This window comes from Molothrus aeneus, chromosome 19 (genome assembly GCF_037042795.1).
Source record: "Molothrus aeneus isolate 106 chromosome 19, BPBGC_Maene_1.0, whole genome shotgun sequence".
NCBI lineage: Eukaryota > Metazoa > Chordata > Aves > Passeriformes > Icteridae > Molothrus > Molothrus aeneus.
The window spans coordinates 10,621,522-10,692,931 of NC_089664.1; the positions used below are offsets into that span (position 1 = coordinate 10,621,522).

A 71,410-nucleotide genomic window follows, 5' to 3' on the forward strand; every position below is an offset into this window, starting at 1 on the left:
CTCTGCGTGGCTCCAGCTTCCTTTGAAGGTGAGGACAAACCTGGCAGCCCACGTGCACAGAGCATCCTCTGCCACCTCCCAGGGAGCCCCCCCACTGCTGATCTTCAGTGCCCCCTCAAAGGGAATAAATCCCGCGTGGCACAGTGCCCTTATCCCAGTTCCCAGCCACAGCAGCAGCCCCAAGGCCTTCCCCACACCCACAGCCCATTCCAGAAGCACAGCAGCAGCCAGGGCAGCACCACCCTGAGACAGAGCCACCACCAAAGGGGGAGGCACAAACAGCCTGGAGACAGCAGCGGTGCAGAACATTTCACATTTATTAGTTCATACAGCTAAACACTCACTAAACATGCATTCAACACTTATTGGTCACATTTCCACAGGTAGTCAAGTCCCAGAGCGGAGCAGCGGAGCAGGGGCGGGCGGGCTGAGGCGGAGCCGCCGGCAGAAACATTCATTTGGTCACAGTGTGGGGAGGGGGCAGCTCCCGGTGCCCGTTCCCCTGCGGTGACGGGGCCAGGCACACCCTCCTGCCCCAGCCCCGGCTCCGAGCGTGCCCATGCTCACCGTGTGCCATGCCGAACATCCTGCTTCCCTGATTTACACAAGGGATTGTGGGAAAAATCAACGGGAGAAACCATCGCTGGGATCATCACCAAGGAGCCAAGAGCTGGGACTGACCCTCTTGGAAACATCCCTCACACCAGCAAGGGGCCGACACTGCAGCAAACCTGACCGGCTGCCTGCCCGGGCTGCCCAGGACGGACACACTGCGGGGTCCCAGGTTACACAGGCAGCCTCTGACCAGGGCTGAGCTGGAATGGGCACTGACAAAACCCAAACTGTCCCCAGCGAGGGACAGCAGAGCTCAGCCTCAGCGCAGGACACACAGCAGTGACAGGAGCCAACCCCAGCCCACGGGAAGGGAAACAACTCCAGCAATCACGGCCCCTGCTCCTCGCTGGCAACAGACACTGGCAGTGTTTAGTTTTTCACACAATCCCTTTGAGATGATAAACAGGATGTCACACGAGGTAGTTTAGTTATGGAAATTGAGTCAATAATGTTATCAACTATTACAAGACATTTTATAAATTGAAAGAAACAATGAATCACAAAAGGCTTTGTTAAGGTTGATCGTCATCTGGTCTCAATTTCTGTTTCTTTTTGCCCTTGGGGGCATTTCTTCCACTGATCCATGTTGCTTCTTTCACAGACTTGTCAGAGGGCAGCTCACAGGAGCTATTTTTAATTTTTTTTTTTTTTTTCCAAGGGAAAGACACTGCCTGGATTGGCCTCCCCAGCTTTTTGTGAGGCTGGTTGAAACTCAGATTTGCAGACTCTGGCTGAGGGAGCTGGGAGGGGATTTCAGCCCTTCAGACTTTTGCTGACTCTCAGTGCTGGCTCTGTCTATGGCTGGATGGGGCTGTTTGGACACTCATAGCAGCTGTAACCCAATCAGAGTCACACACCAGTGCCCGTCTCAAGCTGTCTGACTGTTCCTACAACCACAGTGAGAAAGTTGTACTGATGAAAATTAAGAATTCATAAGCAACAAAGAGTACAGAGCCCTGCAACTGGCTGCCAGGGACACAATGAGAAATTCCTGTTTCTCATTTTCCATGAACAGTCAAACATTTAACATTTAGCTATGAGGGAGTGCAGAAATAGAGCCCCACAGGCAGAGCTGGTCCCCAGCTGCTGGGTGGTGCAAGGACACAGCCTCCTACAGCCCCGTGCACCTTCGGGATGCTCTGCCCACAGCACCACGTCTGAGCCTTCAGCAGGCAAACTTCCCACAGCCAAACCCAAAGATTTCCCCCCAAAACCCCCATCTGGGGCTTTGTCAGCTCTCCAGGGCCCTCCAGACAAGTTGGGAAAGAAGCAACTGTTGCAACATCAAAACTAGGGTTTCTCTGGGTCACATTTTAAATACTTATCCCTGAGCTTCTGTGCATTGAAACAACACACCATGAACCCAGAGAAACACCACAGCTTGGTACTGATAGCTATGCAGTCCCCTCCATTTACACATCATCTACAACTTAAAAATTAGTTTCATACTTTAACTAGTTCCCCAAGTTTTCCCCTTTCTCCTGCCTTTCAGGTGGCAGGGATGATTGCCGCTTATTATCCTGAGAAATAACAACATTTTCACAGACACCGAGCTTCACAGCTTCAAATCAAAACCAAGAAAGAAGAAAGAATGAATGGGAAATAGCACATTCACAGGAGAATATTTTTTTTCTTTTTTTCCTTTTAAAAATGTAGTAAAGATAAAAGAAATTCAAGTGTTGTTTTTTTTTTTTTTAAAGTTGGTTTGAAGGACAAGACTTAAACTCCTTTACCTGAAGTGGCTGTGGGTCTGTGCAGAAGGCTGAGGAGCAAGGGCAGGTCCTGCTGGCACAGGGGAGGGGTCAGAGCAGAGCCACTGGAGCCTCTGCATGGCTGGGGACGGGGCCACCACGGCCCCCCAGCAAGTGAGAGCAGCCACACTGAGGGGTCAAGGCTCAGCTCCTGGCAGGAGCCTGAGCTGAAGGGGAAGAAAACTCACTCACTTCCAGAAGGTTCTGTTGAGGCCCCAGGGTCTGGCATTCGCCTGGGAAGCAGCCCTGAGAGCGGGACCCTTCCAGCTGCTCCTCAGCAGCCTCCCCTGAGCACTTTGAATTTATGTCCCAAATCTCTGCTCGGATTAAAAGTAACTCTTCAGCTTTCTATCTGCACAGATGCTTTGAAGGAGAAGAGGGGGTCAGCCAGCCAATCTATCTTTCAAATCGGGGATAAAAATTGACTTGTCATGGCAGAAAATTCTACCAAAGACTATTATTGTTGATAGATTTCTCTATGACAGAAGGTCAGATAAGCAAGAGCAGATAGATACCAAAGATAATGAACTTCCCCCTAGTAGCATTAAGCACAAATAAAATATGAGTCCCTGTAAACTGAATGTTACATGAAGAATGGAACAAAAATTCCAACCTTTCCAGGGTGTCCTTCAAACCAAATTCACAAATACATCTACCTAACATCTCTACGTCTCTAGCTACATTCCTACCTTCTCATAATACCTGAGTTTGCAATGCAACACATTCACATTACCCTGTTTAAAAAATACAAGTCATTAGAGGACTTGGTGCAGAAGATATCAGGAATGACTGTCCCGTGATTCCATCTGGTCTGTTTGCTGCTTCCTTACCTGTCAGTTCAGGAAGGATTTTCTATTCCCTATGGCAAATGTGTATTTGGGAACGGATACTGCTGCCAATCAACTGTTGTAAAATTTGCTTTCTACAACAGAAAGTGGAACATTCATGTCTGTTTGTCATCATAACTGAATTTAGGTTTTTGGTTGTTGTTGGTACAGCATTAGTTTTGGGAGGCTATTTTGGAAAACCACAGATTACCCAATAGATTATTTTTGTTGGGTAGCTGGCAACAAGATGACTGCTTTTATGTACACTAATTAAAACACTTATTCATCAACAGATTATAATAATTCAGTAACTGTAGAATAAAATCACTCCTATGCAATTTTAACAATTCCTTGAGTGTATAGAACAGCAAGCCAGAAATAACCCGTAATAAAAAGATCATATCAAGCTATTTGGAAATTAAACTCAAAAGCTGAGAAATACATTCTAACTCACAAAAAGATACACTAAAATCTTCCCCTGAACACGTGAGGTATTGGCTGTATGCAGAAGGCTTTCCTGAGAATACACACAGAAAGTAAATGAGATTTATGGAACCACCTTTGGGTGCGAAGCTGCACCGAGCTGAGCCGCTGCTGTGCCCAGCAGCTGGTACCCGTAACCTCCTGTTAAATAATGGAAAATGAACAGCTATGGACTTTGAGAAGAGGGAAACGTTGAGCTGGGAGACGCCCCAGCGGGATGGATGCCCGTGGTGAGGCAGCAGCAGGCCCTGGTGTGGTGTGAGCAGGCTGTGCCAAACCCGCAGGGCACAGCCCCCCTCGGGCTGCAGCCAGCAGCACCCACTGGGACAGCAGGGAGGGAGGGAGGGAGGGAGGGAGGGACGACTTTGGGGAATGGGATTCTCCTCCTGCTCACCATCACATTCATGCACAGCAGCTGCAGCCCTGCTGAGCTGTGCTTGCTCTGTGCTGCGCAGCTGCCACCAGGGAAAGACAAGGTAGTGACTCATCCCTCCTACCCAGAGGGAACAAAAGTTGTTTCCACAAGTATTTTTAAATCAGCATTCAAACACTTATCGAGGAGCCACCTTGCTAAGTGAATGCCAGATTTACATCTAAGGAGGCAGGGAAGGAAATCCAGCCAAGGCTGTCTAGGAGAGTGACAGAGTCTTTGAATATTAATTCCTAATGAAGAAGATGAGATCAAGAGCATCTCATCCAACCTCCCCATCATGAGCAGGAAATCATGAGGTCACTCATGAGAATGCCCAAGTTTAGCTAAACATCAGCACCTAGCAATCACTCAATCAGCTTATCAGCTGTCATTAAACCAGTTCTCCATCTGGAGCTGTGGAGAGCCTGAGAGATGGAAAATGTAAGCCTGGCAACATCTATAACATGACAGGTAACCAAGTACAGCAGTAATGTAGTTTTTCCTGGGATTCCACAAGGAACAGGACAGTCCTGGCAGGATCTAGCTATGGAACACCCATTCCCTGAGTTCAGCAGAGAAAGCCATGCCAGAGGACACTGGAGTCCCTCACCCCACTACACAGGCCCCATTTAACACAGGATACATTAACTGCTCCCAAAATGGGGATTGCTGCAATGCAGAAGTCTCAGAAGTCAGGTACCATTTTGGAGGAACACATTTAACAGGGACAATCCTGCCTCTTCTCTAAGTAGGCTTTTCCTGCTTTTGTAAACCTAAAATGGATTTTAAGGAAGTGATGATAAAGTCCTTGCCATCCTCTAGCAACAGAAGCACCTTTGTGTAATGCCAGGAGCCTGTCAAGAACTGCAGGAACACAAATTCAGAGGTGTTGTGGTAATAGTAAGAGGTCAGCTGGCCAGGAGGAGCTGGGACAGACCCCCCCCCTGCAGCTCCCCAGAGAGGACAGGGCCAGGGAGTCCCTCAGAGCACTGCCATCCCACTGGAAACTGCCAGGGGAAAAGAAACCAACTGCCTAGACAGACTTCTTCTTCTCCGCTCCTGCCTTTTTAAAATTAAAGAAAAAGCTTGGCACTTCTCTAGCACCCACTTCTCCAAAGTCGTCCCTTTGGGATAATAACAGCTCTGTCAACATTTGCTCTCTGTGACAAATGCTTTGGATGCAAATCATGGAAAGAGCAGTGCATGAACAGCATCTTCTCCTTGAGGTAGTCTTAGTCATCTCGGTCCCCAGCCCCAAATACAAAAGAACTAACCCTAACAAACACTGTAACATTAAACATCTTCACATTCTGTAAACTGCTGGAGAATGCATCTGCTGCATTCTTACAGAACCATGTGCATCGTGTTGAAGATCATACATTCAACTCTGTCGTGAAATAAATATATAGGAAAACGAGTAAAAAAACAAAAACAAACAAAAAAGATTCTTGCTACGAGGGCAGGGAGGCGCAGTGCCCTGTCTCCTGCCTGGATGGCCTTTGCCCCTCTCCGGGTGAGCCGGGCCCGGCCCCAGGCTCCGCGTAAGGCACCGGCCGGGGCCAGCTGCGCTCACTCTTTGCTCACACTCGTCTTGCAGGAATGTAGAACGGCCTTAAAAAGGAGAGGCAGCTGCTCCAGAGGGACATTCACCATTTTTCCTGGTAAGAAAGAAACCAGAATTAGCAGCCACAACTGAATCAGATTTCAGAGACACCTAAGCCAGCAGCACTGGAGATGGTTTTACCTTGAACCTTTCGCAGAAACAGTTAATCATCCTACAGCTACATTAGACATTTGATATGCATTTGGGCACAATATGATTTATTCACTGAATAGAAAGCAAAATAAATGGGCAAAGTCAGATCAAAATGATTTCTCCACAATGGAGAAGTATTTATAGAAAGTGGGAAAGGCTAAATCCCATCTCATCTCAAACCCCCTTGTTGATCTCCATGAGTAAATTACAAGAGCTACTCTGAGATTATTATCTAGTTCATTATGACGGAGTAGGATGAAGCATACGGAGCCTTGACACGGGGAGGCAAGCATCTCCCTTTGCCATAACATCCAGGAACAGTTTTAGTAACACTAGGCTTTGGAAATCTAATTAGCAATGCAACTGCAGCTGAGAATTCACCTGAGGATTTCCGAGGTCCAGATGAGGAACCGTGGGGGTTACACTGATCTGGTTGAACTCTGCTGATCACTTTCTGCTCAGTTCAGGGATCTCCCTAATTCTGATGAGATAACTACTCAAACCAGGATTACATCCTTTTGAGACAAAATGCACTCCAGCTGGGAGTGAAAGAAGAATAAGGGGAGACTGAACAATGCACTTAAAGGGTGTCAGGTTGGAGCAAGGCGCCTCTTCCCCAAGTGGGACTAACCCTGTGCCCACCAGCACCACCAGGACACCTTGCCAAGAGCCCCTCAGACTGGATGAGCTCAGGGCAGCAGGATGGGCTTAAAGATGGGCAGAAGCTCTGATAGGAAATGCTCCCACACAAACATCCTGGAGCAAAGCCCACAGGAGTTTCACTGCAGTAAGTTCAGTGTTTTTCAGAAGCGCTCAGAGTTACCTGCAATGTAGCGGATCTCTGGCAAACACATCATCAAATCCGGGAAGCGGTTTGGCTGGTGGGGGTATTTGTACTCTGTGAAGTCCTGGCAAACGTACCAGTACCGCTTGTTCAGCTGCTCCAGCTGGGAGGCGTTGGTCAGACCCCTGATATCTGGAAAGGAATACAATCAGAGCAATGAAAACATGACAAAAGCATCTCAGAAGAGCAGCAGACTTACTGCCACTTCTTCATGACAGACTGATTTCTGTCACTCTGATCCGGGCCCCTGCTTTGGAGACTGGCTTCCAGCACCTGCTTAGACCAATACTAAAATGCCCATCTCCCCTCCTGCTGTGCCTGCATCACGGATGTGTCTTCATATGTGTGCCTAGATCCAGGATTTCCTTCCACAAAAGGCTGGGAAGAAAACAGCTAATGTCCTACACTGCTCACCTGCAGCTCAGTGAATGCTCATGGAGAGAGCAGCCTCAGCAACCTGAAATCTCTGCCTGGCACAACACAGCCAGGTGTCAGGGTTTGGTCCTCAGAGCAGATCAGTGTAACACCTCCTCACACAGGAACACGTTGGTTTTAGGTGTATCATCTTGGCTGAGGACAGTGCTCAGCTCTATAATTAAAGATATCATCACATTCCTCCCCATCTGCTTATGAATTATGTCATAGGAGCTTTATAAACTTGTCAAGTTCTTATATTTAAATTTAGCTTTGCCAGTGTCAGGCAACACACACAGAGGAAGAAAGGACAGGCAGGAAGTCCCACTGGCAGTGTGAGCAGCAGCACTGGCAGGTCCTGGGAGGATCCAGCACAGCAGCGAGGAAGCTGCGGAGCGGGCTCAGTGCTGGGAGACCATCTGACGGAAGAGACATTGATCTACTGCCCAAAAGCTGACTTTTAAAAATAAGTCTCAGGTATTTCACATAAAAAATTGCAAACTTCAACTAAAAATAAAAGAAGACAGGAAGTTAATGAAAATACATTTTGGAAAACAATGGAGACAGCTCGAGAAGTGCATTATCCAGTGTCAGGAAACTGCCCAGGGAAGCAAACCGGAACCTCAGCCCGGCACAGATTGAAGTGTCAGCATTATCTCCCTCTGGAAATGAGCGGGGGAGGAGGGAGCCCGCAGCACATTTTTACAGACTGCAGCTATCTTTCACAGTACAAAAGACTTTGGGGACATTTATTTCCAAAATTACAGCTGAACACTATTCACTGAGCATTTGTCTCCGCACGGATTTTGAAATGCCCAGGGTCTTGGAGGAGCCTGAACTGCCAGCTTTAATATGCTGCTTAATCAACAGGAGGATACAGCCCTTTCCTAGGATGAATTCATGGCCTGCATGTAAATACTTCATTTGTGATTACCTTTCACTGTGAAGAGTCAGATTTAGGTATAGAACCTAAAAAGTAGGAATCCAGCTAAGAAACCTAAGAATATAACCCGAACGTAAACATTTTAATGAGTCTGAAAAACTCTAAAAAGAGAGGAACCAGTCTTACAAATTCATCCTTTGAGGCATAAAAATGAGCAAGTGTGGCTGGTAGCTCCCCTTTGCCTCACCTTGGTTTAGGAAGTTGATGGCTTTCATGCAGGCGTACTCCTCGTTGCTGACCTTCAGCTGGTTGAACTTGCGAAAGAGGTAGATCAAACGCTCCATCACCTCCATCCCCTCTTCACTGAACCTGCAGGACAGAGACCACATCAGCACGCACAGCACACGGCCTGGACAGTGAAGGCACGAAGGTCATTAAAGTAACTTCAGAGATTTTAACACCTTGCAAGAGAATTTTTTTTAAAAAGTCATCAAAACTGCCTTAATTCTGCTGGTATCAAAATAAGGAGGAAAATGTCTCAGTGACAAATGCAGTATCATAGTATCATGGAATGATTTGTGTGGAAATTACCTCAAAGCTCATCCAGTCCCATTCTCTTGCCAAGGGCAGGGACACCTTCCACTAGACCATGTTACTCAGAGCCCCATCCTGTCTGGCCCAGGGATGGGGAGCCCACAATCTACAGATATTTTTAGAAAAAAATCCCCTCTTGGTGATTCAGTTCACCACCAGCCTGTTCTAACAGCAGAGAAGGTTTCACAGAGCCAGGAATCTGCAGCAAAGCCAGTGACAGAGATGGGCAGCACAGGGCACACTGATGCACAGGGAACACCCCAAAACCTCCTGGAAAATTGCCTGATGGAGATTTTGTGGGTGCAGAATGAGGTCCTCTGCTAAAGAGGGTGCCACACTTCATCAGGAGAAACACCCCACATGTGCACCATGAAAAAGCCATGGGGAAGGACCAGGCTGGAGTGGAGTGGGAGGGTGTGGAGGGCTGTGGGTGTCTGCAGGCACCTCCAGACCATCCCACACCTGCCCAGGGCCAGAGCAGCCTCTTGGGAACACATCTCACAGCAACAGCCCCAGCTTCAAAGCAGGCACATATTGCAGAAGCGCTCAGAAGTGGGACAGAAGTGTTTCGGGAAGCTTCAGCGTGCTCTGGCATTGTGCAGCACAAAGAATAAGAGCACAGCCAGCAAGCCATCTCTGAATAGAACAGAAATAGAACCTTTTTCACTGAATAATACCTTATTTTGGCATGTGTGTTTGTTTACTTCAAAGTTATTTGTAAAATGCATGATGGGGTTTGACCTCTGTGAAGTGAAAACAAGCTGTCTGAACTCCAGGTCAGTTCTTCAAGAAAGTAATATTGTAAGCGATGAAAGCTTTGTCGGCTAATCTAAAGTTGTACAAGTTTTCTTGCTCTCCAGTTGACATTAAAAATCTTGCAGGTGCAAGATTGCAAAGCTCAAGAAGTTAATGAGCACAAAGACCACTCAGTCATCTGTGGGGTTTAATTGTTTTTAGAGCATGCACATTTTTACCAACCACTCATCACTTCATAAATCCAGGAGAGCTCTTCTCTCACTCCTGCAGTTGAACTGTCTTACTTTTCTGCACATACTTTCCTCCCCCTTTCAAACAAAGCTGTTCTGTTTTTCACAGCCCTATTTCTTCTCGAGGACTGACTCCTCCACACACTTTTCCTCACAGTTTACACCAGGCAAGTTTCTGGCTGGGAGTTGTCGGCATCAGCTGGGGAGGAGGGGGAAGGGAAGCGCTATCAGGAGTGCTGGGGGAGGTCAGGAGTCTATTCATTTCATATTCATCTTCAGAAAAACAGCACAATAAAAGAAAACATTTGATCTAGCAGGCAAACAGAACGTTTAGCCAGTTGTTAGAAGCAATTAAAACAAAGGAGCTGGGGAGCTCATTCTATGCCTTTGTCACCTATGCTTTAGCACTGCTCTTGTCATTTTGTTAAGAGCAGAAATTAACCCACAAGTGCCAGACCATCCCTGCTCAGTGACATTTCTCCAACTAGGTGTGAGCTCTAATGAAGTTCCCTTTGCAGTCATTCCTGACCAATGCCAGAGGAGCCAGGGGCACTTTGAGAACACCCAGAAATGGGACACCTCTCCTAAAGGGCCCCTCTCAAGTCCAAAGAGACCAGATATTCCACTAGTGCTTTGGACAGGGAGACTGATACCCATGAACCATCCCACTGCTGCTGGAGACAGTCAAGTCATGGCTGAAGGACCATGAAGACCAGTGGGAGGGAGCTACACAGCTCCAGTCCCTCATCTGTGCAGCTCCCGCTAAATGGCTTTTTGGGTGTGCATTCTCCCAGGTTACTAATGACAATTAATGACACTTGAAAAGCTAAATCACAAGAGGAGACTGCAGAAGCATTCCTTTCCCAAGAACACCTATTTTCATCCATGTGCACAGATCTTCTCTGAAGGACCTTCAAGGCGACCAGCTCTGAATTGCCGGTTCCTGCAGGGCGAGGATTCCTCCTTTGTCTCGTTGTCTTACCTCTCGCTTGTATTTATTACAAACTCAAAATGAAACAAACACTTCTCTAGTGAGGCTCTGACCAGGACAGCAGGAACAAAAGGACAGCTGAATGCAAGAACAAGTGTCATTGTGGTTTTCTATGACCCTCAGTGCTCCTCGCAGGAGCTGCACCAGATGCACGATGAATGGCTGTGCGCAGAGCAACCTGTCCCAGGAAATGAGACACCTGGGGCCAGCTCCCTGCTCCCCAGTGTGGGCTCAGCCAGCCAGTGCCTCTGCTTGTCACAATAGATGCACAAAGGAGCCCCCAGGAACCAATGGACACTGCAGTGGCTGAGGACCACAGCACTGTTGTAAATCTCTGCTCATCACACATCCCCTGGCGACTCTGGCAGCATCGTGAGCCCAGCAAGGGCAGAGAGCAAAGGGCAGATGTTTAAAGGGAGGATGGACAGCAGTTCCTCTAAATCCCACCTGTTCTGCCAAAGTATGGTGAGACTGGGACTCTACTACCAAAAGAAGAATCTGTCTGGCACCAAGACTACAAAATAAAATATCCAAACCAAAAAACAACACCCTGACCAACATGATAAATGAAAGGCAGGTTCCTCAGAGCATCAGATAGTCTGTACCATGGAAAACACAAGAGCTAAGTTGCAACATCTTTAAATTTATCTAATCAAAACAATGAAATAGCAATTAATAATGAACACTTTGATAATACAGACAACCAGCTATGTGAACAACCTTTCCACTGGCCCAAAGGGTTTTTAAGTAAGACTTTCTTTCCTGTGCATCAGGTTACCCAAAGTGTTGGTCAGTTTTACCCTCCTCATAAATGGTGGCTTGTAAGGCTCTGTTGGAGGACAACAGCATTGCTCCATGGTACTCAAACAGCCCCACACATCACCGTCCCCTTCCCTGCAGAAGGGAGTTGTGATCCAGCACTGACCAACCATGATGAGCTTTCTAAGCCTGGAACAACTGTTCCCTAAAAAATAGAAGAAGAAAACAGCCACAGGCACAGTGACCTGTCCCAGGAGGTGGTCAGAGGACACCTGTCTGTTGGGCTCCCATGGCTCCTCGTCCCCAGATCTCCCTGAGCTCAGCCCATCTCACCTGTGCAGCTCATCGTCAGAGGGAGAGTACTTGGAGGTGACATCTGCAAGGTCACCAAAGATCTGCTTGCTGTAAACAGTCAGCGAGGAGAGCAGGATCAGCTCCTGCCACGTAGAGCTGAGCAGGCAGGTATAGTCCTTGATGGAGAGTTCGCAGAAGAACGGCAGCTTCTTGATCCAAGCAATCTGCCTGAAAAGCAATTCATCCGCCAGACGACACAGCAGCGCAAACAGCTCTGCCTGAGTCACTTTGTACCTGCAGGCACAGTTAGTACAAAGGCAGAAAAACCATTAAAAACGTTGAATGACATCATCTGACGGGGAACTTGGAAACAAGGCAAATGCCAAAGGAATTGGGTGTCACCTGGTGACAGGAGCCACGATGTCAGGAGCCTGGGCAGGGGCTGAGGGGAGTCCTCACAGCCCCTGGGGTCACCCACCTGCCCAGCACCCAGCCTGGCCAGAGCATGCAGCCTGGAGCCGCTGCCAGGCCCACGCAGCCCAGCCCCAGCCCCTGCCCCTGCCCGGCCCACCTACCCCAGCCCCAGCCCCATCCCGGTGGGATGCGCTCTGGTTTGCTGCCTGCCCCGTGGCTGTGCTCTCCCCAGGGCTGTCCCTGTCCCACGCACCCGTCCTCGATGAGCATGGGGGTGCTGAGGGGCTCCAGGTCCTCGGCACACAGCAGCTGGCTGATGAGGCCGTGCGACTGCGGCTCCAGGCTGCGCGGCTGCGGCGCCACCAGCGCCGAGTGCGCCGAGTAGCTGAAAAGGTGCGGCAGGTACTGGTAGTGCGTGGACACCGGCGTGCCCAGGTACTGATCCCTGAGTGCAGCGAAGCCGTTCAGCTCCACCGACCTACTGGAGAAGGAAAAGCTCTTCAGTACACCCCCGAAACTCCACCTGATTCAGTACAGTGCCACATCCAGCTCCACCAGAAATGTGAACAGAAATAGGGAAAGCAACTGCTGCGCACCCAGCCTGGCTGGGCACTGGTTCCACGTGATGAAGATCTGGGAGCTGCTGCTGAGCTGCCATTCAGGGGGCAAAGCAGAAACCCAAAACCCACCTGTGCCCAGCCTTTCCACCCCAGCCTCCTCACAGGGCCAGAATTTAGGACTGTACATTAAGTACTCGCACAGCTAGTGAACACAAACAAGGCCAAGCTTAAGCTGCAACTGAAAGCAGAGGGGATCAGGTCTGAGATTCTTGCAGTGTTTGCAATCAAAGGCTGCATCAGGAGGTTTGCACTCACAGCAGCCAACTTTAACATAACACCACCCATTACTAACATAAATGGTTTTATTTTCAGAATCTGAGCAAAGTGCAGAGAAAGAGCTTGTGCAGAATGAGCAGTGAAAGGTGATCAAGTTCTCAAGATCTGCAGAAAACACAAACAATATAAACTGAGGTATATTTTAAATATAATTGTATCTCAAGATTTCTTCCTTTGCTCACAAACATCTCATTTCCCAGTTCAATTCTTTTCAACCCGGTGCCTGTTTGTCTTAGAGCACAATCAGAGACGTAAGAACCTGCTGCATGACCAGTTTACACAAAGATGCACTCACATGTTTTCCCTACACTGACCCCAAGTATCACTCAGGGAAAGAAATCCAAGATTCCTGTAACACCAAATTCTTCCAGGGGTCATTCCCACCTTGAAGATGGAGTAGAAACAGGTGAAGGCTGGTTGCTCTCAGAAACTCCATTTCCAGGGGAACTATGGTCACTGTCTCCGTTGTTGCTCCATGACATGTTTGCCTCTCCCTCAAATTCTTGCCCAGACATAATTCTCTCAATCTCTTCCTCTGATATCTGTCAAATACAGGACACAAGGGTTGGAAACAGAAAAGCAGAGCCTCTGTTTGCAAACACCCCCAACAGGGCTGAGCCTCCTGCTCCCCTGCAGGTACCACATCCTTCCCCTGCATTTAACAACACACAGGGAAAATTCTATTTACAGGTAATCGTGGTGACCTCCAGCAGCACCGTTCAAGTGAGGGCAGCACAGCAGACAGGAACTGACACATGAAAAGATGATGTGAGATGGACATGGCAACGAGCTGTAAATCAGCCACTGTCACACCCTGAGAAACCTGGCAGTAATTGAGGCCAGGGCATTGGGAACATCACTCAGGACTGGCAGGGGGAATGGCAAACAGGAGGTGGGGCAGGCTCTGGTTTGATAAAGCAATCAAGAGAGGCAAGGTGACACATATAAAATCAGTCAGGAAAACATTTACAGGGAGCCAGAGCTCCCTATTTTCCTCCAGATAAGAACCAGGTAGCACCTGAAGTAGCAATTGAGCACTTAATACTTAAGTTCTAGACAGTAACATACACAAAGCTAAAATAGAGTAAAAAAATTTTTACATTGAGTTCACTGTAACATAAAGTTTAAAGTGCTGGGCATGCTCCTGGAGGAATATTCCACCACTAATGGGGAAAATGCAACAAAAATTTAGAGGCTTTTTTTTTTTTTTTAATCCTGTGTATGTCCCTTAATGTGAACAGCAGGAAACAGGTTTGTGTGGTTGCAGGCTGTGTCTGACACTGCCCAGCAAGGCAGAGTTTGCTTGGCTCCTCACGCTTTGGGCAGGGCTGAGGGCTCCTTCCCAGGCACTCAGACTCACAGACATTGCTTTCAGTGTTATTTCTATTTTGCTAAAATAAACACTAAACTTTTAAAAGACCCCTCTTCCAGGAGCAAGCTGGAAATGGCCATCATTCCTCAGGCTGTGGCACAAGCTGCTGTGCTGAATTCCCTCTCTCTTTACAAGGCATCTCTGCACAAGCTGGGCCATCAATCAGGCAGACATTTACTGGTGCCCTGCTTGCCACAGCTGGAGGGATTGCAGCAGGCAGATGAGATTTACTGGGAGTCACGGAGGGACAGACGTCCTTGTGTGGCGCACAAAGGACAGGGTGCAGTGAGCCTGTCCGCGTGTCCAGGCAGCACCCAGCCCCATTTACCAATCTACAGCTCCTGACGTGTTTCTGACAGAGCCAGAGCCTGCCACACCAGCAGGAGGCACGGCCAGGGGTGATGCAGGCTCAGCCAAGCCAGCCCCAGCCCAGGCTGAGCTGCTGTGCTGTGAGCCCAGCCCAGCCCAGGAGGCCAAAGCTGAAGGGAACCACAAGGGACAGCCACATGTGCTCACCTGGACAGGTCCAATGCTTTTGTTTCTGCCTCCTGGCATGCCATCCTCCCTGATTGCTGAAAGATACAACCAAACCTTAGTGAGGAACCCTACTGCAGGCTATTTAACAGATACCTATTTGTGTTGAAAGAAGTTTTTATACCTTAAAAGATTCATTATTTTTTTCATTAAAGAAGTTTACAGAGAAACCTCCAGTGCTTGAGCAGCACACAGCATGGTTCCCACCCCAAAAGGCACAGACACATCAATGGGGCTACAAGCATTACTCAAGGATTTTGGTTTCTTCATGTGCTCCTTGAGTGACAGGCAATGAAGAAATAGCAATCCTTTATCACAATTAATTTCAGCATAATCTGAGAAGTGAAACAGGGTAAGGAACCCTATCTGAAATAACCCAGTGAATGCCCAGGACTGCTGGAAAATGAGATGTGAGGCCAGCACGCCCAACTCCACCACCCACAGCCCCGTGGAGCACCAGAGAGACACCCCCAGTGCAGCCACCAGCACAGACACAAAGCACTGCACTGCTGGCTGCCTCCCCTGCTGTCCCTTCAGAGGGTCCCATCTCCTACAGCCACCACAGAAAACAGAGGGGAGATGTTTGACCCTGCTGGTTGCTTGCAAAGCTGCTGTTTAAAACTCAAGTTACCACCCCGAGCTGCACAGCTGCATTTCAGAGGGGCAGCCTCATTTCTCAGCTGCATTTTTAAGGCTCTTTAATCAATTTCCAGGGAGCTGCAGTGAAATCCAGCTAAGGGGATAAACCTGGAGCAGTTTCTGTACCTTGCCCTTGCCTCCGTCTCTCTCTGCAGAGGCCAGTGGCAGCCCTGCTCCCGTGTCCCCCCTCCCAGGCTGGTCCCTGTTTATCAGGGCTTGATCTCTTTCCCACCACGACCTGGCCAGACTTGGCAGGAGGCTCTGCCCAGCTGCACGGTGACCTTGCTGCTGCACAGCCTCACCCTGCTTGGCACAGGGGCCGCAGGAGGCCCTCCCAGAGCAGAAAATGACACAAAATTTGAGCAGAAATTTCTGTCCCACAGAAGCCACGCTGCTGCTTGGTTTGAGATATCCTCAGCTGGATATCCCCTTTATGTTTTTTAAACTTACTGGAATTACAGGAATTCTGAGGGAATTGTTCTCATTTTCCAAGATATTATACCACTAACTGTGATTTAGAAGCTTCCCAAATTGCCTTGGTTGTTTGATTTCAAAGCATAATTTTAGCAGACAATAGCTTACACCTGCAATAAAATGTAGGAATGTTTTTGCTGGTGGTCCATCAAAAAGGCCTCAAGAATGGTTCCCAAATACAGATGGACTTTCTCTGGAATACCATCCTGGTCCTGGGCTGCATGACAGCCAGTCTCCTCAAAACTGGTTTTCCTACCAATGCTAAGCTCTGCCCCTTATCTGAACTTAAAAATTATTGTATTTAGACCTAATATTGTAGGGATTTTCCAACCCAACAATGCCATAACTTGGGCAGCAGGGCAGGAAGAGAAAGCTCCAGAACCCAACACTGAGGACCTTCAGGGCTGCCTGAGGCCTCCCTGGCCTTGGCAGGGACACCAGAGGGGAGTGAAATTCACACGGTTGTTGGGGGAAGGAAGAAAAAGGGAAGGAGGAAATTAAGGGAAGAGGAAAGGAGGGAAAGGGAAGGGGAAAGGAGGAAAGGAAGGGCAGGAGGGGAGCAGGGAGGGCGGCGCGCGGCCGGCAGGTGGCGCTGCGCCCCCGCAGGTGAGACCGCCCTCAGGTGAGGGACCCGCGCGGATCCCAGAGCCACAGCACAGCCCTGACCCTCAGGTGAGGGACCCGCGCTGATCCCAGAGCCACAGCACAGCCCTGACCCTCAGGTGAGGGACCCGCGCTGATCCCAGAGCCACAGCACAGCCCTGACCCTCAGGTGAGGGACCCGCGCTGTCCCCAGAGCCACAGCACAGCCCTGACCCGCGGGTTAGGGGCTCTGAGCTGTCCCCAAACCCACAGCACACCCCTGATACTGCCCAGACCCACAGCATTCCTCCGTACAGGAATGAAGTAGCTCAGAGCTTAGTATTTGTCCATAAATTTTAATCCTTGCACGATTTTGCTGAAGCTTTGGGGGTTTTTTTGCAGGGAGTTGGGAAGCAGAATTGCAGTACAAGATGGCAGCCGAGGGAAGGGCAGCCCCCACACTGGCAGTGTCCCCTCTCCCTGGGGGAGCCCCCACGGTGGCAGTGTCCCCTCTCCCCATGGCCGTGCAGTCCCCAGGGTGGCACCGTCCCCTCTCCCCATGGCCGTGCAGCCCCCACGGTGGCAGTGTCCCCTTTCCCCATGGCCGTGCAGCCCCCACGGTGGCACTGTCCCCTCTCCCCATGGCCGTGCAGCCCCCACGGTGGCACTGTCCCCTCTCCCCATGGCCGTGCAGCCCCCACGGTGGCAGTGTCCCCTTTCCCCATGGCCGTGCAGCCCCCACGGTGGCACTGTCCCCTCTCCCCATGGCTGTAGCAGTCCCCAGGGTGGCAGTGTCCCCTCTCCCCGTGGCCGTGCAGTCCCCAGGGTGGCAGTGTCCCCTCTCCCCGGCGTTACCTTTGCGGTTCATGCCCATCTGCAGGCACTTGAGCAGCCGGCAGTACTGGCAGCGGTTGCGCTGCTTGCGGGACATGACGCAGTTCTTGTCGCGGCTGCAGCGGTACACGCGCTTGTTGCAGATGCTCCTCTTGAAGAAGCCCTTGCAGCCCTCGCAGGAGATGATGCCATAGTGCAGCCCCGTGGCCCTGTCCCCGCAGATCAGGCAGGTTCGCTGATCCACCCGCTCATCTGCAAGGCAAGAGGGAGCTCTGAGGGGACCCTGGCCTGGTTTCTGCCCGGTGGGTCTGGCAGAGGGGCAGCCACAGGGTCCATCCTGCAGGGGCAGCTCCATCCTCCCCTTCCCTTCTGCCAGGCAGGGCCCCTGGGGCTCTCCCCAGCAGCCTCCATCGACCTTCCTGCTGATCTTAGCAGAGAGGAACAGAAACTCCAATGGGGAAAAAAGGGTTCTGAAATGTCCCACCTCAACTGCACAGAGTGCAAATACAGAAACCTGGCAGACAGCAGTGACTGTGAAATCCTGTCACATCTCACAGACTCCAGGGGCACCTCTGGGCTTCAACAGCCTCACTGCCCTCACAAGCCACCGCCCAGAACCTGAAAGCATCGTTACAGAAACCATCCTACAGCTGAGCCACAGGGATATGATTTTACTGGTCCTTTTCCAAATCTTTGAAAAGCCTTTGGATGACTAAAAATGTAAATTTCAGGGCTCTCCACAACAGGAGCTGTCACATTAAATTCAGTATTTTAAGACTCTAACACTGCCTGAGGGAGAGAGCAGAGATGATGCTCGGTTTGGTCCAGACAGGGATGTCAAACAGAAAGGAAGAAAATGATGGTGAAGAGACCCAGGTAATGCACTCAGAATCTCATCACCTCCTACTGCATGGGGAGGCCTAAACCTCACTTCAACCAAGTCAGCTATGCTTAAAATAATGCCAGCAAGTTGCACCAGCAGCTCTTCCTGTAGCAGATGTTCCACAGCTCAACAGTTTAACCCCTTGCACACCAGGCCAAGCTGCCCCAGCCTCCATCTCGTGTTTTAACCCCATAAAATCCCAGCAGCTGCAAACAGATCTGCACTGCAAAGGTGGGAGACATTCAAATACATTCAGGGACACACAGCTCTGCAGTATTCCAGTATTCTCCATGGGGTTGCTTTCCCAAATGCCAAACATCACCCAGATGACTGGATCAACCTGGCTGAGCCAGGCAATAGAAGAGAAAGGAACCACTCTGCTGCTTCTCACTCCCTCACACCCTTCCTAGGGACGCTGGTTAAACCAGGCTGTCTCTGGTGTTCCTTGGCCTGAAGGCAGGACAGTGCCACTGCCCACAGGGACAGGAACACCCACGGCCCAGCAGGACCCAGGAGGCGGCAGGGGCTCTGTGGCTGCCTGGGCACAGAGCAGGGCACGGCAGTTCCCCGTGCCCACCACCCACACTGGGAGCCAAGGGGAGCTCACACTGGGCACACACCATGCCTGGGGTGCTGCCCACACCCACTGCTCCTGTCTGCACACAGACCCTCCCCAGCCTGTGGGTAGCATTGTGAAAATGAGCTGGGTCAAACTCGCTCCAGCACAACACCAAGCCGATTTTCCTCCTTTAGATTTGACCAGGGAGTTTTCTGAGACAAAGGTGTTTATCCACAGGAGGGATTTGTGGAGCAGCAGAAGGTAAGAGTCACAGTAAAGTCTTCTCCAGCCTCAATAAAGCCCAAGCAAGCTGACAAACCAGGGTGTAGCTTCGTACTGCTGCAGCACAAGTGAATGCAAGAGAAATGAATGAGCCAAATGTTTTGGGACCAGAAATTAAAGGAGTTTTCTGTTACATAAGCCAAGTAAAAATCTAAACCAGCTGCTCCTACTCACAAGCAGCTTTCTCCAGAGCTTAAACCCAGTAGAAACCAGAACCAATCTGTGTTAATCTCTAAAAGGTTTGCTATGCACAGCATGCACATTTGCACTGTTCTGCAAATTTCACTGTTCTAAAACATTAAAATAAAGGGATAAACAAAGGAAATACAAACTTTAAGTGAAGAAACATTCCCAATTTGCACCAAAACATTCCCAGTTTCACATGACAGACCACCTCAGGTATGTGCTGCACCCAAAGGAATGTGGGTACAACCAGGAGTGGGGCTATCTGAGCATCTCTGAAGGGAGATGGCAGCTAAACATGACTTTGTAGCCACCAAGTGCATAATGTCCACCTTCAGCAATCTGATGAGCGCGGGGAGGGGGCCGGGGATTAGCCAGGACAGAGGAGTCCTCTATCTGCAGGGTTTAGCTCAGGCTCAGTTTAACTCCCGGCCCTCCCCCTGCTCGCAGGGCCGTGCCATAAATCCCGGGCTCAGCACCGGGAACGGCAGCAGCTCCCACACAGGGCCAAAGGCAGGACAGGGCTGCTCCAGCCCCAGGGCTCCCTCGGCAGCCCCGGCTGACCATGTCGATGAGGGCTCATTTCCAGGCACAGCTTGTTTTGTTGTGGGAAGCCCGGATGATTAAAGCGAGGAGGAATCAGAACCCTTCCCTCGCCATCTCCATCTCCCCAGCCAAGGGGGAGATGGTGTGAACGGCCACAGGAACTGCACTCACCTCCAGCAGAAACTGCTCCTGGGTTTGCAGGTTAGAGCTGGAAACAGCAGCAGCACACACCGGGAACAAAGACAGACCCCAGGGACCACAGAGGTGGCCGTGCTCCCCACAAACAAATGGGAGATGAAAAATGATGGCCTACAGAAAGTCTTAGAGGTTAGATCTTTAAAAAATCCTGCAGGGACCATGGCCAGGCCCACGCTGCTGCCCTGTGGCCACGGGTTTGCTGCTCCTGACCTTTGCCAGTTTTCACCCTGTGTAATGCAGCCCCTGGTGTGGGTGAAGGATGGGAGAGATGGGGCAGAACCACAGGGAACTGCACAGAAATGGTAAAGCACCAGCAAATCTAAAGCAGTTTTGCACTGAGGGTGCCCTGAACTCCCTTAACCTTGAAATTTCACTAGAATATCAAAGCAGATAACAAGAATAGCAATTTTTAAGTGAATAAGCCCTCCCTCCTCCCTGTCACCTCTCATCTCACTGATTCCTCTGGTTTCAAACGCTACACAAGACAGCACAGATTATAACACAAAGCAATTGGTAAGAAATTTTTTCAAATACCTGTTTTATTTCAGAGAGAGAGCTGAGGAAGCTTCCCCCTACCCCCCTTCCCAATTTTCCTGATGGGTCTTACATTTAACAAACTCATACACGGGATATTCTGGCTTTGTTCTCCCAACCCATTGTAGCAGGGGCCACTAAATCAAACAGTTGCTGCTACGACAAAAGCACTCACAAAAATCTCAACCTCATCTTGAACCCTGAAGATTTTTATGGCTACTCCCTCGCTAGCCCCTCCCCAAAGCCACATTAAAGGATGTATTGTTTTCAGAGGTCATGGTAGGTTTCATACCACATACAATGTAAATTCTCCAAGAATATGATGATGTTACACAAGAATCACAGAAGATGGAGTAAAAAAGAGAAAAAAAGCTCTCCTCATATATGTTTTATAAGACAAACAGTAAAAGCAATACATGAAATTTTTCAAGAAACTGCCTTTTGCCCTCAGCAAAATGAACAGTCTTGATGTTTTTTTAACAAAATTCCTGTGAATTTCCAAAAGGAAATATCTTACAATCCTGCTGAAACACATAGCAAAGACCCGACCAGAAAGCACTACAGCACGTGGATGAGATTCTAAACCACACAGCAAATGAACTGAAGCATGGGGACACACATCCAACACAGCCCTGTCACGGCTCCCACCCGTGCCAGCCCTGTGCAGTCCGTGCTGGCAGTGGCACTGCCACATTCCCGGAGGGGACCAGGAGCTGGCTGCAGGTCCCCAGGCTGCCAGGGGCTCACAGCCAGCCCTGGACACCCGACTGAAAACTCTACAGCAACTGTAGCTCCCTGGGAGATTTATCTTGGAAACCTGGTGGGGTTTTGGTGCAGCCGGCCTGGGGGATTCTCCATAGCGGTGCTTTACGATGGAAGAGAAACAAAGACTTTATTTCCAAAAGTAAGGCCAAAAGTGAAGGCACAAGCCCTCACCCGAACCCCAGAGCAGACAGTGCTGGGATTTGGCCCGGCTGGAAAGCAAGAGGGAGAGCGAGAAAAGCTGCCACAGGCAAAACTTTCCATTTATACAAGAGAACGTGAATTTACAGCTAAGAAAATCTTTTACGGCTGAAAAAAAAAAATTACAAGCAACACTGAGCACTGCAATTCATTAATATATTTAACCTCTTTTCAGCTCTGTGCCAGTTATTTGCTTCTTGATTAACTGACCCTATTGCAGCCCCCTGCAGCACCCTTGAGCTGGGTTTAAATCTCAAGCTGCTAAATACCAGCTGTTTGGGGAGGGGGGCGGAGGGGGAGATCTCACACATGTGTTACTTAAATCCCAACCGCATCTCACTCTCCTCTCGCCTCTGGTGATGCCTCGAACACAAACAAACGTGTTGGGGTTTCTTTTCCCCTTTATTTTTCCTAACGATGTTTTTCGTTGTCAATTTTTAGTTTCAAGAAAACCATCCTGCGAAATTCAAGCCCCAGAACTGGAGGAACTCCCCCCTCAGTGTGGAGCGCTGCATTGTCCAAACAAGCCCACCCCCAAACCAGGCGCCTTTGCTTCAGGGGCCTTTTTTTTTTTTTTTTTTTTTTTTTTAACTTATAATCGATGAACACAGGGATTAAATTTTCTGCGCGTTGGCCCCTGCTCGGGCCGGCAGAGCCCGCGGCCGGGCGCACAAAGGGCCGGGGGTCCCGCTCCTGCTCCCCCCCGAGCCCGCAGATGGGGGTCCCACCCCACGCTGGAGGCGGGCGAAGGCACCGCGTCCTGCCTGGCCAGCCCGGCTCAAAGAGCAGATTGTGCTGCCCCGGATCAGGCCGGCCGCGGTGAGAGCTGAATAGAATTAACCCTCTGTGAACTAAAACAAAAACATTTGTGTGCCCAGCTGGGAGAAAGGTTAATTTAAATGGACAAGCCTCCTGTAAAAAAAAAAAAAAATAGAGGAGGGCAAAGAGGAAGCCTGCAACCTTATTCCCTGTACTGTAAAAAGATGTTCTACTCACAGAGAGTCTCATTTTAAAAAGCAGCGAGTACTGGAAAGAAAAGAGGAGAAATGCTGTACTAGAGGAATGGCCAGTGCATCTCTCTCTGGTTTCCCTTTCCAGTAATGAAATCCCAAACTCACAGTCTTATTCCACCCTGATTCCGTTTCTGCCCAAGTAGAGTTCAATCAAAAGAAAACCCCCATTAAAACACCCAGAAATCATCAGCTGCTCCTTTTCGGCTCCGTATAAATCAAGAGCGTGCAGCTGATGAAACCCATCACCCTTCCCCTGCCTGGGACACATCTCCATTTGCATATCAAAAACTCATCTGTGAAATGCAACTTCTCGCGGGCAGGGGAGCCCCGAGCGCGGCCCCGCGCCCCACGGACCGCACGTCCCGGCGGGCGGGGGCTGCCGAGGGACACGGGGCGCTGCGGGACCCCCGCCCCGCTCCATTGTGCGGGACGGGGACAGGACGGATCCTTCACCCCGGCCGGTTGTTGCACAAAGAGTTTGGAACAAAAGCCCGCACACCAAAATGTGCCCGATGGCCGGGACCGCAACTGTGGACAGGCTCGAGGGTCTCGGTCGCGCTGCCCACGCTCACAGACCGACTGCGAGTTCAGTCGCTCTCCCAAGTGATCAACTTTCGCTGATCCAATTTTAGCAAAAGAAAGCTCCGTGCGCGGTCCCTGCCCTGCTCCGGCGCGGCCGCACGCTCTGGAGTAACGACGGGGTTACACCGGTTTGCTTTTATTAATTGGGGCATTACAAAGCGGTAGGATGAAGCCCTGACTTACCTGTCTTAGAACCTATTCTCTTGGCCCTATTGAAGCTGTCTAGATGTGCAGCCACTGAGAAGGATGCTGAATTAAGAAAATCTGAAACTAACCCCACCCCCAGCAGTCCGGGCTGCGGGAGCAGGGCCTGGGCACAACAGAAACAGTGACTTCTCCAACGTGTGCTGCCCAACACGCCATGCTCTCTCCTGAAATATTTCATCCTTACTCTGAAGGTGAGCTTTACCGCTGTCTTCAGTCACGGAGGGGAAAAAAGGCTGCAAATACCGGGGGAGCAGCGCTGGTCCCGGGAGGGCGGCCGGGCGCTACCGAGCGCCTCCGTGACCCCGATACTATCCATAATTAACGATACTAAAAAAAGCTCCTCCAGATGGTCGGAGGGATTAGGAAGTTTAAAATATAAACAAATTAAGCCACAAAACAAACTAATGCCCTTTTTTTTTTTTTAATTGCATAATCCTGCTCGCAGCCCAGGGCTACGCTGCCCGGCCCCGCGCCCCGGGAGCCGTGAAAAGGCAGGAAAAGGGGAAAGCCCCGCAAGGCTCCTTGTCCCCGCGGTCCCGGGCGGTCCGAGCCCCGCGGACCGAGCCCCGCACGCCGCACCCCGCGGGCGCCGGGACGGGGCGGCCCCGGGCCGGTAGCGGCGGGGGGCGGCGGCCCCGGGCCCGCGCAGCCTCCGGCGGCACCGCCCGGACAAAGGCCCGGCCCCGCTCACCTTCCATGCAGGTCGAGTCCCGCTTCATCCCCGGCCGGCTCCTAGGGCCGCCTCATGGCGGCGGCGGGCGGGCAGCCCGGCTCGGCCATCGCCGCCGCCGCGGGCCGCCCTATGCTAACGACGTGATGTCAGCGCCGCCCCCGCCGCACCGGCCGCGGGGGGGCCGGGCCCCCGCCCGCCCGGCAGAGCGGCTGAGCCACCGGCCGAGAGACCGACTGACAGAGAGACCGACCGATAGACCGACTGACAGAGAGACCGGCCGAGAGACCGACTGACAGAGAGACCGACCGATAGACCGACTGACAGAGAGACCGACCGAGAGACCGACTGACAGAGAGACAGACCGATAGACCGACTGACAGAGAGACAGACCGAGAGACCGACTGACAGAGAGACAGACCGACCGACAGACCGACCGAGAGACCGACTGACAGACGGACTGAGCCACTGGCCGAGACGCACGGACTGACAGACTGACTGACAGACCAACCAACCAACTGACAGACTGACCGACCAAGCGAACGACTGACAGACTGACAGACAGACTGACCGCTGCCACCGCTGTGAGGCATGGCCTGGGCAGTGTCCAGGAGGCATCAGATGCTGGCCATGACCACCAAGCACTGGCCACTGGCCACCAGCTGTTGGCCACCAGCCATCACTACCGGCCACCCCTTGGCACAGTCCTTGCCAGGGAAGTTGAGAGCGCTGCTCACTGAGGTGTGAAACAGATACCACTGACACACACACCAGCAAAACCCAGCGGTCCCCAGCATGAAGGTAAAAGTTGCTCAGAGCACCTGTGGCTGCTCCATCCCTGGACCTGTTGAAGGTGAGGTCTGCACAAGTGAGACACAAGTGGAGTTCAAATGGCACACAATAAATCACTGATTTAGCTGCCCATCTCAAAGCAGGTACCACTGGCAGCACTGGTCATGGTGAGCTCTTCATCAAACACAGCCACGTGTGCCTGCACCAGAAAATATTCTCATGAAGCTCTTCTGCCCCTTCATTCTCCCTCTGGGATGAACTCAGCCTGGGCTACAGTGCAGCTCATGTGTCCTTAGTGCCCAGTAAACTGTCCTGGTGCTCAGCTCTGTTTGACCAGCCCAAACCAATGCTCACCACACCATTTAAGGGAAGGCCCAAGAGCATTTCTGCTGATGCCCAATCCAACCTGTCATCCAGATGTCTGGATCTCTCAAAACTGGCTCTGCTCAAAAGGCACAGTTTGCTTCTGTTCCTCATCCCGAGGACTGCAGCACCCAACTGTGCTCTGAGAAATGCCTGGCTTAGAATAAACAAGGCTCAGAGGCAACAAAAGAGGTCATATTTCACTCCATCCCAAGCCTGAAATTTTATTGCTTTCTGGTGACATCCAGCAATGCAGGGCAGAGCTCAGTGGTGTCCTCCTGGCAGCCCGGGGCCCCTGCTCCAGCTGACCCTTCCTGGGCAGGGGATCTGGCCATCAACCCCAACCCCAACTCCAATCCTTCCATGATTCTCTCTACTCATAATCCTATTCTTAACCCAGCATTTCTGCACAGCAGGTGCACTTGCAGGAGCAAACTCTCTAAGCTTTGCTGATGCTGTAAATCTGTGCAGTTCTGTGTCAGTGAGACCCTCGTGGGACTGATGTCCCCTTGCCCACAGCCAGCAAGCCCGGGCTGGCTGAGGAGCTGTGCCCCTGGCAGCGCATGGCCAAGGTAAGGCAGCCCTGGCTGCACTATTGACACAGCTGTTTGCAATTGTGCTGCTCCCAGAGCTCCACATTCTTCATCCCCTGCGCGCCCTGAGCCGGCTCCCAGCACCCCTCGGAGGAGTGTGACCAGAATGCAGAGTGCTTATTTTGTAAAGCTGCAGCGTGGTGTGGACACAGCAGGCTGAAATGAAGCAACTTAATCTCCAGATAACACAAAGTTGCTCCCACAACTGCTGTTCAGACCTAAAACACACACACCAAGAAACCCCCAAAACAAACCCACTCCCACACCCCTCCCCCCCAGTTCTGAAAATGCAATTATAGACCAAACCTGGCTGGGAAAAAATATAATTGTCCAAACAACCCAAATCTTCCCAATTATTCAAAACTCGCATTAAATACACACGGCAGTTCATCCATACGAAATCCTTAAGGGCAGAAAATAATTGAAATAATTACAGAGATCCAAAATTATTCTGTAAAATCACAGGCCAGCTGGGAATGGGCAAAGAGATGGGGAAAAAGGAGCTCTGTTGTCTGACCCAAACAGCCACACAGCAAGTCTGTTCAAAAGGAAAATAAAGTAGCTGGTTCTTCTTTTAGCCTGTATCAGCCAATTCCCACCTCAGACAGAAAAGCCTGATGCTACTGTAACCAACATCTAAGAATTTATAACAACACCAGGTCGCAACAGTAAAAGCCAAAAGCATGGCCAAAAAGTGGGCAAGTGGCACTGCTGCCTGCAAGGGATTTATTGTCCCGATGCTAAAGCCATAAGGGACAGGCACAGCAAGCAAGAGGAGGTCCTGCCCCTCTCCCTCTGCTCCCTGGTGATGTGCCATGAGATCACCATTCCAAAGAGAAGGAATTCTCAAAAGATGTGACTTTTTTCAGAAATAAGGAGACAAAGTGGCATCATGAGCCATGAAAACGGATTGAACAGTGCCAGGCCAGGCCAGCACAGCTCTCCCAGGACACTCTTTGCCAGTATCATCCCGTGTCACAGCCAATCCCAAAAACTTTGATGAAAACCCCGAATTTGGGCCGAGCGGGGTTGGCAGAGCTGTGTGGCCCCAGGCCAGGGGCAGCCCTTCCTTGAGCTCTTGCTCTCCCACCCACGGCCACAGTTCCATAATTCCCCGTGCAGCAGCGGGGCTCTGCCCATTTTCATGACAATCGGGGCTCTGTTGTGTCCCCGCAGTTTGAGCCATCAGCCCCTTTGTGGCAGGAACAAAGTCCGGGCTGTGATAACAAAACCCAGCACATCTCGGCGCTGAAGGCGACAAACCCAGGGCTGCCCCCGCACCACTGAGCCGGCCACGGACCAAGCGACAGCACCGAAGGGGATTTGATTTCAAGCAACGAACAGATCCTAAGGAAATACCCGACCCTGGCTCAATCTTCACGTTACCAACAATGGTGCTGCTGGCAGCACCTCCGCAGTGCCTGAGCCCGCGTGGGTCAGCAGGAACCTGGGGAACGAGACCCAGCACCCACAGCCAGAACCAGCCTGGTTTGCAAATGTGGCTGAAAAAATGATAAAAATTCAGATTAGCACCTCTCAACAGCCTCGGTACTGTGGATGTTACTGCTTTCAGGCACTGCAGTGAGAGAGCTGGTTGGAGGTAAACACAGCATGTACTTTCCCCAAAAGATCTATTCCACTCATTATGTATGCAGGTATTTCAGAGACAAAATTTAAAAATTAATATTAAATTGCTTAGAGGAGCTATGGAAGGAACTGCAAGGAATGATAATAAACATCCACCCGATGTCTGAGCTGCTCTTGATAATGGTTTAACAACAGATCAGGTAATTCCTCTCCTCCCTGGCGTTAAAGACACCACGAGTGTGGTGTTAATAATTCTAGTGAAGGTGGTCACATGGTGCACATAAAATTAAGCTATTTTCTCCTTCTTACTAGTTTGACAGGTCGTTGTGTAAATTGAATCCTTCTATCAATTTCCGGTTTTATCTGTTTATTTATATTTTTATTCGCTTGGCTACCGAATTTGCCATCCCAGACAATTGAGTGGTTACGAGAAGCGTTTCATTGCACCTCGCTTGGTGGGTGACACACAGCAGAGAGCAGCTCTGTGTAACAGAGGAAAAGGCAGGGGGGAGGTTAAGGGCTCCTCAGAGAGGTCGCCTTCAGAGGAAAAAGGGAAAACAAATGGGATTGTAGGCATGGGAAGTATATGGTTTTACTGCCTTAGTGGGAAAGTACAAGAAAGGGGAATTGCAAAGGGAGAAGCTTTACATTTCTATGAGGAGGCAATCGAGCTCCATTCCCTTCCTACGGGATGGCTCCATCCATTCTAAGAGTGCATTTCCTGTGACTCCCAGTAACCAAATCAGGTCTCACAGCATCAGGGCACACTGGAAAGCTGGGGACGTCCTTGGGCTGGGCTCTGGCACCAGGAGAGCCTCCCAGAGCCCCAGCACTGTATGGCTGGAGCAGCAGCGGGCCCAGGGCAGGGTCTGAGCCTTGCACCTCCTCCCTGGGGCAGCTGTTTCTCGATATTCAGAGCCCACAGAGATGCACAGAGTGGGGCTTTGTCCTGGTGTGTCCCACCTACAGAACCATGCACCCATCAGCCAGCGGGGACACAATGAGCCCAAACTCTTCATCCAAACCCAGGCAGAAGATGATGTTCAGCAGGGTGCAGGGACAGAGGAGAGGCCTGTAGGCCAGGAGGCAGAGAGTATCTCCCAAATTTGAAGAGGTGGGAAAATTCTGTGCACTAAAGTGATCAACTGAAAAGCCAAAAGATGACTTTATGCGAGATTTACACAAACTGCAACCACACAGACACACCCAGCCTGGTGCAGTTGCTGGTGTTTTTAATAATTGCAACAACAAGTTTGTTTTTATACTTGTAGTTATTTTAGTTCTGAACAGTATTTACAAATTTCAGCTTGGTGGTGAGCAGCAATTTTTTGTATGCCCAGGGTAAAACAAACTAACAGTGAGGACATTTCCTCAAATTTCAGGTCAGATGGCAAAACAAAGAAGAAAAAACCTTCAGAATTACAACTGCAGCCAACATGTTGCTGGAACTGCAGCAGCTTGGGAGGTTCTTTGGTGTTGGGGAAAGTCCTGTTTGGGAACATCCTGGCTGCTCCATGCCTCTCACACACAGCCTGAGCCTCGGCAGAGGGACGGGAGGTGGCACCGTGACAGCACAGAGAGACCCGCGGGATGCGATGCCGAGCAGCCCTGTTGGGCCGGGCGGTCACCGGCACAGAGCAGCGCTTGGATGCGTGGGGAAACACCGGCGGATCCGCACCCACGGCTTTACAGCGAGGGTAACCGCGCCCCAGGGCTCCGGTGCCTCGGGGACACGGGACACGGGCCCGCGGCTCCGTGCGGCCGGCGCTGGACGGGAGAGGGCAGCACCCGACCGGGGACACGGCGAGCGGCACGGCGGGACGGCACGGCACGGAACACCGGCAACGGGACACCGGCAACGGGACACCGGCAACGGGACACCGGCAACGGGACGGCACGGCACGGAACACCGCGAACGGGACACCGGCAACGGGACACCGGCAACGGGACACCGGCAACGGGACGGCACGGCACGGAACACCGGCAACGGGACACCGGCAACGGGACACCGGCAACGGGACACCGGGAATGGGGCTGGGCACACCGGGAACGGGGACGGCACACCAGGAACGGGACACCGGCAACGGGACACCGGCAACGGGACACCGGCAACGGGACACCGGGAATGGGGCTGGGCACACCGGGAACGGGGACGGCACACCAGGAACGGGACACCGGCAACGGGACACCGGCAACAGGACACCGGCAACGGGACGGCACGGCAGGGAACACCGGCAACGGAACACCGGCAACGGGACATCGGCAACGGGACACCGGCAACGGGACGGCACGGCACGGAACACCGGGAACGGGACACCGGCAACGGGACACCGGCAACGGGACACCCGGAACGGGACGGCACACCGGGAATGGGACACTGGGAACGGGATAGCACACCGGGAATGGGAGAGCATACAGGGAACGGCACACCGGGAACGGGGACGGCACACCGGAGCAGGGCCGGGCACACCGGAGCAGGGCCGGGCACACCCAGCGGCCCCAGCCCAGCCCCTCCCGGGACACCGCCGGATCCCAGCCGGCTCTGCCCAGGCCGCCCCGAGCACGGCACCGATGCGGGCCCGGCACCGATGGGGGCCCGATAGCGACGGGGGCCCGGCACCGATGCAGGCCCGGTTTCAGCCGCAGTTTTTGTTCCCTCGCTCCGGCCCCGGCGCTGCCCCAGCAGCCCGCAGCACCCTCCCCTCCCCTCCCCTCCCCTCGCCCTCCCCTCCCCTCCCCTCCCCTCTCCTCCCCTCCCCTCCCGGGGCCGCACCGAAGGGCCCCGCTCACCGGCTGGAGGGCGCTTCGGGTTCGGTCCTCCTGCAATCAGCCGTTCTGTCAGTAGGAGCAGATGTTTAAAATGTCCCTTTCCGCTCTCAAACATCTTTAAGTATTCAATTTAACTTATTGAAGTTTGTAATCCTATTTTCCTCTTTTACAAGAAAAGGAAAAGCTGACCTAAAGTGTCCTTCCAAAGTTAACAAAAACGGGAACAAAATTATGGAGGAACTATCTGAGAAACCCTCAGACTTCCTCTTTGTACCCATGTAACCAGCCAAGAATACATCCATGCAGAAAACAGCATATTCCACTGAAAAAAACCACATCACCTGAACTCCCAGCTTCTGTAAGAACCTCCTGCAACACCTCAGCTTGGAGACTGAGTGATTTACCATCTACAACCATCTATAAACAACAATTACTTATTAAGATGAATTCAAGCTTAAATCAAATTGTTAAATGTCAAAATCTATGGAAAATATATTTATTAGAAAGGCAAGGGCAATTGAGGACAACAGCACAGGACAGCAGGAGAAATCACCACATTCAAAAAATCCTCCTCTAGAAAAATGCTCTCATCATTTTAAGTTTCTGCTGCTGTAAATGTGAGGAAAATGTCCCCATGAGCCACACAGTTTGTCCTGGCTGCAAGGTCAAATCTTTGTGTGTCCAGCAGGTTGCGTGCTTTCAGCTCAACACTGCAGAGCAGAATGGTGCTGGGGAAGTTCTTTGTATCCTGTTCAGTGCTTTGGAGCAGCCTGGAAATCTGGGGCATTTCTGCACTGCTCCCCCCTCCTACTAATATTGGTTCCAATTCTGAACAGGGCAAGAGCTGAATCCTGAAAAAAACATATGTTACTGTCTTCCTCCTGCTAAACCAGATCCTCATGCTTTCCTTCTGATAAACTGGATAATGTATGTATCACCTGCACCAGCAGCTCCCAGGCCCAGATACCACCCACCCCAGTTAGCATGAGGTTCCAAATTAAGATGTACGTGACTGCAAAGAGCCAATTTTATTAGACAAACACTAGGGGAAAAAAATCTTCCATCCTCCTCTCATTTGTGAAGCCACACAGGGCAAAGTATTCCCATACCTATTCCTGACAGGGAGTGAGGCTGCCCCAGCACAGGGGCTGCTGCCTTGGGTGTAAAGACTGAATCAAACATGCAGTATTTAAGACAATTAGGTTTTCAAAGAAACTACACTAAACATTTCTTTCATGTGTAATCAAATTATGTTAAAGCAAAACTCATAATTTAAACCATTCCATTGGTCAGCTCCTATTTGTTTTCCCTGCACCCTCATTTCTGCTCCAGATCTGTCACATTACATTAACACCTTTCCTACTCACTGCCTACAGAAATAACAGCCTTCGACATGCCTGCACAATCCATTTGTCCTGCTCTAATTACTTTTTGACATAGCCTCTTCTGCTGTTATCTTGCCTTTTCTGACCTCTGCCTGTATTAAAGCCATTTAAAACAATCTTTACTCTCTGTATCTATTGTGATGTGTCTTACATGATAGTGCTGGAGTATCAGGCAGCGACATTTTGTAAATCAAATATTTAAATCCGTGGTAATACGATAACGTACTCGAGGAAGAAAGCCACAGCATAGTGGTAACAGCTACAACTGGCTGCTCGCAACATGAGCCCCCAGGACTGCAGCACATATTCAGGATGAAATTTCTATTGTCATAAAACTGTTCTACATAAGGAAGCTGCTCAAAGATAAACGGGGTTTTCTGTGTACTGAGGAACTTCCCTTGATTTCACAAACAGGGAGGAAAGCAGGAGAAACTGAGGAAAGTGGTCATCCTGCACAAGAGAACCCAAACAACCTCCAGACAAATTGAGCAGACAGGAAGAGGATCAGGCAGGGTGCACCAACAATGCAACCCATGACAAATCACACTCTTCTTCAAACCCAGAGAAGAAACCATGAGTCTCTAATCCCAATATCCCTCTGTTTTCATCAAGCCCATTCAAAAACTGTGTCCTCATTTTCTTTTGTGGCGATTCACAGAAGATGAGCCTCTAATTACCAGCTACTTCCCCAGCTGAAGCAGAGGAGGATCTGCTCTGTGCCAAGTTTCTGCTTTGGAGTCAAGAACTTTTCCACATGGTGGAACTAATTTTTTGGATATCAAGTTGATCCCGACGTATGTATGTCTCACTATACAGTCTAACTACATCTTTACGTGCTATTTTCCACATGATCCAGCCTTGTGCTCACTTAATTGGTATCTAGTCAATATTTTACTCACATTTCAAGAGATTCCTTGAACCTACATTTGCTCTGGTTAATTTACAGGGTAATTATCCAGCTCACACCAAGTCTGGCCTTCTAGATCCAACCAGTGCAGACACAGGCACAGCTCTGCTGGGAAAGCACAGCTCTACACTTTGTCTTCCAGATGACAGCACTATAAAACCGACGGGGGACAAAACCAGAGTCAATTAAAATACATTAAATGCAATGCAACAATTCTATGATTTGTCATAGAGATTTTATTCCTTTGAATTCCTCTGACTGTGTCCTCAGGACATTAAATCCCACGAATGCTGTGGAAAGCTCTTCCCACAACACTTCCTTATGCTCATTTTTATTTTCCCCTTTCCTGTCAGCAGCCCTGACCACAAACCTCAGCCTCATTAAGGCATCTAAACAGAGAAGGGACCCGTGGCTGCACTGCCAGAGCAGGCTGCTGGGAAAGCAGGAGTGTGAGACAACGCTGTGCTGGAGCAGTGATGGAAAGGTTTTCCAGTGATGGTTTTCCACAGGACATCCAACAGCAGGAGTGGGTCATGCCCACAGGAGCTGCTGCAACAGTGAGGATTTAGGGCACCAAAAGCAACAGACACCAAGGAACCAAGGCCACAGAGATTCCCAAATTTCATGTCTTGTGAGTGAAGAGGCTCCAATTCCTCTGTCCAGCGCACAGAGCAGCATCTCCTCCAGCAGGCTCCGGAGCAGCACCAGTCAGGGCCTTAACTCCTTGTGCAGGAACCTCATGCTCAGAGCAGCCCCGTGCTAGGACTGTGATCAGTCCTTAACAGAGCCTCTGAACCGCCTGCTGGAGGAATCCACCTCTCCCCTGACTGCCTGGGGACACGGCCCCGAATTAGGGGGGTTGATTTCCCCTCATTAAGCCTGTCCTGAGCTGCTCTCTGCAGGAACCAGCCTGGCCACAGCTCCCACCGTGGCTCCAGAGACACGCTGGAGCTCCAGACCCCAGCACGGCTGCTCTTCCTGGCTTTGGGAGGGGAAATGGCAGCTTGGCCAAACCAAACTGATTCCCCTGCAGTGCAGCCGAGCCCCACTCACAGCACAGACAGACAGACAGACAGAGCTGCCCTGCTCTCTGCAGCCTCGCTGGCTGCCATAAATCCTCCCCAGTGCAGCACAGCGGGTTTAGCCCGAGGGATCCTCTGCAACGAGAGGAGCTGCAAGAAATGTGAGAGGGTTTGAGAGGAAACATGTAAGATTCAGATTTGAAATTAAAATGATCTGCCCCGACAACAGCGCCTGGATTTCTGCATTAAATTTTTGACATTCCAATGGCATGATATGTTCGAGCTGCTCACCCAAGATAATCCCACGCGTTTTTTTAGGAGTTAAAAATTAAAATCTGCATTAGGGTTTTTATCATACATCTTGGAAACAAGGCAAATAGAAAACTCCCAGTGCTCACCAGCAGGCATCTTATCAGCAAAACTGCGGGGCTTTGTGCTGTGTTGTGATGACTTTGCAGCACACGTACTCCTGAAAACAGCCCCTGCTACTCACAGGAGGCACTCTGGATGCTCAGCCCCACAGATCTCACCGTGAGAGACACACATCTCATCGTGTGTCAGAACAGCCCAAATCACACTGAGAGAGCTCCTACACCGGATTTAGCAAACTGCACTTGCACTACGTCTGTAGGAGCAAATGTAATATGTTAGACAAGGGCCACACCAGGGTTATACACTCAGTATTTGCTTAAATCAGGAATTAGACTTATGACTTCTAGAGATATGAATGTCACTTAACCAAACAGAACATAAATACCCACAGGACAGCGACCCTCTTCTTTAAAGGAAAAGACATCCAGCTTTTCCTGTGTGAGTCTTGCCAAAGACTAATTGCATTATTGCTTGTTATTTGCAACAAAACATAAACATTTTCCTTATGGCCTGAGACAGCAGTGACAAAGGAACCCGTACACCCTCACCTCAATACACGCTACTCTGATCTAGCCTCATCCACCCACTAAATTGCTCCAAAGTTTGCTTGCACATATTCTCTGCAAGTCCAGGGAGAAGCTGCTTTCTGCACTGGCAGTACAGCAAGCAGGGTGACAGTCTAACATGGTGTCCTGCTGAGATCCAAGAATAGCAATGCCTTAAAAGGCAGCAATGTTGAGATCACAAGGAAAAGAGAATTAGGGCACAGCTGTGGAGTTCTGTAGGCTAAAACATAGACTCAATATGTCAGAGAAAATTAAATCACAAAGCTACATGTAATTTCTAGTCTCATTTGGAACTTTGCTGTAGCTGTGCAGAATTTGTGCTCGGGTTATACATGTGAGTCTCTGTGTTTCTGCACACAGAAATAAAGCGTGAAATTAATTTAAAAAGATAAAACAAAGGAATTGAATGCTGCAGTAACACAAACAGCTATGTTTGGAAGGATGTGTACATGCTACTGCAGCTCACACACAGTTCTGTGGGCAGCTCTGGAGGCTAGACAGCTAAGCCCCAGACCAGCCTGTGACACAGCCTCACCTGCAGCACAAAACAAAGGCAAACTGATCTGGCAGATCTGAAAAATGCCTGTTTTCCTGCGGTTGTCAGATAAGTGAAAGGGACCCTTCCTCAAAATTGAAGGTACGAAAAGTGATAACGAACTTTAGCATAGGCTTTTCCCCTTGAAGATGTTACATTTCTCAGAACAGTCTGTAGATATAAATTTGTCAATATTTATTTATCCTTGAAGCCCAGCACCAGCTTCTACTCTGAGAGCATTCAATATCCAACAGAATACAGTCCATTATCCTCTGCCAATATCTACTATCTCAATCTGCGTCCAGCTAATGAATTTTTGGGATGTCAGGGTCTGTGCCTCGAGCCAGGAGCTTGGTGCCCTCCCCAGTGCCCTCCCCAGTGCCTTCCCTCAGCTCCAGAGCTTCTCTGCTCCAGAAGGCACCGTGGCAGAGACCAGCACAGAGGGGTTTATGGCAGGACTGTGGGTTCCATGGCAGTCCCTGGATGAAAAGCTGACCTTTAGGCAGAGCAGGAGGGGCTCTCCCAGCCCAACCTGGACCCATGGAGCAGCTGAGCAGTGCCTCACCCCACGAGAGACCAGGCTTTACCTGACCAGCAAAATTACCTCTTTAAAAGGCTCTGAAGGCCAGGGACAGATAAGAGAGAAGACAGAGGAGATAAGGCAGTTGGCAACAAGGGAGCAAGACTGATTGGGATGAGGTGTAGATAGCCAGGCTTTCCTAAATCCCTGCTACTTGAGCACTACTGTGGTACAGAACAGCAAGAAAGCAGAGGTTGGAAGCTGCACGTAATTACAACTGTGTTTAGCTAAGTGTATTTCCTGTGGAGCTCACAGAGCACGGCTACACTCAAAGCTGGTGTGTTGGTATCAGCCCTCCTTTGTCCCTAAAGAGGGAAATTATACCTCTGATTTGTATATAAAGTTCAATAGCTGCTAATGGCTATGCTTGAGCTGCAGACAGAGCTGTGGGCTGACATCTCCGGGAGTCAATTCCTACGAAGGGTTAGTACATTAAGAGATTTTACAAAGGGGGAGAGCTCAGCAGCCAGGAGACGGGGAGAAGTGAAAACAAGGCAGGGAGGGCTGTGCAGGGGCAGCGCGGTGGGGTCGGGCCGCGGGACTGGGCTCGGTGGGACGAGACCCGCGTGCCCCTTGGTCTGTCTGGTGAGTGCCAGCCCTGCCCACAGCAATGCAGCCGGCGGATCACTACGGTCCGTCCAACCCAAGCTGTTCCACGATTCTATGACCCAACTCCTGCTGGAGTTCCAGAGCGGCGTGCACGTGGCAGTGCTCGGGAGAAGGAGGAATGCACCGCGATAGCCATCACATGGGCAGGAGACAGCGCGGCAGTGCGGATGAGCAGCAGGGACGGGGTGTGTGAGCGCAGCCCGCAGCGATGGATGGGGGAGAGCTCCTCTGGGAACTGCCGGCAGCGGGAAGGGTTAACGGGGCAGCTCCCGGGCTGCACGCAGGGACACACGTGCACACCGCCATCTAATGAACACGGAAAACGCCAAATGCTGCGGGGGAATTGCCTCTCCCGAGCAGACCTGGCTGTTACCTACTTTAGGCACGGCCCGGTTCATACATGTGCGATGTTCTTCGCAAAGACCCGCGTGGCGCGGGGAACAATCCCGGGGATGAGGATGCAGAAGGAGGTCACGATTCCCCGGGAATGTCTCCGGGAGCGGAGGGAGCCCGCACCGCACGCGATCCCCATCCCCGCCCGGCCCGGCCCCGCTGCCCTGACCCAGTTTCCCGCAGCATTTCTGCATAGCGACAGAGGCCCGGGCGGGACAGCGGCACCTCCCAGCCCACGGCTTTCTCCGGGTCCTGCCGCTTCCACTGGATGTGCCCGGCCTTTACACAGGCATTGCACATGAGCGTCAGTAAACACAGGAAGAGAAGGAATTAGAACAACAACAAAAATCCTGTTCTCGTTCACAGAATACCCCTCGGAAGTAGATACAGGGCTGTGAGAGTGGCTGCGTGAATATCCATCCCATGGATCCTCCTTGGGAGAAGCCTGGCAGTTCACTCTGGCCAAAAAGCTCTTTTAAAGGGACTTTGCTCGTTTCTGGCTCATCTGAGCATTCCTGTTGCTCTGAACCATTCCTGCCCTTTCACTTCCACCAAAAGGAATCCTATTTATTGAGCCACCCAGAAGATTACAATTCCTTCATTACCCCAGCCAAAGCTCTGATGCTGTGAGGAAATGCATTTTCCCACCCCAAGCCCCACAGCCCTCACGTACTGTCCTATTTCCTACTCCCTCAGTCCCTATGGAATTACAGTGTATTGACTGCAGATATACTGGCAGTTCTGATGTCATCTCCAGGCTTTTTCTTTTTATTTTTTTTTTCCTAGGTGAAGCATCTTTATTTCTTCTGTTCTGAAATTTTGCACTGAAACTATAACAAGCCAAAAATCTCTTCAATAGGAAATTTCACAAACGGAGGATTATGACTTCAGCTCCAGAATAAGCAGCAGGAGCAGATGGAACTCTTCAGAAACAATGATTCCATTTTCATGCAAATTTCCTTAGTAGTTAAAAAAAGACGACGAAGAAAAAAAACCACCAAGATATCAGAATGGTCTCTAAATGGAAGATTTTTGAATGATGCTAAAAGCAAAGGGCTGGTAGCTCTCCAGAGTCCCAAGCATTTTAGCGGCAGCCAGGGTGAAAAAAAAAACCCGTGACAAACTAAACCCAGACTCCATCCCCACTCAGAGTCAGGATAAGGGAAAGGGAAAATGGAGTGCATGTGTATTTTAGTTTTTATGATTTTCAACATCCTCGCCTTTGTGCTAATGCACACTTCAGAGCTAATTCTTATGCTCTTTAGGAGCACAGGCTTCATTCATGAAGCAGCATGACAAAAATTCTTTATCCACTTGATGACTACAGAAGGTGACAGGCACCGAGAAGCAGCCAGCCACGGGGACCCTGGCAGAGTGCTAACCTGCAGCGTCCTCCTCCTCGGAGGACAGCGCTCCCCTGATTGCAGGAACACAGGCATGCATATTTCATAGCCCAAGTGTGGAAACCCAGCCAATTCTTTTGTTATTAATACTGGCAGCATACCTTAAAAAACAACCTTAAAAAACAGGGTTAGCAGACCCTGTTTCTGGCTCTTCTAGTGACTTCTTACTCAGTTTTGGTCTTGTGCCTTACTTTCCCCCTTGTGTTTACTCCCCAGGCAAGAATTCGAGCTGCTCCCTCACTCAGTGTGGTGAGGACAAGTGGCTGTGCCCAGCAGAGTGACTGTGCCACACTGTGGTGCCAGCCACTGTCCTGAGGTGCACACAGCACGCACACTCTCCAAAGTAAAGGCAGTACTTGGGCAGGCCCAGGGAGTTCCACTCTCAGAGGCCACTTTCACGCTGAGGTTTCAAAGGCAGGAGGATGAGCAGGAGTGCAGCAGCCCAGTGCTGTTTGTCAGGGGGAAATTGCAGCCAGGCCCCTCATGGGCAGAGCTGCAGCCACCAGGGCAGATCCCTCAGACCAGCCCTCCAAACCCAGGCACCCCTCCTGCCACAGCCGCTCCCTGATGATGCTCCTGATGCTCTGCAGTGAGGCTTCACAAATGCCCATCAATTCCATCAAACAAGTTCTATCTCACTCCGTTTCACATTGATTTTTTAAATTAATTTTATCCTTCCTTTTTCATGTAAAAGGGACAAAAATTTGGCTTCAAATAAGGCTGCCAAGAGTAAAGGCCTCTGAGCCATGTGTTCAATACCAAGAATACTTCTGTTTAATCCCATTCTACCTACACTTATCCCTTTCATCATGTCACTGGCCAAATCTTTTCACTTTGAATTTGCTCTCAAGCTGAATCTCTTTCCTTCCTCATCAAGTTAGATGGATTTAAGCAATGACAGCTACCAAAAGGACAGGGCACATACAAAATAACTCCAAAAATGGGCTCAAAAGGTTTATTTTCAATCTCTTCCCTTGCTTACTTCTTAGCAGAGGATGTAAAGAAACAATTTCCTCACTTAATCCCTCCTTGACCCAAATTAACTTTTTCCAAACTATTTTCTTAAATAATTTCTTTATAGTCTTGCCTGAACTAACTTGACAATAGGCACATCTCAGTCTCCCAAGGAAAGGAAGAGAACAGCAATGGGGAGGAATAAGAAGATAATTTAGTTGGTCTGACCAGCACAGTCTCATTGAGAACGTGCTTTAAAGTGTTTTATTCTGTCCTCCCACACTGGGGTGGTGGAAGAGAGGAGGCTCAGATTAACACTCTGGATTTCTCTTTATTTCTCAATAAAGATGACACAGGAGGGAAAAAAGACATGTATCCTTCAAGCCCCCACTTCTTCAGCTGCTGGTCTTTGTGGTACGAAGAGAAATGAGACCCATCTGCCCTGGGTCTTGCCTGTCTGGATCAGCACACTGGATCTGACCAAACTCATGGGAAGTCTTCCTTCCTTAATAAAGCCTCTTATTTGGCCTTATCATAAAGCAGAGCACTAGGGCTCAGGAGCTCAGTCCCTGGGTAGGGACCGGGTGCCCGAAGCTCGCTCGCTCAAGCCAAGACCGCAGGGCTACCCTCTAGCAAGCATGGTGATTATCAGCTCTATAGTGATTGCAAGCTCTCAGGATTTCAGCTCTGCTTGCTAGGTAGTGGTGCCCTGGGCTGGAGGCTGCAGCAGACGGAGAGAGAGGAGAAGGAGAAGGCGCAGGCTGTTCCACGAAGATGGCTTTATTTGGGGAGGTCCGTGAAGGGTCTCTGCTCTTCTTCTTTCTCTCCTAATGGGGTACAGTATGCTTCTTTTATAGGGTTGGAAAGGATCCAAGCTTGACCAATGGGTAAGGGGTTAACATGACATTGCCTTATAGGGTTACAGAGGTAGGTTAAGGGGTGGAGGACAAGAAAACAGGAATTTTCTTTTGCTGTTTCAGCATTCCTATTGTTCATATCCTCCATGGTGCTTTTCCTAAATCTATGGGGTTTACTACACTTCCTCCCTCCCCTATCTTTTCACAGCCTTTCTCCAGGATTGGAACTGCCAGAAAGACTCGAGGATAACTGGGGGAAGCACAAGGCATTGCCTCTCCTTTAAATGCCTCAACAGATCTCCATTGCTTTTTCATTTTGACTTGGGTAAATTCTGAGCAGCAAAATGTAACACAGAGTTGATGACAGCAGTGTAAAATGGCTGAAAGGCTGAAAAGTGGGTCAACCCCCACCTCGTGCCCCCAGCCCCATCAGCACTGACAGGGTCCTGCAGGGCCCAGCTCCGGCTTGGAGGAACAGCCGCGCCTGCAGTGCCCTTGCCTGGGGAACTCGCTCTCCACGGCTGCTCCAGCAGCTCACTTCCCAATGGGAAATGATGTTTTCCATGGATTTAGTGAAACATGGTTCTAATTTAGCAATCTCCACGTTCATCCCACTGAGCAGGACTGAGTGTTTTGAGAATGAGAGCAAAATAATTAGGACGAGCCTCAAAATATTCAAGCGACTCAAACATTTGAAGATCACCTCTGATGTGGGGACAGAAGGAGGCACCTGGAGATTGGCATGTGGTTGTGCTTATACACCGTGCCAAAACCCTGCTCCCTTTTCCAGACCCTAACATTGCACATTTGAGGACTTCTACAGTATTTCTGCTAATCTTAAAATGGGTTCCATATCTGTTCAATGCTTTGTAAAGCCCATATTACCCTCAAAAACAATCTTATGGATTCATTTTTATTTTTCATAAATATGATCAAAGATACCATGTGTTTTGCAGTCAGAAGCCCACTCTTACCTCAGCAAGCACCAAAATACATATTTTAACAACTGCATCAACTGTGCTTCAGGAATGTAACTAAATGACTCAAGAAATGAAAGAGAATCCTCAAAAGAGGAGGCAGACAGGAAGCTATCTGGGAGCTGGAGAAGGCACTCCAAGGGTGATTGTGGGCAGAATGGACAGCAGATAGGAGTTATCTCCTTCACACTCATGCCAGGGAGGTGGGAACCTCATCATCCACATCAATGGCAGCTGCATGACAGTGATACGAGCCTGGGTCACCATTAAAGCAGCATGTCAAGCTTTTTTTTTTTCTTTTTCTTTCCAAATTGCTTCCTTTTGGATGAGTTCCATGTAGCTGTCATTTGTTTCCTCATTCCATTTTCATCTTCCATTTATGCATTCATCCAGCCCTTGAGGGGGAATTCTACAGAAATCCGTGTCAAGATTGCCCACAAGGGCCCTCTGACCCACCCCTCCCGGTCCTTATGTCCCTGCTAATGACATCATGGCACAGCTGAAAAACTCAACAAACTTGACCAGCAAAGGGCAGGAATTGCCACCGTGGCTCCTTCCCTTCATCCCCCACCTGCAGCTGCCCCAGTGCCCTGTCCCAGGGTGCTGGGGCTGCCAGACCACCAAAGCACAGGAACCCAGAACCAGCAGTGGTTGCTGCAGTGGTTACTGAAAGCATTTCAACAGCAGCAAAACACAGAGAGAGAACAGTGCAGTGTCAGAGAATGAGAACCTGTGCCACGGGACAGGATCACAGGTCAGAAGGGAGCTCAGGAGTCACCCAGTCCAAACTCCCATCAAGGAGAGCGTCCAGGGCTTTGGACTCCCCTCTCAAAACGTACTCAGAGAAGAGGAAAAGGTCAGTGATTGAAAAAAACAGAGAAAAAAAGGCTAAGAAACCTGGAAGAGAATGAGAAGAGAAAATATAACAGAGACATTGATTTTTCCCCACTGCTCAGCCCTGGGTTCCCTCTGAGAACACTTGACAGAAACAAAGTTAGTGCATCTTACTGCAACTCCAGAGACATCCCAGTGTCTTGTTTCACTGTCCTAGCACAGGGAAGGGATGCAGAGCAGTTGTGGGAGCAGCTCTGAGTTTTGTCAGTGTCAAACCACTGGAATTGGCAAGGTAGTGCAGTTCATTCATCATCAGGTGGTCTCATTGAGAACGTGCTTTAAAGTGTTTTATTCTGTCCTGCCACAGAAACGGCAGCGGCTGTTCTCACTGTGCTGAAGAATGGAAAGGAAACAAACACAAGTGGAAAATCTCCTCGATGAACGCCTGGTTGAGGGCAATGCAGCCGCAGGGATTCGAGGGGCTGTCCTGCCGCCCGAGGGGACAACCCCGAGCTCTTCCAGGACCCACAGCGCTCCTCAAAGGCGCTGGAGCCGCTCTCCGACACCTTTTAGATGCCTCACAGTGCGCACCCGGAGCGGCCCCGCGGTGCTGCCCGCTGTGCCCGTGCCGGCGGCGGGGCCGCGCCGTGACCCAGTTTCCCAGTGGCCCAGAGCGCCCGGGGTAACCCGGGCGGGGGCTGGGGGCCGGCGGAGCAGGCCCGGGCACCGCCCGCCGGGGCCGGGTGACAGCCCCGCGGCGCGGCCGGCGGCGGGGGCGGGCGGGGCTGGGCCCCGCGGTGCGGCCGGGGGGGGTGTGAGGCGCGGCGGGGCGGCGGGGCAGGTGCGGGCCAGGCCCGCCCGGCACCCAAACAAGCGCGGCCCTGCGCCCGCCGCCGGGGCGGGACGGACCCTCCGGGGCGCGGACGCGGCCCAATCGCCGCCCGGCCCCGCGCTCCCGCAGCCAATGGGCGCGGCGGAGGCGCGCACGTGACGGCGCGCGCGGCCGCCCGTCAGCGGGCGCTATATATCGGGGCGGGGGCGCGGGCGGCGGCGGCCGCGGGGGCTTGGTGGGTCCGGCCGCCGCTCCCGCCCCGCCCGCGCCGCACCGGGGCCGCCGGTCAGCGGCGGGAGCCGCCGGGCCGCCCGCACCGCCGCCAACTTCGGGGAGAGCGAGCCCAGCGCGGAGCCGAACCCGGGAGCGCCCCGCCAGGTAAGGCGTTAATCCGAGTCCCGGCGGGCCGGGGGGAGCCGCCGGGGGGGCGGGGGTCGCGCTGCGCCCCGACCTGCCGCCAGTTTGGGTTTTTTTTATATATTATTTATATTTTATTTTTCCAGTCTCATTTCTGCACGTGCTCCTTTGTTCTCCAACAGAAGCGGTTTTTTTTTTTTATATATATATGTGTGTATATATATATATATATATCCGTTAATGTAACGCAGCTGGAGCAGCCGCTCCCCGCCGGTACCGGGGGAGGGGGAACAGGCGGCAGCTCCCCCTTACCCCCCCCTCCCCTCCCCGCTTTATTCCCTCCTCCCCCGAAGAAGAAGGAGAAACTCGAGCGATTCCGCGGCGCTGGAAGTTGCTCGCGGGTCCGGGTCGGTAACCAGACACGCGTGTCGCCCGAGGGCTGGCGGGGAGGAACTGAGCCAGACGGGGACACAAAGGAGGGGGGCAGCCCCAGACACGCCGTCCCCGCCCCGCGGCGGCAGCGCCCGGCACCGCCGAGACCCGGGCGGGGACGGCGAGCGGGGAGAGAGAGGATGCCCCCGGTTCCCCCTTTTGTCTGGCTCCGGTGGCACCTGCGGGGGCGAGCGCTCGGCCGCCCCGCCCGCGGACCCTATCGCGACCGGCGACGGATTAGCGACAGTTGTGGTCGGGGAGGGCTGAGACGGCCCCGGGCTCGGCGGCTTGGTTCTGTGACCGTGCAGGGCTCGGTTCCATAAGCCTCGTGTTAATTAACAAAATCATTAAAAATACAAAAAGAACTGCAATAAAATGAGCCCCGATGTGCAGTATTCCACCAATTCTTGCTCTATCACACGCGGAATTTTTATCGTAACTTGCTCTAAAAGAAATTTAACATATTTGCTCCCAGACTGTCGGCAGCGATTAGCTGTGCCGATTGCAGTGAACTCAATACAATATCTAAAAGAAATTTAATGTATTTGCTCCCCCAAACCATCTGCAGTGATTTACTGTGACGATTGCAATGGGCTGTGTATATGATATCTAAAAGAAATTTAACTTATTTTCTCCCAAAATCCTCTGCAGTGGTGCTTGGGCTTCTGTGCATGATAAAAGATGTTCAGTGTACACTAAAAAAAACCCTGGTATTTTCTAAGAAAATACATTTCATAAACTTTTCCTATCATTTCCTCAGCAAAAACAACCCATTATGAAAGCTCTAAGTAGAATTCTTCCACAAGTTTAGCAAGTTGAGAAGGGGATGATTTGCCCTCCTTGTTTTGTCCAGGAATGCAAGATAGCATATTTTAAAAGTTAATAAGTATTAAAAGCCACGAGGAGCATCAAAAGTGTATTTCCAAGCAGCGTGCCGGCCGCGGCGCGGAGCAGCCACGCAGCGCCTGCAGCTCCACGCAGAGCAGAGGTTATTCACATGGCTGTTCCAGAAACTCCATTCATATCTCTGACTACCTGGATTTGAATAGAAACCAGACAGCAATTCTTTGGTCCCAGCCACTATTCGCCCCGCTGGACAATAGAGATTTGTTAGCACACAGGCACAAGCCCTGGGACACAAAGCTGGAGGCAGCAGAGATAGGGGCTTCACTGCACAGGAAATTACAGCTTTTGATGCACTGTTGGCAGGTCTGTCGGTTCAGAACAGCAACATGCCTGTGCCATGTTTAAGAGCTCCTGACTGCCATTTTTAACCACCTAGAATGCCATAAAAGCTTTATTGTCGCAGTACATAAAATCATGAAGTCCATATGGTTACTTTTCAGCTGCCCTGGGTCTGGAAGGCAGAAGCATGATCTGGCTGGAGATTTTAATTTGGGGGGGTGTGGGGGAGAATTAGAATTTGAGAACAAAAAACCTCAAAGTGTTTATAAAAGCTGAGATTTGTTACCGAGGCAGCTGATGTCCAGCCTGAGATGGGGTGGTGTTCTAATGGACTTGATTTAGTGGTGGCTGTAAGGGGATGTGGCTGGGCAGCTTTTTTCATCTTAAAAGGTCCAGTAAATTTACTCCATGCAGCTCCAGTACCAGCTGTGGAGAAGAACATTGTTCAGTTGTGTCAACTTGGCAAACACAAAAATAAATAAGAAAAACCAAACCGCTCGGTGTCTGGTACCTCCCATTTCCCCGACTTTCCCCCCAGTCTGGAGTTAAAATGAGAACTGCTCGGAGACTGGGCTTTAATCTGCTGATTGGAGCCAATGAGCAGAAATTATCGAGATTAGAAAACCAACCAGCAGGTTTTATTAGCTGAGAAGCCAGCCCCTCGCTGTGCGCGGCGCCGCGGCCGCGCGCGGGCTCGGGGCGCTCCTCGCCCAAAGAGCGGCAGCCTTGGGGCTGGTCCTGCTCTCTTTTTGTGTTTTTCCATAAATCCTACCTCCCCTACCACCTCAGAGCCAGATGGAATTCCCGGTCCAGCGGGCTTTTGGGCTGTTAGAATTCCGCCAGGCACACGTACATTGATTTGAGGGTGTCTCTAGGTGTGAGTCTCGCTGCAGCACCACTGGCATGACTTGGCTCTTCTTCACCCAGGAAAAACAATGAAAGTGAGAGTTGTGTCCTGCAGCTGGGAAGTGTGTGTGTGTTTGGTATGAGCTGCAGCCATACAAAGCATCATAAAATACAGAAACAGACGTTGGGCTGTTTGCTGCTGTTAAGCATGTTTTTATCAACACAATCCTGGTGTGGAGTTTGGGAAAAGGGGAAGAGTTTTAAAGTAAGGAAGGTACATGTTCCAGGGAGACACCTGAGAGAGCAGTGCTAATGCTCTGCACCAGCCCACGAGGCAGATGATTGTATGATGGACCTGCTTCCACTGGTCCTCTGAGCAAAGAAGGGCAAAAAAAGGCTGGATGACTAAAAGAACACACTTCTGAAAAATGTGCTTCTTGTACGACTGACAAGGGCTCGTACATGTGAGGGGCCAGCTCACGGAATTTTCAGCTGTTATTTAAGAACATTAAAAATATAAATGTGAATGAATGTAAATACTTTTCACAGGAGTCAGTTTTGTCTGAGTAATTATATAACTTCCTTGAATTCTCTTCCTTATGGAGTACAATGCCTTGGGTGTATTAGTTCTCAGTAGAACTTAGCTTGATTGTAATCTAGCCCAATTCTTATCACCTATTTTGATTTTTTTTTTCTTGCTGGTGCTGACAAGCCCCGATGGAACTACCCAAAGTAGGCCTTTGAACAAAACCATTATTATTTTTAATAAATGTTAAGGATATTGATGCTCGATCTACAACACACTTTTAGATGAAATTCCATGGTATTCTTAATGTGCAGCAACCTTTTCTGTTACCTGTACGACTGCTAATACTTAATATTCATCCAGATGCTAATGTTAAAACCTACCCCTTGAAAGTGCTGTCTAAAAAAAAAAGTGCTGAAAAGTTAAATTCAATCCTTGCAATTGGGTCGTAAGATTTTGAGTACCTGTTAAGCACAAGTTCTGAATGGAAACCAGACCATTCTAGGTAGGCAAAAAGCACTTCTGCTGAATCGAAACAGCCACAAGGGGAATGTCTGGGCACGACCCCCCGTCAACATCCGCAGACTCAGCCTGGACACGGCAATAATCCCATCAGGCACATAAGAAAAGGATGCTGATGGCTCTTCTCATGTGGCCAGGGTTTATTTAAACTGCACGTAGAAATAACAGATAATTCCAAAGTCAGTTTGCACAACTCCAGCTACAACTATTCCAAGGGAAAGCTTCTAAAGCCTGAAGCACTGTCACAAGCACTAACAGCCTTGGAAGTTGCAGCAGATGCAGAAGAGCAGTGCGTGTATAATCCAACCATTAATAGATGGTATTGCATTACAGGGTTGGTTGCCAATAAAAATGTGTCAGGTATGCCGAGATCTCACAATACACTTGGCAATTTAACAAAAAATGTGGAATCCCAAGAATTTCATTTTATCTTAATAATAGCCAGCACATGCTGTAATCGTTTCAGACCCACAGTGTTGATTAACAGTGCTCAACAGTTTCAAATGTTAAGAACTCAAAAGATAACAATTGGGTGTTTTGATATAAGGATAACATGGAAGCATGTGTTTCCCTAAGAAGCAGCACGGACATACAGACGGATGACATCACCTTTTCAAACAGACTTCAGTCATTCCTGCCCTCCCTGAGAGTAGCTCAAACCATCTGCAGCTGCCCTGCTGCATAACACAAAGAAATGAACCCCACTGCCAGCAGTGACCTGGGTAAAACTGCACATTTCTGAGTGCTGAGTGCTGCATCTCAAACTCAGGAACCCTCTTGCATTAGCAGTTAATTGTGTGGGAATGAATATTGCAGGAAGCCTGGGAATGGGAATTCTGCTGCCCGCTAGCAGGTCCCCTTGCACCACAGCAGCTTTGGGATCTTGCACAGTTTGTGTTTGCAGCACCACGCTGCTCAGCCCTGCAGTTACCCCTGCTCCCCTGGGAAAGGCCAGGCTCCGTGGGACGGATGGGCACGGGCAGCACGGGGAGCGTTAACGTGTCCCCCCATGGCACTGCCCCCAGCCCAGAGCTGCTCCAGCACTGGGGACAGGGGCTGTGTGCCCTGGGGAGCTCCAGCCCAGGCAGGGTGAGCCCAGCCATGGCACAGGCACTGCTTGTCCAGTGCATTGGAATGCAGTGAGTCCAGCACGGCATCAATCCCCAAAATTCTGTCAATACATTTACTGACTCAATTTGGTAACCAAATCCGTTTATAGTTCTTTTGGAAAATACCTTGTCATATGAGTATTCAAGGCTTTCCTACTTGGCTTTTTCCAAGCTTTGAGCACACATTACTTGAGCATTAGAGCACACATCCATCCCTCTGCTCCCATGTGCAAGTCCACAGGGCCTCTGTAAATAGTGCTACATCTTGAGTCTGGTGTCATGAACAAAAAGGGTTCATCTGGTCTAGGAGCAGAAGTGGTCAGGGTTTCACCACGCACTGCAATTCCCAGTCTCCCATATTTACATTTCCAGCTGTACGCACGCCAGTGCCCTGGAGTGGCAGCAGCTCCATTTACATAACCAGGGCTGGGTACCCCGGGGGCTCCTGCTGGAGCTGAGCCCCCAGTGCAGGCCAGGAGAGAGCTCTCGCCTCTCTGAGAAGGCTGCTGGTCCCTGGGGAGGCTGGGGGAGCCCACCAGGGCAGCCATGGTACACAGGGTGCTTGTGTGGCAGACAGAAAACCCTCCCCTGCAACTGGCTGTGACGAGTGGCTCTTCCTACTCACATTATCTCTTTAGGTAGAGCCTCAAATTCAGACTGTTAAGATGATCAACACATTTGCAGACAAGGTTCACATTAAAAAGATCCTAGTTACAAAACAGAATACATTCAAGTTTGCCATATATTATTTTCTGCTAAAGATTTAAATATCATGTGGCTTTAGCTTTCTTTCTGTTCACTGAATATCAAGGTCAATTAGGAATGATGTCTGGCTAGTACTCTCAGAGCAGATTAGACAGTTGCATCAAAAACTAGGACCATGTATAGGTCATCTGTTACTGTGACCTAGATTTCTGAGAATCTGTTCAATTTGTTTTATTGAAAATGTGATCCTTTCTCAGTTCTGTTTCTCATAGCAAACCTTTCTGTGATAGCAGAAAATAGCTTTATTATATACTTAGAGACATTGCTTACTACTTCTGCTAAGACACAAAGAAAATCAAATCCATGCAGCAGACCTGTGCCTGTCATCCATTTAATTTTAAAATAACTTAAGGTTCTGAAAGGCTTATGCCTTATAATCTAAAGCATTTGGTCCACATGCCAAATACTAAGCAGTCTGAAATACATAATAGCTTAGCTCCAGCTTTGTTTGCCCTATTTATTTCATTTTTTGCCTTCAGTAACCAGTGTGTAGATGCAATATTTCTGCAGTCTACTTTGGAAAAGAAGGAAGTGCTGAAATGTGTGCGTGAGGCTGTTTTGTCTGTACCTGTGTGGCTTTGTGGTGCCCTGGGAGGAGAGGTGGTGTGGATTGCCCAGATGCAGACGTCCCTCCCAACCCCGCCTGTTTACTGAGGATAAGGATGGTGCTGTCTGAATCCTGACACTTCTCAGTACATCCACCTATGCTTGCTGGGTCGTCATTCTGAAACCACATAAAAGCAGATTTCCATTTGGAACATTTTAGCCAAATTTCCTCTCCTCTCACAGCTCTTAATTGTTCCGGTAGAAAGCAATTACTAGAACAGAGCCCATGCAAACCCCGTGCTGGTGGTGTAAGTACTGGGGAGAGGGAAGACAAGAAGGTGGTGTATCTTAAAATAATAGAAACTGTTTTCTAAACACCAGCGAGTTCAGTGTAAAAGAAAAACTATAAAAATCTTGAAGTGACTGCAGAACTCGCAATCTAAAGACCACCACCCAAATTTGAGCATTACCATCATCATCGGTCTCTGTGGCTTTATCGTGCTGGAGTACAAAGCACATCTGGAACACCTGTGCTCTCATCACACCCCAGGACAAAAGGTCGGCCATACAATCAAACATCAGGAGAAAGGGCACCAGAAAAAGAAAATATACCAATAGGTTGAGATTCACAAATGAAAGCCTGTGGTATGTCCCTCCCTCACACGTCAATCTTAGGAAATCTGTTCCCATTCTTTCAAAATTCTAAAGCCAGTTCTACCAACTCATCTGAATTTTATACTACTTTCATATTCAAACTTTTATGTGCATCTCACAGCACACTGGGACCAATTTATTTTATAGGCAAGATAAAACCCTGCAATATTTGGTGACGTTATCCAAAGATCATTCTTCTAAATGAACATAAGTACATTTTCTCCTTTTTGTTTCACATGATGGCTGCATTTAAATAGGCTAAATGTATAATTCAGAGAAGAATGGCTGAGTCCTGCCCACCTGGGGGTCATATGCACATCCATCCAATATTTAAAAGCACGCAAAAGCAAAGAAATTAAATATATAAGAGGTGGGGGAGGAAGTCTTTTTCTTCCAAGGAATATTTGCCTGGTAACCAGATAGAAGAGACCGCCTCTTTTTTTACCCCCAAATCACAGTTAGTTCTACAAGTCTTTGAAGACACTTCTATTTTAAATGTTAGCACCTGAAGGAGCAGTTCAAGATGTGCTGAGCCACACACAGTGGGAGGAAAGTCTCACAGAAACACAGCTGAAGCTCTGAAGCCAACGCTGCACGTTCAGACCACCATTCAGTAAACAAGGCTGAATGAATTTGGTGTGAGAATGGGAAAAAAGAGCAAGGAAACACAGGAAATCCATCTGTGGTGTGGATGGGAGCGTGCTGAGGGTGTGATGTCTCCCTGTCAGCCCAGAGCAAGTCCTTCCAAGCCATGTGGTACTGCTGGGGCTGACTGGGAGTGACCACAGCCACAAGATGGGAGCAGGACCTTGCAGAGGCTCAGTGAGATCAGGGCACTCGTCCCGCTCAGCTCAAGGAGGACACCCCTCATGGAAAGAATAACACACTTCCAGCTAAGCCAGATGTTGGCAAGGGAGAAGAAATCTCATAACCTTTGCGAGGAGGATGGGAGAAAGCCACGTAAGGATTCCTTTTCCTGCTCATTACAATGTCATCATAATGTCATTTCCTTTGCTTCAGTTCTATACAGTTACTGGAAGTAAAATCTTTATTGCAGTGAATGTATTGTGACATGGAGTCTTACAGGGTGGCAGCATAAAACTGACCCGGAGGTGTCACACTGCCAAAACTGAGCCAAAAAGTGAGTGAGATTTTACAGGTATTTCTTCTGAGAAGAACTTCAAATCTTGAAGTCTATCAGATGAGAATTGCTGGATCATAAAGATGAAAACCAGGAACTAATTATCTTCAAAGAGACAGTTATCAACTAATCACAAGGAGACATTATGATTATGAAAAGCAAATCCTCCATTTGATCCTTCTCCATCCATACTGCTTCCCAAGCAGATAACCTAAGCTTTATCCATATGGAATTGCTAATATTCCAAACAGGGAATCAAATATAAAAGTCCCAATTACCATATTTTTAAAAACTCCATATTTCTCTAGTGTTGTGCATGATCAGTGTGTGAAGAGGGACACATGCCAGCAGTTCCATGGGGGTCACGTCCCTGGTCTGAAGTCACAGGAAGCCATCTCAACAGAACAGACCTCAGATTTTCTCTCAATTACTTTGAACCATATTTTCCCCATGTTTGCCCATTACAAGAGCAGGTTCAGGGCACACCTTCAGTATCCCACATGGGAAAACTGAAGTGATTGCTGTGAAACACATGCAGGGGCAGGCATCGTGCTGGGGTGAGCCCACCCATGCACTGCCCACCAAAGCCAAGGAGACCTTCACTCCAAACCCAGGGTTCTCTGACCTCATCCAGCTACATTATCCATGCAGAAACAATGACAAGGGAACCTCAGCAGCAGGAGAACCAGTGCTTCCTGCCCTCCCTGCCCGGGCAAAGAGCAAGTCCAGCTCCTTCCAACCTCAGCACAACAGGGCAATGCTCTGCCACACAGGAACTGATTTTTGTGAAAACTGTCAGACTGATGACTCTGCCAGCAATTTCTAAAAAGCTAAAAGGAGGAAAACAATCTCAGTAACAGAATCATCTGCAGTTAGGATCATCTCTCTCCTTCCCAAAACAGGCACAGGAACTATGCCTGAATTCACAGCTAATGGGAAATCTTTTGATCTTCGCAGACACAAAGCTGCCAGCCAAGAAGAGCAGTCAGCACAGGGGGACCTTCTGAAGAAGCACTTATCCTAAATTCACCACCACCATAAATGCAGCACATCCTGGGTCTGGAGCAGTGCAGTCCTCAGTGATGAAGACCTGTGAGCATGTTTAATACAGCAGAAAAGACAAGGTTATTTATATCTCACAAAGCTGCTTACCCAGCGTTAGATGTGCCCAGCCATAGTGCAGCTGCAGGAATCCATCAGGAGGACACCTGAGATTCCTCTCCATTAAAAGTGATGGATCTAACACAGCCAATCATCCTCGTGGCAACAAATGTTATCTTAAAAGACAGGGGATAAAAGTTCACAGGGAAGCTGTGCAAATTCATGAAAAGAAAAATGCATTCCTGGTGACTGAACGCACAGAAGTCTGTCTCCAGGAGTCTGTGTGTTGAAAAATGTCTGGAAGACAGGAGATGATTAGCAGGAAATAGGCAAGCTTCTCCTCCTTGGAGCGTTCTCCAAACATCCATTAGCCACTGGTTTGATTTTAAGAGTCAGAACTGCTTTATTGATTACAGCCAACAGCTGCAATTCAGTAGTGGTCCCAGACATCCAAAGTAGTTTTTTCCCAACAAAGACAATTTCTGAAGTTCTGTGAAATGAGATGACGACACCATTACTGAGACATCCTGGGCTGAGGTCATTTTGTTCCAGGTCAGGTACAAACAGTTCATAAATGGAGCTCCAAACCCATCCCTGCCACCACCCTTGGGTGCTGGGAAGCTCTTGCAGTGCTGAAGGAGCTCCTGATGCCCTCCCCAGCCTGCCTGGGTGGGACTGGGCTCAGTCCTTGGGGAAATGGGTGTGGGGCAGGCAGGGCTGGGGACATCACGTGCTGATCCCTTCACTTGCACAGGACAGTGAGCTGGATCTAATCCTGTCACTCCTGGCTAAGTAGGTCAGCAAGGAAGCCCCTGCCCATGGCTGTGTCTTCCAGCCCCAAATTTGACAACTACCTCCTTTAGGAGGTCACAGGAGGTGGAGAGTTTGATTCTGAGAGCTTGTGTGTTTGTTCTAGAAACATAGAACAAGTTTCACTTTAAAAAATCCATCTATTTCACCATTTTGATAGCTCAGAAAGAGTTTGGTGAAGCACCTAAAAAAACAAAGGGCATGGCAATACTCAAGCTGGGATGTCACATTGCAAGAACATTCAGAGCAGCTCACTCATAAATGCCTTATTTTAAAATACTTGGAAAAAAAATCATAACAAAAAAAAATTTATTTTACTTTTCAGTTGAAATCACTTGCTGAGCCTTAGCCTACCCTTTTCAATCATGAATGTCCAATTTTCTTGCAAAATCACATCCCAACAGGTCAAAAAAGCTTTCTGCTCTTTCAGATGCTCTTGAAACACAAGTTGGTGCCTTGAGTTTCTGAAGACTCAGACCATTTTCCCCTGCTAACACCCACTGCCAAGGTTCTGCTTCCCTGCTGTGGAGCCAGACCCATTCCCAAAGCCAGGGCAGGGTTGCTGTGCTCTCACTGCCTCAGCTGTGCAGGTGAAGCTGTCAGGAGACATGACAGAACTCCTGAACCTTCACTGGTTTGCCTCAGAGAACCTTGTTTTCCTGGTGACAGTCTTTAATTCTCTCCACTGAGAACTCTGAGAAACCTGCTCAGCTCAGTGATGTCTTCATGGCAGCCTGTGCCAGAAATGGCTAAAGCATCCACCCTTTCAGCACTTCAGGAGAACTAGATGCAGATGCACCAGCCTTGCTGCTGTTCAGTATTTCATTGTTTGCACAGTAGTAGGAGTCAGATTGTGCACACACATGCAGTTAATTATCTCCATGGCAAGAACTGCTCATGGGCCCAGCCCCGTATCCTCACACATGGTCTGTATTCCCTGTTCCCAAACATGGAACTCTGCATTCAGCTGGACCAAAGCATTCACTTGCACTTGATTTATCCAGAGATCCAAATCTGTGTCACTCTTCTGTCCAAAACCCCAAACCTGCTAATATGGGATATACTGTGTTTCCCCCAGGCCTAAAGCCATGCTCTAGGATGTGGCCAAGTCATTCTAAGGCTGCACCAACTGAATCAAGTTCCCACTAGGAATTGCATTTAGACCTCCCCATTTGTCATTTGTTAATCCTTTTAACATTTGCCACAGCAAATTTGTATCATACCAGTTTAAATTGTCATTTGGTATTAAGTCAAACACCTTACAAAAGTCCAGGCTATGCTGCATCCCAAGCAGGCTTGTCAACTTAGAATGAGATTAAAAGAACTTGATCAGTCCTCCCTAAATTGCTGGAAACTGGTACTAACAGCATTTCTCCCAGGTCCCAGAAGAGCTCTGCATCTCTTTTCTCTAGGATCATCACCACAGCACTGTGTTCTAAAAGGGCAAATGGAACAGATTGGTGACTTTGTCCCCCAGTTTTATGTGGTCCCCAGACTTGTCAAGCAGTAGTCCCCAGGAATTTTTGGACATTAAAAATAACCTCCAGTGCTCACTGTAGAAGACTGCTGAATCTGAGTGCAGTTAAACACTCACCCCAATTTCAGTGAAAGAGCAATAACTAAAATTACTGGCAGCAATTCCATGCTCTTGTCTCCCCAAGGGGTATTTGCATGCTTACCCTGCTGAAGTCATTTACCTCGACAAAGAAAACACATTTTTATAATACAATTAAAGCTTGTTCCAGGACAAAGCAAATGTGCTTGCACATGGCATTTCTGTGGATGCCCCAGGCAGGCAGGAGGACTCTGTCATGTGCTGAGGACAATCCTGGCCCCAGTTTCCTTCACTGGGGTCACACACCTCCCTCATGAGAGTCACAGCTACAGCACAGGGGTGGGAGGAGAAGGGAAGCTGTTTTACTACCAGATGCATATGTAAAATTTATTTAGTGATACTTTAGGGCAGTGCTGTTGGGATTCCTGCCCTGCTAAATAAAAGCCTTATTGTGAGGAGCCAGTAGAATGATTGGATTAGGGTGTAAGAATTGTTCAGGCCCCATAAATACAAAGAGCACAAGAAACATGCACCAAATTAACTCAGTCCTGAACAGTTACCTCTTACAAACAGGTTAACCACTGTGTTTCTCCCAGTGTTCAATAATTAATAGAAAAGGTCTCGTTCAGCAGGCACTGCCTCCTGCCTGGTGGCCTTACAGGGACCCCAGCTTACAAGGTGTTCATGAGAGAACAGAGTTGGCTCTCAGGGACCCCTGCCAGCATCTGGGGAGGGTCCACTCCATGCTTTTTCACAACAAAAATTAATAATTAAGGAATTACAGTAGAGGTGGCAGCTGTCAGGCCTCCTAGGTGAAAGAAGTCTGAGGGAAAGGAAGGTATGTTGAAGGTTCGTGCAGACCATCACTTTTGGAGTGTGCCTTGCACATATTGCCCATTACAGTTTCCAGAGAGCTATTTTATAATTTCAGAGTTTGTCCAAAAAAATCTGATGGAGAGCTTTGAACTTTGAAAAGGGGAAGGAGTGTGCAGCCAGGATATAGAAATAACATGTACAGTTTAACTTACAGTAGGAATTCAGGCTCTGAAATTGTGAAACAAGAAGATGAAAGTTCCTACCTTGAAGGTCACTGGAGGGGTAAAGGAGGAAGTAGTAAATTGAGAAAAAAGCCTCTCTCACAATGTCATTTAAATATAAACACACTGTTTTGGTTTGTTAAAACCAAAATTTCATGCTTGACTTGAACTGAGTTTCCTTGATTTATGTTATACCTGCCACATGTAGTCACCCTTCACACTGGGACACTCCTGAGGCTTAACACTCCAGGCTGAGCACTGCTTGTGATTAATTCAAATTGTCTTTGTTCTTTCCACCAGCTCCTACTCCAAATGATGGCAAGAAAAAGGTGAGACTAATTTTTGGAGAATTCTTTTGATTTTCAGTATCAGCTGATGCTTAATGATTCCATTAAAATCAATCAGTTTAAGTGCAGGCTACAATCTGTATTCCTGAGCAAGTTTGCTTCAAGTACTTTAGTAGACAATACACTTACTGTTAAATTACACGTATCAGCTCAGGATATTCTGAGAGAAACTGTTAGCTCCCTACAACAAGAGAAAATACTCTGAATTTAAAGCAAGTTTCCAGCATTTAAGCAGTAAATTATCCCCACTGACCCTGTAGGCTCCACTGCACTCACAGCAAAGTTATTTCGGATACAGCAGCACATTTACTTTTTAACAAACAAACTGCAAATAAGTCATCCCTCTGGAACCATGCAAGCCAAGTGGAAAAGGTAAAGATAATTAGATGCAATATAGAGATTTAAAGAGACTAAACCCCTTTTTAGGGTTAGAAGAGCAGGGACATGAGCTGTGGAAACACAGACATTATTACTCCACTAAGTAGATCCCCTTCTCTCACTTTTGTTGTTTTAGCACTGTGGGTGAGCCCCCACCCCCAGTTTTTTTCCAAGTGAACTTTATAAAGAAATCTGAATCATTATAAACATCCTTAGTGCTCCTATTGAGAACCTGCATATCCACAAGAGAAAAGGCTTTTCCACAACTGCAACTCCAATATATTCAAAGCTCGTTTAAGAAATACTGAGTGAACTCAGCATCCATAACCAGAGTGTTACACTTCTGCAATTCATTAGTCCTCGAGGTTCCATTCTGTAATTAAAATACTTTGCAGTTTAAGGCTTTACAATAAAGAATGTGCAGTCCTCAGCAGTGTTTCCACTGCCAGTCTATGGAAAACATATGCATGGAAAATCTGTACAGTGCATGTGCACAGCCATCTTTGGATAGCTTCAGTGAACATTCAACGCTGTCGGTGAGTTTGAGAACTAGAAAAAACCATCGACCGTTGACTGTACCTTGAGGTTTATCACAAACCCTCTGTTCAATGGAGAGCCTGAACCTTCAGAGATTTCACATGTGGTTGCCATTAGCAGGTCATGATTTACAGATTATATTAAGAGCTACAGAGGTTGAGTTTTTCCAGTTCTGCTTTCTCTAAAAGTGAATTGGTGTATAAGAAATGCTTGTTTTCTCTTAAAAAAAAAAAAAGAATTAAAGCTTTATACTAGCACAGAGTTTCTGCAGAACAGAGTGAGATCAATGGAAGGTTTTGTATGGGCAGCACAAAAGCAGGAACGTATCCACACCATATGGGACACTTGGAAACAAATCTGAGCACGGTATATATTGAAAATAGCAGAATATAGGCCAGATCAGGAGGGAAACCTTTCCATTTGGGCTGGCAACTTGAGCTTTGCTGGAGAAAGCTTTGGAATGTCAGTTCATTGCTCCCAGGAACCTGCAGTTGATTCCAGCAGCTGCTCACCGGGCGAGGAGCGGCTCAGCTGCTGCCAGGGCTCAGGCTGTCACCCTGCAGCCAGGCAGGCAGGGAAGCAGCCTTTATTTCCAAGGCACACCAGCCAGGGGCTTGGGCACTCAGTGGCACCCACGTGGAACCTTCTCCAGCCCAGCTGGCTGCCCAGGACTGCAGGCTCTGGCAGCAGGAGCCTTGACAAGGGTGCAGGCACCCTTGTTCTGCCCGTCCAGGGACTGCAGAATCCATTTAATAAGGCAAGACCCAAAGCAGGGGCCAGGAAATTTTGTCTTGGGCTGCTCTGGAGTGACAGCACCATCACCTTGCTGTGGCATCTTCAGCATCTAATGGCTGCAATCAACATTCATTGCTGTCGGTGGGTTTTCATTGCTATCAACTCACTGATCAATGAATGCAAACTGCGGACCAGCCAGCCAAGGACCTCCTGCTCTGATGGCCAGGTGGCCTGTCCAGCAGGAAAAGTGACACCTCTGCCAAAGAAATGCCCTATCCAAGTTCTGCCTCCCAAAACTGTGTAAGACTGAGCCATTGTCCCACCAGAGGAGTTCAGGACGCATCATCCAGCTCCTTCATGAGCAAATCTGAGTGCTAATCAAGAAATGCACAGGGATTTTAAAGGAGCACAACAGTTGAGGAACTAGTTCAGTTTTAATAAAAGTGACATCCAATTGGTAAATCTATCAGTAAAGCATAAATCTACAGCTTTACCAGGTTATAGGAAATTAAACTTCCTCCTGAGTGAGCCAAGCTATGGAACAGCACTGGTCCTACAAAGTGACCAGTGAGAGATGAAAAGGGACTGAACTGTGGGGCTTTGGACTGACAGGGGTGAGAATGGGAGGAAGCAAAGCAGAAAACAGTGCTTTAAGGTACTGCTGCAGAGAACATTCTTCAGGGCTGTGGTGGGCAGGGCCAGCCTCAGTTCTGCTGGAAAGGTGAGGAGCTGGAGCTGGCTGCCTGGGGCAGCAGGGACCTTCCTGCTCTGCGGCTGTGCAGGGAGGAGCACACAGCTCTCTGCATGGCAGACAGACTGACACTGCCCTGAGACACAGGAGCAGCCTCTCAAGCTGCCCTCCAAGTATTCCTGCATGACTGGCCTGACATACCTGTTCCAGAAATGCCCCTGTCTCTGGACAGCGTGGGCAGGAAAGGGAGGAGGCTCCTGTGGTGCACTCAGAGCAGGGCTGGTGGATCTCCCTCTGCTCAGCAGTGGTGTCAGTCAATCCCCTGGGCAGTAAAGGCTCCAAGCCCTTCTCCTACGCCTTGTTTGCTCCTCCAGTTGCTCACAGGATTATCCTGAAGGAGCCTGTTCAGACATGCTGTGCTGCTATCCCACAGGAACCGTGTCCCTCTGTACAGCTCAAGTCAGAACAACTCACCAAAGACTTCTGAACTCCAGGTTGGTGAATATTCAAAATATATCTGCTTGCTCTGTTCAAAGACTTAAACTTGTTCAGTTTTACACAAGAACAGCTCCACCAAGTTCAAAAACTACACACTAAACAGACTGAACTTTGCAAAAGTGGAATTTTAGGAAAAAATCTGCCCTCTCCCTGGGTCTGATAGCCAAGAGCCCTTTTCAGTCACCCACAGCGAGCACTTCACCGACAGCTCGGGTAAGTGTGGTGGCTTGGTACAGGGAATTTACCACAGCAGGGTAACAGTGAGCAGCCCAAAAGCATGCCTGCCAGATTGTTTTAACATTATGAAAACAAGACAAATGACTCATTTTGGATGCAGTTTGACATTCTGCCTTTGAAATCTCAAAATTTTCAGCATGCTTGGCAGACTCGTTCGGAAGTGAGAGTGCACAATTTGGATTATTTCCAGAGACATCTTACATGATGTACAAGAAAGGACTTTTGTGTTATTTTAAATAGACATTTCAACCAACTGGTTTTCCTTATGTATACCTGCATGAAAGTAGAAAATACAGAAGCCCTGACAGAGGTGTTCATCTTTACTGTGAGGACATGTGAAAATAATTCATTGCAATTACTCTGAATGAGACATTTCAGACAAACAGGGGAAATTACAGTAAAGGGGCCATTACCCCAGTTTGCCAATGCACAACAAGCCAAAGGCTTGAGCACACATTCCACACCTCTCAAGTGCTCTACATGTACAAATAGGATTAAAATTTGCGTTCCTACTTGGCTGTAAGAAATCCTCCAGAATTTTTTTTTTTGCTTTAATTTTGGCAAGGAAGACGGCAAGGGAAAAAACTAAGGAAAGACAGGCACGTTCAGAATGTTTTTAAATCCATGCTTGGGAAGCTTCAGATGTTTGTGTCAGCAACTGTTTGCTGCCTAGCACAGGCAGCACCCCGCAGATGTGCCTGCCTGGGGCACATCAGGGTGACACCGAGCACAGCCCACTCAGTGCTGCCACCACAGCCAGGGGACGGCTGGGGACAGTGGGGACCTGCCCAGCAGGAGCTCCAGGGCTCACCCATCCCCAGCAGAGGCCACGAGGGCTGGCCCATGGTCCTGACTGAGCAGTGGCCACCAGCGCTGAGCGGTGATCGAGAGACAGGGAGACATCAAAAGAACTCAAGGAGCTCGGTTTATTTAGTTTATCAAAAGTTTATATAAATGTCTTCATAGGGAACAGACAAGCATTTTTCATTTTAGCAAAAGATAACAGACATGAAAGCTGTAGCTAGACAAATGCACACTGGCAGTAACATACAGTTATTTAAGGGGGGAAGGAGGGTCAGTCAGCTCACGTTGGACAGCCCTGCCCTTTTTCTGCAGAAATGTTCTGCTGGGAGAATACTATGGGAAATTTAGTTATGTTTTAATACCTGTCAATGCATAAGAGTAAATATGAGCTGTGTCAGGCCACAAAGGTTCAACAGAGTATTAGCCAATATATCATCATGAACTGTACCTGTCTCTAGATAACAAATTATTCTACATATGCATGTGAAATTACCTGCTTCCATATAAAAGTGATAAACTGCATGAAAGCCTAGCTAGATACCAACAAAGATGTGTTTTATTAATCACCAGGCAAATAACTGCACACATGTTCACAGCTCAGAGCCTACCATGCATGCACTCCACAGGGCTGCTCTCACTATAAAGGAAGGATCCAGATTTTCACTCCCATCACACAGGAACCACAGTTCTCCAATAAAAGTCAGTGCAAGTCCACCAGCACAAAGGCACATGGAAAGGACCGTGTCCTGGCTCTGGGAGGCTTTTAGCAGTTGTGAACATCTGAGCATTACTTTGAAATGAGCTGCCAGTTCAAAGTCTGCCACATTTGAAAAATCCGCAGAGTTCCCAAACAATGAGATGAAAAGTTGCTCTCAGTGAGGGGTTCTCAGCCCTGTGAAGGACACGGTTTCCCACTCCCACCAGTCTGACAAGGGCCTGTTGCCATCTAGTGGATTCCCACCGACTGGTCCCTCCGCACAGCAAATGCCACTAGATGGAGTGTTAACAAGGAATTCTGAATTCCTCCTTTTTTAGGTGTCCAGCAGCTCAGGTTTTCAAAGTCTCAGAAAGTTACAGGCCCAGAATTACCCTGAAATTGAGGAGTATTTCACCAACTGCTCTCAGTTTCATGAGAAATTTCAGGCTATAGATTTTCAAGTGTTATAATGAAACACTATAGAAAAAGACTCCCATGTCAACATAATTTACATCACCTCAGGGGTTTCTATCACTCATGCAGGCATCTCCTTCACTGAGATAGATATCTCTGGTGGCAACAGATCTTACTCAGCCTGCATTCTGCTGGTGTAAATAGTGATGTACAGACCTGGTCTGTGCTATTTTAGTGAGAAATACCTCATCAGCTCTCAGCTGTGGGAATCCCCACTTCCATAAATAAGCATCAGCTGTAAAACTTCTCCAAGTCTCTACCATGGAGTATCAATTCACATCTCTGGATTACCTCAGAATGAGAAATTCTACCCCGTCCCACATGGCAAGAAAAGGGGTACTTACTGCCCACGGAGTTCACAGGGAGGACAGGAGAGGAGGAACTCATCTGCTCCACATCTGTAGCTAATGGGAAAGTGAAAATGAGAAAGATGTGATGTGCATGTCACTGAGAAGGTTTTACTTTGAAAACTTTCATTTACACTGAAATTGAATACGCATGTCTTCAGTCCCCCGAGGAAGCTGCTTTGAGGAGCAGGTAATTTTAACAGCATCAGCTTCCCCCTCTCAAGGTATTTCTGTCATACACATTATCTGTAGATCTACTTTTCTCAGCAGTCATATTAGTAATTTATAACTTGTGATGGTTTGAGAATATCAATTCAGAGCAACTTCCAGCACAAAGAAAGTCTAAATTACACCAGGTTTAAACTGTATGCAGAGCATTACTGTGGAATGAAAGGACATGATGATCTCCCATCTGTGGCCAGTGAACCTTCAAAAGATTCCTGATCAGAAGAGAGATCCTCTTCCAAAGGCTGGCAAGCTGCTGGAATTTGATCTGGAGCAGCATCAGAAACAAGTGTCTTTAAGCACAAGGCGCTCCAAAGCTTTATTTTCTAGCAGCTGAAAGAAGAAACAGAACTTCCTGCCTGTGTCTGCCAGTGAAAACCCTCAAAGTCAGAACGTGATCAAAAACAAACGCCAGATTGCCCTCTGTGTTTTGGAAAGGATCCACCTTTCCAGGACTCAAACCAGGAGAAAACCATCTTGCACTAACCAGGGTCATTTTTAACCCAAGATTAGGTAAAGCCAAGATGCATTCTTTGGGCTTGATCTCCCTCTCAGCACATCACCACCAACACCCAAGCCAAGCAGCTCAGTCTCCATCTCTGTGATTTTGGTGCTCGTAGGTCCCACATAATTATATATTCTGTAACTCTTGTTTAGCTCTAAGACCCAATAAATGCACACTACAAGTCTGCATTCCTAACCACAGAACACAGCCCCAGAAGCACAACTCCAGCCCACGCCAGGCTTTGCTGCCAGCCCAAATCCTGCCTTTCACATTCTTGCAATTCCCAATTCCGGGGCAGCAGGCAGTTCCCTGAGGACCACTGTTTACACTGAAAGTGCAAAGTTCTGCTCTAATTAGGCAAACCACAAACAAAAGTAAACACTTCAGCAGACCATTTTTACAGAATGTGAGAGCAGACACTGCACCACACTGACTAAATCCTGCTGCCATATACTTCCATACCACCCTGAGCCTCCTTAGTGTAGCTACTCAAAGCAGCAGCTTTAGTTCACCATGTTAAACACCAGCCATAGCTGAGAACAGCAACAAACACAATTACAGATTTATTCAGCAATGCCCTGGCTTGTTCCTGTCCTACTCCCCACTGGATTACCAAGGCATTTACTGCCTAGAACACCTACACATTAATTTATCATCTTGCCTGGCTCTCGCAGCAGTGCTCAGAAAGCTGCATGTGACATGCTGGCTGCAGACCTCCCAACAGGCTCTGCATTACACTGCACAGGCCTCTGATGTGCTCAGAGAAGAAAAATTATTTTGCATCTTCCTATTTTCTAACTTAATACTACAGTCTCCCTAATTTAGGAACTAGCAAGCCATATACTGTACATGTTTTGTAAATTTTAAAAAAATATATTCTTCATATGTAGTACAGCCATTTCAGGTTCCTGGAAAGAGTTTTGTCCTTTTGCCTGTTGAAAACTACATAAGCTCTCACATACATCCAAGTTAAGCCGAGCAGTAAGTGCAGGTTGAAGTTACACTGCCTCTTTGGAGAGGGGTGAGAGTGAGCCCTGAGCACAGGGGCCTTCAGCAGGCTGAGGGAGCAGCCCAGCAGATGGTCCCTGTGAGGTTCCCTGCTGCTCTGGCACAGGGGTCACTGCCCAGCCCTGGCCAGATGGCACAGGGCACGCAGCGAGAGCTGCTGCGAGGGCAGGGCACTTAGGGCAGTAAGCGACACCTGCCAGCATCTGGAATGCTTCATCCAGTATCATTCAAAGAGCAACTCAATCGTGCATGTGCCTTCTGAAGAGGGGTTTCTGAGTGGGAAGTGTTTAGAGAGAGGCAGCGCAAATTCTGCAAGTCCTGAAATTTTAGATTGTTCACTATAATGCCACGTTACAGGCTGCAAACAACAATGTGTAACTATTTCCCAGTCATACTTGGAAATTCCAGTTCATGGCTGAAATTCTGTGTTTTGCTGACGGTTTGTAGTATGTTCACCATGCTCACCACCACCCAGCTGCTCAAGTTTGGGGTCAGAATCCCCTCAATGCCCTGTGCTGCTGGGAACCCAGCAATCCCTGCAGGAACATGGCACAGCTGTGGCATCCAAGGGCAGCAACACATCAGCATTTCTGGTCTTGTGCTAACTACTGGCAGATGGTATTTATTATAACATATTAGTCTCAAAATCACACTTGGATTTTTTTCTAAGTACGTAGAAGCACAACTGCTTATTCTACACCTGGCCTTGAATAGATGGATTTAAAAACTTCCCTCTGTGTAAAAACACAGCTGTTTATGAAACATGGCAATGCTGATCTCTTACCCACAATCCTCCACCCTTCCCCTCCAGCCCTTTTTATCTTCACAATTATATGTAATCCATTAAATTCCTAAAAACAATTCATCCAAGGGAGAGGAGATATGGACTAACAACGAGACTAAGATTCTGGAAAGTGGATTGCTCTAAAAGAGGAAAAGGACAGAAGTCTGCTCAGCTCTGAAGAGCTGCTGCTGCCAATACAAGTATTTACCTCCTGACCTCTCCGCCCACTCAGTGAACAGTGCCAATTGTTTTCCTGTATTATATACTGTTTACAAGCCCTGAGTGGTATGAAAGGAATTAATAATTCAGCTCATGAAGCTGATGACCTTTATTGGGGTACCTCTCTTTGCTGAGCAGGAATCAGAGCAAAAAGCTCCCTTGAAACCACAGGGTTTCTTTTTAAGTGTTTTTCACTTTACAGCCTAATTTTCCACCATAACATAAATCAATTATTTCTCCTGTTTTAAGCAACAGTGCTACCTATTCTCAACCCCTCCATTTCTAACTTCCATTGTATCAAGCCAGGCCCTGTTCTTTGGCTTTTCCAATGGTCTGGTAAATGCACTGGAGAGCTTTGCAGGATCAGGAACACTGGGGAACACCAGCAAAAAGAGATTATGCCATTTTGAACTTCTCTTGACCTTTGCCTGCCCTTGTCCCTGTTCATGCTAATTGAAGGGGTATATGGGCTACTCCTAGAAATGAACTCAGCCTGAACCTGGACTCAGTACTGGACTTGGAGGATGAGCTGTGGTGCCGCCTCCCCAGCATGGAGGAGCTCAGCAGGTGACACAGGGCAGGTGACACAGGGCAGGTGACACAGGGCAGGTGACACAGGGCACCCTGAGCACTTGGGGATTCCCGAGGTGGGAAGGAGCAGAAGGTGCTGACTCGGGGAGGGGGCAGGATCCATGCCCAGGATCAACCCCACCTGTGGATCTGTGTGGCACAGCCCAGTGCTGTTTGTGGGGCTGCAGGCAGGAGATGTGTGTGGGACAGGATGCTCCAGAGGTGACTTTGCCATGTCCCACACCAGGCACCAAGGGTTTCTGTCAGCCTCGTGGCCCTGAGCTGTCACAAGCCCAGCCTGACCCGGCTGTGGGGTTCTCCAGGACCCCAGGCCCTCTCTGCTGAGCTGCTCCTCATCCTGCACCATTCCATGGGGTGATCCAGGTGCAGGATTTGATGGTTGTGTCTAACTTTGAAGTTTCAATCAACCTTTTCCTTCAGGTTACTGAGGTCTTTCTGAACAGCGGCTGTGCCCTCCAGAGTATCAGCCTGGTGTCATCTGCAAGCCTGAGGGGTTTGTCCATCCCACCATCCTGAGGGCTGATGAAATTGCTCAGTAGTGTCGGCCCCAACACTGACTCCCAAGGACAATCACAGCACAATGGCCACCAGTTAGTGCTTGAACTCAACTGAACAAAACAAAACAGCCCAGGTTTGCACCCAAACTGCCTGCTAGGATGACATGGGAGACTGCATCAGAAGCCCTGCCTAATGCTAAGGTTAATGACACAATTACTCTCTCCTCATCAATGAGTCATCCCATCACAGAAGGAATGAGGTTGCTCAGGCATGATCTCTCCCCTTGGCAAACCCATAGCAAACGCTCCCAATTACCTTCCTGTCCTTCAAGTGCCTGGAGAAGCCTTTTGGGAGGATTTGCTCCATACCCTTCCCACTGAGGGGCTGAGACAAGGCTGACCAGCCTGCAGTTCCCCAGAGCAGCTACTACGCAGCAGAGCTGAGCTGAAGGTGATTCATTATCCCTTATCAGCTCAATTTTACTATACAGAGACATTCCTCCCCTTTCCCCTACATTGCGTAGAGCTTGTCTCACCTCAGTGCTGGAAACACACACTGTTTGCAGAGAGGAGTGGGAAATAAGGTCATCTCCTGATAAATATTTTTACTTATTTTCATTTACATGGAATCCCAGTTCCTGCTTACCAACAAAACTGAAAGGAAACCTACACAGAGATGCATCTTCCATGTACCTGCACTGTATTCTTCAATAAAGTCTCTACAAACATTGTTATTTTAAATGCCTGTTTACATTCCAGTAAAATTCTGTCAGCATGCTATCTGATTTATTGATGCCATCAAAAGTCACAGGATTCCTGCCGTGCCTCCTGAGGCACAACAATCAAAGCAGAAAGGAGATGCATCTTGCTTGCTATCAGCATTACCACATACCTTATGGGCTGGGTTTCCAGAGCCTCTGTGATTTCTGGGACAGGGCACAGCGCTCTTTGGAAAGCTGCTGCTTCCCTGAGAGGTTCAGCAGGCTCTGCTCCTGGAAAATGGGGCGCTGTGGAGGGAGTACCCCCCGAGCCAGCTCGTGGTACCAGCGAGACTCAGGGCAGCTCTCAGCAGGCTCACTCCTCTAAAGGGGACTCATACACATTTGGCATCTTATTTCAGGCTTTTAGGCTACCAAAAGGGAAAACACAGTCAAGCACCAATGCTTTTTAGAAAAGTGATGATGATGAAGAAAAAAGCCTGTCCTAGAAGAAGGTGATCATGTCTCTGTTTCACACCCAGTGCCTCTCAGCACCCCAGCCCACAAGCACACTGCCTTTGTCCCTGGGCACGAGATTTTTGCATCTTCTCTACCTGGAGGACGTTTTGGTTTATTTGGGTTTTGCCTACCAGGCAGCCCAGCCTACTCCAATATTGAAAGATCAATTGCATAATCAGTCTGTAAATCTGGGGAAATTCTTTATTGACTTTTTGATAGCTGATAAAGTGTTGGCCAACATAAGGAATACCACTTCAGCAAAATCCATCTAGAGTTCACTAGAATTACCTACATTAAAAAAAAGCAGAATTAACTGATATTATACAAGGGATGCCATTTTTTCAAGAGTTAACATCAACGCAGATTACTACTGATCTCCTGAAAGATAACAGCATGTTATGATACACAGAATATGGCAGAAATCATATTCTGCTGCAAATTAGGCAGCATTCCCAGAGGCAAGTGCACTGGGTCAGAACCACCCCTGAACAGAGACGGGTGTGGCTCCCATCCTTGTGAGGCCACCTGGACGTGGCTGTGGCTGCAGTGACTGCCCAGTCCCTGAGAGTTCAGGTTTCCCCTCCATCACTGATTCCAGCATCCTGCTCATGCAGTGCAGCAATCAGAGCCCTGAGCACTGCCCTCTCACCAGCACCAGAACCCCGGGTCTGGCTGCAGTGAAAGGCTCACACTGAGCATTTGGCCTCCCAGGGACAGGGATTACCAACGGGCAGGAATCAAGGGAAATTGGATTCTCTCTCCCCACCACCTCTCTGCCACTGTCTCCCGTGTTTGCAAACCGCATTAGCTCCTGCTGCTTGCAATTCCAGAAACACTTCCCTTTCTCCTTGGGGCTCATGCCAGCCACAGCTGCCTATTGCTGTAATCTCATTTTGCAGGATGCCACATCTCTTAGTAGCTTTTAATTGTGGTAACACATCTAAGCATCTTAGAAAGCACATCAGAAAGTGTCTGACAGACAGAAAAATGCTGTTCGGAATAGAAAAATCCTTCCTGACATTTGGATATTTGTCTCCACTTGTACTAGAAAATTACCTTCAATGCAGAAAAATATCTACATTTTTAAAAAGAAGGCTCCTAATCTTTTCAATGAGAAATTAATTTTGGATTGAATTTAGTATACACTGCTGCTCTGAAGAACAATCTGAATTGGAATTGACTTTTAATCTAACTTAAATAATACAGCAGTTCATGTTTAGCTGATTTCCAAGACAACACACAGTTTTGTCTTTTTTAAAATCTATGTTGGAAGACATATGATTACAAGTTTTACAATTTTAAAATAATTGTTACATACATTGCTACATGAAATCTATTTGCATTCTTCCTTTTGGTGCTCCACAGATGGTGGTGTTCTGCTTGGGCAGCGGTGGGTAGGGCTGGTCCCCCTGCACCCCACCCAACCAGGGACCATGGCCACACCTGAAATATCTCACTCTCCCCAGGAAAAATCATCCCAGCATGGTCTGCTGTCTGCTGGGCTGAAGGAGATGAGAAAGGCTGTGGCACTGCCATTTATTTTGCCATGATTATGGCATTTCTTATGTAGCAATTATTGCAGAGGTTTTCATAGGGAAAAAAAAAAGGTATGAACAGGTCTCTTGTTCCAATTTATAGCAGCTTACTAGAAAATTTTGTAGGATTTCTTATTTGAATTTCAAATTATTATTTAAACTCTTACTGGAATTCAAATAATCCCTATCCTACAATAAAATATCCTACAGATGTTGACAATTACAGTTCACTTATTATTGGGCAATGTACATATACTTCTTTTAGCAAAACCCAAAGATAGAAGAAGAGGTCAAACACCCAGAGGTGCATTTCTTCCCCAGTACCAGTTTACAATAGAAGCTGTTTCAAACTTATGTCGTTTCATGAAAAAAAAGAGCAAAATTTTAAAATTCTGATCTTCTAGATAAAAACATGCTGCTGCTGGACCTGCCACTTCAGAACACAGAGGTTTGGGAACAGGAAACAAACCCTTCACCTACCAGCCACGGAAAAGAGGTAAATTAAAAAAAATCTAAGGAGAAAACAACTCCACATTACTGAAAACAAAACCGTGAGTGCAGGCTGGAGCAGTGATGCAGCACAGCCCGCGGTGTGCACAGATTGCCTTTTACAAAAGCTGGGTGTAAGTTACCACTCGTGAGTAAGGACCAACGCAGCCCCTTCCCTCTGTCCCCGTGAAGGGACATTTCTGGCAGGGCCAGCAATCCCTGTTTCCCACATCGTGTGATTGATTACTCTCTCCCCTTACAAGAGTTGATTGGTTTCCTGGTGCCAGGAAAATGATTGATGAATATTTCAGGCCATGGGCCTCTCTTCCTGCTGGGTGTCCTTTTCACATGTCTCCAATGGGCCTGGGGATTTTTTTCAAGACTAGGAAGTGTCATTTTTATGGATATCATCCTGTGATAGGGACAGTTCACTGAGCAGAGCCCTTATGCAAATCCAAGTGAAATACTAAAGGTCAGCTCAAGTGTTAAGGTGATGGACCCAGCTGGCAGTGCCAGGTAAGCAGGAAAACAGAACTGGGCAAAGAAAACTTCACAAAGCAGCAGCAAACAGGAGGCAGCGAGCAGCCACACCCTGAGCCTGGCACAGCAGCAAACTGGTACCCAACACTGGCACCTCTCCTCAGCTCCCTTCAGTTCTGTACACCACCAGGAGCACAGTAAATGTGCAGGTAAGAATAGCCCTGCTTGTGACCCACAGAAAGGGCATTTCCTCAGCACTGCCGATAAAACAGGCAGAGGATGGAGAGCCTCCTGGCAAAAGCACTCACAAGACATCTGAAACAACATACTTAGGAATAATTCCTTGTAAGTATTGCCAAACAACATAAAGCTACAGCTGTGAGACTGAATGAAGAGATTTTTGGAGGACAAGCTGGTGTTTGGCAGAACTTTCAGAGACTCGGAGTTCTTTTACAAATTCGTACTACAACCACGACAGCCATCATTCAATCACTTGGATTCAGGACCTGAGGGCTCTGCAGCAATTCCCACAGGTAAAACCCTGGGCTGCCGAGCAGCAGCTAATCAGAATAAACCCAGCATTGCCAGGAGCCCTGTGCTCATGCACAGCCCAGGGGTACAGCACCTGCAGGCTGGGAGCAGGGCAGGGAGCCCACCACCATGAGCAGACACTGCACCCACATCTCCTGCAGGCACAGCTGCAGAGCCTTTATCCAGCAAGAGAATTTTCTCTGAGGGACACCACAGTCCAGATTATGTTCCCACAAAATCTACTGAAGGTTTCCCCTCAAGTTTCAGCTGGGAGGTATTTCCAGACAAGGACATCACAGCAGTTTGCAGTCAGCCTGGTGTTGGAGCTGGGATAGATTTTTACTGGTTTGTTGGTTTTTTTGGTTTTTTTATTTTTTTAACAAAGGAAAAAAGGGCTTAAAAAATGAATCTTTCACACTGACTGGACATTTCTCTAAGTTTAAATTTCCCCACCTCTACAAGCCTACAGCTGGGATGATTAGGCAATGGAAGGTGGACATGTAATTTGTGCTCTCTGAAGGACGCAGGTCCACCCTGGGTAAATGAAACCTCCTTATCAAAGTGCTGGGGAGAACTCAGATACCCCAGGCTTATACTGCTACCAAGATAAGTTATTGGCAATCATTTACCAATAAAGAACTTCACTGAAGCCAGCCTCTCCGTGGAGTATTTCCTCTTTCTAACAAAACCTGTACAGAATCATTTTTATCAACACATAAAATCTGGAAGTCCTCTAATTATGTAATTAGAACTGTAATAATTAAGACCAAAGCTGAAGCTCAAAGGGTCCCCTTGTCCCCCAACTTCCCTTTCTCAATTAACTCTGCACAGTGATAACCACTTTGGCTTAAAGGCTAAAAAAAGGACAGGATCAAAAGGCTGGTTTAATACAGCTGGAGGGAAAGAATGCATTTCAGCTCCCCAGCAGCCATCTGATGAAACCCTGGGCCAATTCCCTATGTAAATGACTTAATTAGAATTACCAGATTACACTGCTGAAGGCTTTATTTAAATAGGCAGTTTATCAACAGGATAAACTGTGCTCCCATTCTCACAGAATGCTGGTGTAAATGCATCTGTTCAAAGCTCTACCACGTAGAAGTTGAACAGTAATTCAATAAACCACTGGCACATTTTCCCCACCAAAAAAAGAAATACCACAAAGGACTTGCCAGAGGCAGGACAGAAACACAGCTATTGCTTCCCAACAATCAAGAATTAGTCTCCCAGATGGGAAAGTTCCCTCATTTTCTATAATTCAGTATCTTTAAATTGTTTTATAGCAAAGCAGGGAAAAAATCTTGTTGTTGCAGTGCCACATCACACACTGCATCTGCTCAACATACAGCACTAGTCCTGCTCAGCACAAAAAGGCATGCATAAACCCATTTTCCTGATTAATGATCTACAGAAGCCATCAATACCAAATTCCAACTTTATACCAAGAGGTATTTTTCCATCTTTGCCATCAAATCAAACAAAGGAGTTAAGTTGTTCCTAAATTACAAGTCTTTCACTTCCCACCACAGTACTGAGAAAATAATGCATAGGGTTCTGAACTATTATTATTTACAAAAGCAAGAGACATCCACATTCAAGAAGCCAACACTGAGCTGAAATAACACTGTAGCTTCTTGTTTATTCAGAGACATTTGACTTCAGCAGCGTTGCCATTCGACAACTCCATTTGTTTTTCTTCCTAAATCTTCAAAGAAATGTTTATAGCAAGTAAACTAAGACCCAACTATATCAATGAAATAGTCTTTGTTAAGCAAAGGCTTATCTCATCAGATGCAAAGCAACCAAGCATAAAGAACCACTAAAAATGTCAGTGTGTGCCAGTAAAGTTTGGGAATGCTGTGGAAAAGGGAAGGGATGCAGGCAAAGGGACTTTTCTTTGAAAACCTTACATTCTTTGCGCTCTGACAACTTTCCTCTCTTCTCTGGTATGAAGTTTATCCAGATCAGTAATCTGCCCATCTGAAACTCTGATAGTTTTACGGGAACACAAAATTCAAGTTTTCTGTTTAGTTTCCCGATAAATCTTGTCTTCCAGACCACAGAACACAACAAAGTGTCCAAAGCTACCTTAATTCTAGCTAATCTGTTGTGTCCCTATTTTAGCTAAGACATTAAATAATTAAAACTATGTAAAAGCCATCATGTCTCATTCACTGAGGAAAAAGATGCCAACTGAAGCTATAGCAAGACTGATCTTAAATGGGACCCTGTTGAGAAATAATTGTTACTACTGCAAGAAAAATGAATGCCTTAATGAAATTGCTTTTTAAAAAAAACTGGCTTTATGCGTGGCTATTGATTTGCTCAAAGACAAAATATGTTTCTTACATGGAAGAGGAAGTACTCAAATTGGCAAGGGAAAACCATCATCTTATATTCTAAGAACGTCAAGTGTCCCCTCAAATAATGAGGCTGCAATTGCCTGTAACTGCTGAAATAAAACTACACCCTGCATTTCAAAGTTATCCTGAGGCTTCTCTCACTGAAGGCGCCAATAAACTTGCAGCAGTTTACTCTGGGTTAACACAGAAGCCACGTGCACAGCTTAAGTTCATTAATGATTTTAACATTAACATTTTAACACCAAGAATACAATCTGACTTTTATACCTCTGTCCTCCTACAATTTTCACTGGTTTTATTAAGACGCTGTTCCTCAAGGTATCAGAAGCAC

At 48.5% G+C, this 71,410-nt stretch overlaps 2 protein-coding genes and 1 long non-coding RNA gene across 3 annotated transcripts in view; 1 reads left to right on the forward strand and 2 right to left on the reverse strand.

Annotated features, from left to right (window-relative positions):
• Positions 1 to 299: 299 nt before the first annotated feature.
• On the reverse strand, positions 300 to 24,105 carry NR6A1 (nuclear receptor subfamily 6 group A member 1). The gene is made up of 9 exons (XM_066563048.1): positions 23,996 to 24,105; positions 17,376 to 17,606; positions 14,808 to 14,863; positions 13,304 to 13,461; positions 12,277 to 12,501; positions 11,649 to 11,903; positions 8,233 to 8,354; positions 6,668 to 6,820; positions 300 to 5,746 (listed from the first exon to the last, which is right to left on the reverse strand). The coding sequence occupies exons 1-9, from the start codon at positions 24,021 to 24,023 to the stop codon at positions 5,658 to 5,660; spliced, it is 1,317 nt and encodes a 438-aa protein (XP_066419145.1). The 5' UTR covers positions 24,024 to 24,105; the 3' UTR covers positions 300 to 5,657.
• A 4,799-nt stretch (positions 24,106 to 28,904) lies between these two features.
• LOC136564871 (uncharacterized) lies at positions 28,905 to 29,912 on the forward strand. Its single transcript, XM_066563177.1, has one exon. The coding sequence runs from the start codon at positions 28,905 to 28,907 to the stop codon at positions 29,910 to 29,912; it is 1,008 nt and encodes a 335-aa protein (XP_066419274.1).
• Positions 29,913 to 59,225: 29,313 nt separating this feature from the next.
• Positions 59,226 to 71,410, reverse strand: part of LOC136564807 (uncharacterized) — a 13,509-nt gene continuing 1,324 nt past the window's right edge. The window contains exons 2-3 of the long non-coding RNA XR_010784757.1: positions 60,633 to 60,692; positions 59,226 to 60,207 (exon numbers count right to left, since the gene is read on the reverse strand). This is a non-coding gene — a long non-coding RNA (uncharacterized lncRNA). The remainder of the gene's footprint in view (positions 60,208 to 60,632; positions 60,693 to 71,410) is intronic.

Bases quoted from the DNA above. Each gene is read 5' to 3' on its own strand.
- NR6A1 (XM_066563048.1), bottom strand. From the start codon at position 24,023: ATGAAGCGGGACTCGACCTGCATGGAAG. The intron at 13,462-14,807 runs GTGAGCACATGT...TGTATTTGACAG, and splicing joins AAAGCATTGGACCTGTCCAG to ATATCAGAGGAAGAGATTGA. The intron at 11,904-12,276 runs GTGCGTGGGACA...CTGTGCCTGCAG, and splicing joins CCCATGCTCATCGAGGACGG to GTACAAAGTGACTCAGGCAG.
- LOC136564871 (XM_066563177.1), top strand. From the start codon at position 28,905: ATGCCGAGCAGCCCTGTTGGGCCGGGCGGTCACCGGCACAGAGCAGCG.